This window comes from Liolophura sinensis, chromosome 6, assembly GCF_032854445.1.
Source record: "Liolophura sinensis isolate JHLJ2023 chromosome 6, CUHK_Ljap_v2, whole genome shotgun sequence".
Classification (NCBI taxonomy): domain Eukaryota; kingdom Metazoa; phylum Mollusca; class Polyplacophora; order Chitonida; family Chitonidae; genus Liolophura; species Liolophura sinensis.
In genome coordinates, this window is record NC_088300.1 from 41951945 (window position 1) to 42024033 (window position 72089).

Consider the following 72089-nt stretch of genomic DNA (forward strand, 5'->3'; position numbering starts at 1 on the left):
TATGTGTATCTTGAAAAAGGTGTGATACAGTGTGCATGACAGGAGTGAAGTCACCATCGCCTTACCAGCGGACAATGGACAACCATGTGGCCGCAAACAGCAAATAACGTAGGTTTAACATATTTTAGGCTGGAGGAAAGTGCATGCAGCTGTCACCTAACTTTATCGACAAATCCCCTTGTGACACCGCAGATCACTGTAACTGTGAAAACATTTCAGTGGCGTGCATTGTGAACCGAGTAGTTATGACGGCGAGGGAAAAGTCGCACAGTTAAAAACCATGTACTTTGTGGTTTCTTCCAAGTACTTTCATGGGTATGTGTTGTCACATGGGGAGGGAGAAACATGGGGCTCTCATCGTTGTCGCCTCCGTCGTCGCCTACATTCCTGTGGCAGGCATCATCAACAGTTTTGGTGTGTTTGTGGAGAAACTAAACGTAGAGTTCTGTCCGTTTGACTGCCCTACAGCTTTTAGGTAAGAGACGATGTTCTGTATAAGGTAGGGAATATCTCATGAGAGAAACCGAACAACCCTCAGGGGCACTAGTTCGTATTAAGATATGTATGGCCGAAATCCTAGAATCGACTTTAAAACTTTATAATCATGTACTGCTTAACACTCATAGTTGTACGGGGTGATACCTTGGCTTCATTATTATTTTTATAATTTTTTATAATTATGGTTGTTTTATGTCCCGAGGGGGTCCATACCCTTTGTCAGATTCTGATCATTTTCGTTCATAGCATCCAACACTTAATGCAAAAAGGAATTTGTGGAATCGTCTCAAAGTGTTGGAAAAAAACTAAAATAAATTAGTAGGTGAAATATGGTGAAATATTTTAAATGCTAAGGAATCTGACTATTAGGTAAGATTTAAGTTATCTTACCCTGCCTGTCACAATCGATGATATCACAGACATCTAATTATACTGACTGTACATATACAGCGTGTTCATCTACTGATTGTACAAGTGCCTTGTCTCCACATCATCACCGAGTTACAATTTCTTTAAAGATATGGTATTGGAATTAAAGTGTACTCTGTTTGAAAAACACTATAAAATAACGTAGCTTATTCCATCAAATATATGTATGAATATGAAGCCCGATTTAGTCTTTATTTTATCTTTTGTTCAATAACTAGTTCTATACATAGCTATGTAAATAACATATAAATATCATTAATGTTACCACTTTTAATTTACACAAATGACTCTTTCAACAGATTTTCAAATGGTATAACTTTACGATAAGATATGTAAACGTGTGACTGTGTAAAACAGGTACAGCGTCTGTCTCCCTGACTAGGACAGCTTTTGTATCTACTAGATAAAGGTAAACGTCTCAATAGTTACGTCCCTTTGTACCAGGATGAGAACATTTTACTGAAAATACAATGAAGTCGTCACCAAAAAGTCAGGGAATGATCCACGCTGAAATTCCTGTCGTAAATCACATACCGGAATGTCTTCTTAATCCACTCATTTTCATCTACTTATGTACTACCGGACTGGTCTTGCAGTGTAATGTTTTCGAAGTTGAATTATTCTGGTTCAGAACATACATTTGCTCCCAAGTAGTGACTTGCAGAGATAATGCTTTATCTTTTGAAAAACGGATTTTTAAGGTGCCGTTGTTCTTTATATATCTTTTTATTTATATGATTGGAGTTTGGCGCTATATTAAGGATATTGCAGCTATATGTCAACGGCTTTTAGGCGTTAGGGAGGAAATAGGAGTGCCCGGAGCAATCAATCAGCTTCCGATAACCATTCCACCAGCGACGCACAGGGAATTCTTCTATTGTTAGAAGGAAAGTGGTCTCCGGTTAAATTTATATAAATTAATGTAAACACACAAAAAAGACATCCTACCAAGACATTTTGGTCCCAGACTGGGATTGAAGCAACACCTCAAGTATCAACTCAGCCAATACCCGTCCTCCATGTAAACTGTATGTAACCCTGTTCTGTAAGTCGTCTCATTCTTACAGGATGGATCGGTGCCTTAACATTCGGTCTGAACAGGGCTTTTTGTTGGTTGGTTATGGAACTGCAGACGATGGTCTCCCCTTTTCTACTGTTTCTAAGTGGAATATTAATGTGCACCTTAAGCCTCCTTCTGACCTCAATGACGGAGCGGTTAGCCTGGCTATTCCTGTTTTACTGTGTCATCTATGGATTCGGCTCCAGCCTCGTTATGAACACTCCGTACTCTCTGATTGAGGAAGTCTTTCCGATAACCCACAAACATCACGTGACTGCAACCAGTATCATGAATGTTGGGGCTCCGCTAGGTAAATATAAAACTCAGTCGGTATTCCAATGAGTTTGAACCGGACCTTATACAAAAATATATACAGTGCTAAGCGAAGTGAATGATAGAAATTATAACATTTTTTTCTATTTTTGGAAATATTGAAAGCGGTAAGATTTGAATGTGTATATTCTCCAAATCATTTTTTTTTACATTTATATATAATGACTAAATAATAAAGATTGAATGATCACTTATTCATTCTTTGGGTGTAGATACAGTTTCCTGTACATATATGTATATATACAAACGGTTACCTGTTGCCTTGACCAATAACCCCTGATTGATATTGTTCCACCCTGTAGGTATGTTGCTGGTCAATCCTCTAGTGGCCTACCTGGATAATATAGAGGGCCACACCTGGAGAGATACCATACGCATCTTCTCATTGGTTGTTCTCATTACGGGTTTTGTTTGTTCTCTGCCAATGACACGACGGGGACTGACTATTTTCGGTACTAGCGTGAATCCGAAGGAGGGTTATGAGGATCTGGATAAACAGTGTAGTGACGTGACGGGAGAGGATCAATCCGACATCCAGGGGGATGAAAAACCCAAGATCAGGAGAAAAGAGCCACCGGCAAGACAAAACTCACTTGTCCTACTCTTTGAAAACCAGACCGCGGGGATTTTACTGGGCTGGACGTCCGGCATGTTCCTGTTGTCCGTGGCTATCTTCATACCCAAAGTGCATTTTGTAAGTGAACGTTCTTCATGTTGTGAAACCTGTTCATCGTAACAGATATTTACCTACCAATTGTCAGTAATGGTCATCCCAGGTCATTAATTGTAACAGTATTTTTCAAAACCAAGTTCAACACAATCCACAAAAATAAGAAAGTTCGGGCGGAGTGGAAGAAGAATTCTACAGCTTAACGTGCAAGGAATGTTATAGACGCGGGAGCCTCCGTTGCCTCGGGGGTTAGCACTCCAGCGCGGCACAATGACCCAAGATCCTCTCACCAATGCAGTCGCTGTGAGTTCAAATCCAGTTCATGCTGGCTTCTTCTCTGGCCGAACGTGGGAAGGTTTGCCAACAATCTTCGAATGGTCGTTGGTTTTCTCCACGCCCTGCTCGGTCCTCCCACCATAATATTGGCCGTCGTCGTGAAAAGTGAAATATTCTTGAGTACGGTGTAAAACACCAAATAAATAAATAAATTATAGGCGAGTACATTTAATCAGCGTTTAATTCGTGCACCATAATAAGTTGTCAATCAAAAATATGTAACGTAACTGCCTTGTGACTGCAAGTGTTTATGCGTCGAATGTGGATAATGTATATAGCCCCTAGCCCAGGGTTAAGATAGAATTATGAAACCGTGCACCTGACATTCTGGACACTTCTGGGTAACAAGATAATTATAGTAATTTTAAAACTTAAGAAACCTGAAGTGAGTTGTTTGATAGAATGTCCTTGATACAGTAGCTTTGGTTGCAGTAACGTGGTAAATTAAAATCACCATACAACATACAGAATGTAACAAATGCTACAGGGAGAGATATTCAAGACACTTCGCCATACTGATATCCAACAAAAGGAAATTGAAACTCTCACTTGTTACAAAAGAGCCATGACAAGAAACCGTTGTATATATGACCTGTCTTATAGCTACAGGTAACATCTGCACACTGTGCAATTTCTTTTTAATCCAACGAAAGTAGATATATTCCTTTCAAAGGGGTGATTTGCAATAAGGATTTCGTGTAAATTGTGTGCTAGAACCATGTTGAAATTGCGCTATTTCGTGGGAAACAACACGATTGAACTATGTAAATAACAGTACATAACCGGAGCCTCTCACCAAATTTCATGTCCAGCTCAGTCTGGCTTCCTCTCCGGCCGAACGTGGGAAGCTCTGGTAGCAACCTGCGGATGGTCACGGATCGTCACAATATGATGTGATGAGTGGCATCCTGATGTGATGATCATTCAGTTATGTTATGTGTGACATCATCATGTCATATGTGACATCACGCTGTTATATGTGGTATATTGTATAGTGATGTGATATGGTTTGTGGCAATGGGATCTTGGTGTTATGCGCTGGACCATGATGGGAAGTGCGGCATCGTGATGTCGTGTGTGAAATCATGATGTTATGTGTTTGCATCCGGCTGTTTATAACAGATTTAATGTATCACCATTTGGTGAAAATTCTAGGGTTCTGATTTGTCAATCTGCCTTGGACACGCTAACGCATTCGCCGAACAGGCGAGGAATACAACCTCACACATTGGATATTATTTGTGTGTGAACGACGGACTTACCCACCAACCGATATCAATGCTCGTTGACAATGTACTAGTCCTTAATTTTTCTTGCCTTCATTTTCAGAAGAGTTCTAATGATTCTGCAGCTAACAACCACAGCATCTGGAAAAAACTTCTCGTAGAATCTTTTGGAGACAATTAAATGCAAATCCTTGCAAAATGAATAGAAAATGACTAACTAGTAGTTCACCCAAGACAAATATTTTTTCTCATCTCTCAGGTCAGGCCTCGGGTACTTCTTTTCGTCGTGACCACGTGGTCTGTCTAGCCGAGAATAGCCAATAGTGCACCTAAGAAAATATTGATCTTTTCATCGAAATATCAGGCTGAATGTGTACGATGTGATATGATGTATGTCTGTCATCGTGACATCATATCTGACTTCGTAATGTGATATGATGTGTGCCATTGTGATGTGATCGGACGGAATGGTGTGTGCATGTAGCGTCGTGATGTTATTTGATGTGTGACATGGTAATGTGATGTGATGTGTGCCATCTTGTTGTGATCGGACAGAACGATATGTGCATGTAGCGTCGTGATGTTATTTGATGTGTGACATGGTAATGTGATGTGATGTGTGCCATCTTGTTGTGATTGGACAGAACGATATGTGCATGTAGCGTCGTGATGTTATTTGATGTGTGACATGGTAATGTGATGTGATGTGTGCCATCTTGTTGTGATCGGACAGAACGATATGTGCATGTAGCGTCGTGATGTTATTTGATGTGTGACATGGTAATGTGATGTGATGTGTGCCATCTTGTTGTGATTGGACAGAACGATATGTGCATGTAGCGTCGTGATGTTATTTTGATGTGTGACATGGTAATGTGATGTGATGTATGTCATCTTGTTGTGATCGGACAGAACGATATGTGCATGTAGCGTCGTGATGTTATTTGATGTGTGACATGGTAATGTGATGTGATGTGTGCCATCTTGTTGTGATTGGACAGAAAGAAATGTGCACGTAGCGTCGTGATGTTATTTGATGTGTGACATGGTAATGTGATGTGATGTATTCCATCTTGTTGTGATTGGACAGAAAGATATGTGCACGTAGCGTCGTGATGTTATTTGATGTGTGACATGGTAATGTGATGTGATGTGTGACATCCTTGTTGTGATCGGACAGAACGATATGTGCATGTAGCGTCGTGATGTTATTTGATGTGTGACATGGTAATGTGATGTGATGTGTGCCATCTTGTTGTGATCGGACAGAACGATATGTGCATGTAGCGTCGTGATGTTATTTGATGTGTGACATGGTAATGTGATGTGATGTGTGCCATCTTGTTGTGATTGGACATAACGATATGTGCACGTAGCGTCGTGATGTTATTTGATGTGTGACACGGTAATTTGTGGCATCATGGTGTGATCTGAAGATTGTCCTCTCCTCTTGTCACAGCTCAGTTTATGTTCTTGGGTGGATATTCACTAATTCATAATATTTTGACAATTTGAACAGATCCAGTACATGCATGACCTGAGTATAGAACCAGAAGTGAGCTGCGGCTTGCATGTCATACGAGGGTCTAGCGGGAGGCAACACTTAGCCTCCTCATCTCCGTACTCGGTAACAGTCCTTTTCAATCCATCAGTTCACTGTTGATCAATTATTAGTGTTTGTTATTTTACTATGGTTGTTGATTTTTCGTAAGTTCTTGTGACATGAACTGTTCTTTTCACTTTCTGTTATTGAACATCGAACTCGTAATGATTAAAAAACATCTTGTCCTATTTTATCCTTGTCTCATTCTCATAGCGAGTTAGAAGAAGGGTGGCTACTAACATTATATGACGTGTATACTTACATGAAGGAGACCCTATTGCCCCGTATTTCATGTGGATGTACGCCCTGTGTAGCGCGCTACTAGCCGTGGGGTCTTCTATACTGGTCATGTCCACTCGGGTCATCCATATCGCCGTATACTGCACCAGTAAGTCTTACTGATTTTATTTATTGATTGGCTTATCTGTTTTACTGGTGTATTTAACATCGACTTCATGAATTTTTCATTCATATGACACCAACAAGGTTTATGAGTGGAGAAAACCACCGACCTCCATCGGGTACCTTGCAAACCTCCTGACTAAAGCCGCAGTCGAAAGAGCGAGAGCTGGATTCATACACGAATCTTGACTAATTTAGACAGTGAAGAAAAGAGAATTGTAGCAATGAACCTGTTCAAACCTTTCCTCAAGCATTTTTTGTGAGAAGTGTAAAAAGACAAAACAAGACAAAAAGTCAGTTTGCGATAAATGTGTTATTGTGTTAGCTTTTTTTCCCCCATTGACGCTAAAGTCATTTCTTGTATTCTTGATTTAAGGAAAAGTCTAAACTCCAGTGCATGAAAATCTCAAAATACCTCTAAAATTTGACTTTGTGACATCATTTGACCAAGTGTTTTACCCGCTCTTTTCCATAGTTCATGGCGCAGTGGACGGCCTCCTGATGACCACAATATACCCGACACTCCAATTACTGACCACAAATGTCAAGGCTAAACAGTTACTCTGGTCGCTGACCCTGTTCGTCATTGGGGTGGGACAAGTAGTCGGTCTGCCGATGGCTGGTAAGTATATATAGACAGTTACACTGTTCGCCATTAGGGTGGGACAGGTGGTCGGTCTGCCAATCGCCGGTGAGTATATATAGTCAGTTACACTCTTCGTCATTGGGATGGGACAGGTAGCCGGTCTGCCTATGGCTGGTAAGTATATATAGTCAGTTACACTGCTCGTCATTGGGGTGGGACAGGTGGTCGGTCTGCTAATTGGGTGGTGAGTTTATAGAGTCAGTAACACCGTTCGTCATTAGGGCGGGACAGGTAGCCGATGTGTCAGTGGCCGGTCCGTATAAATATAGTCAGCTACATTGTTTTGCATTAGGATGGAACAGGTGGTCGGTCTGTCAATGGCTGGTGAGTATATATAGTCAGTTACACTGTTCGTCATTGCAATTGGACAGGTGGTCGGTCTGCCAATAACTGGTGAGTCAGTTTCACTGTTTCTCATTTGGGTGGGACAGAAGGTCGGTCTGTCAATCGCTGGTGAGTATGTATAGTCAGTTACACTGTTCGTCATTGGGTTCGGTCAGATGGTCGGTCTGCCATTGACTGGTGAGTGTATGTATTATGTTCGTCATTGCGGTGGGATAAGTGGTTGGTCTGCCAATCACTGATGAGTATATATAGTCAGTCACACGGTTCATCACTGTGATGCGACAGGTGGTCGGTCTGTCAATGACTGGTGAATATATATAGTTGCAATGTTCATCATTAGGGAGGGACAGATGGTCGGTGTGCCAATCGCTGGTGAGCATATATAGTCACTTACACTGTTCGTCATTGGGTTGGGACAGATGGTCGGTCTGTCAATGACTGGTGAATATATATAGTTAGTTACGCTGTTCGTCATTGTGAAGCAAGAGAACAAAACTGTTAACCGATAAATAAAAGCTCTACTGTTGTTTTCTCTCTGTGTAAATTTCTGTACAGGCAACTCAATGTAATTCTGTAATGTAGATCTATATATTTCTAATGTAAAGATAACGTAGATATCTGTAAATAGCTTACTATTTATCCCCTTTCTCTTAAATAACCATGGCAGCATTTGAACCTATACAATAAGCTATACATATGCTACCACAAAAAGGATTAATTCCAGTAACTGACTCATGTACATATGTAAATAGTATACCAACGCACCTCCATTATCTATCCAAAATATGTGTTAAAAAACAATAAAACAATGATTTGATGGGCCACGATATCCGCCAGGAAAGTGACCCCTAAAACCAGTATTTAAACCAAAACGCCATTGTGATGAGACAGATGGTCGGTCTGCCAATGAATGGTGAGGGATATATATTCAGTTACACTTTTCCTCATTGTGATGGGTCAGGTAGTTGATCTGCCAGTGATCGGTGAGTATATATAGTCAGTTATTGGGGTGGGTCAGGTGGTCGGTCTGCTAATTGGGTGGTGAGTTTATAGAGTCAGTAACACCGTTCGTCATTAGGGCGGGACAGGTAGCCGATGTGTCAGTGGCCGGTCCGTATAAATATAGTCAGCTACACTGTTTTGCATTAGGATGGAACAGGTGGTCGGTCTGTCAATGGCCGGTGAGTATATATAGTCAGTTACACTGTTCGTCATTGCAATTGGACAGGTGGTCGGTCTGCCAATGGCTGGTAAGTATATAAAGTTAGTTACACTGTTCGTCATTGGGGCGGGACAGGTGTTCGGTCTGCCAATGGTGGGTAAGTATGTATAGTCAGTTACACCGTTCGTCATTGGGGTGGGACACATGGTCTGTCTGCCAGTGACTGATGAGTATATATAGTCACACTGTTCGCCATTGGGTTGGGACAGATGGTCGGTCTGCCAATGAATGGTGAGTATATATAGTCAGTCACACTTTTCGTCATTGTGATGGAACAGACGATCGGTCTGTCAATGGCCGGTCCGTTTGTATAGTCATTTACACTGTTCGTCATTAGGACGGGACGGTCAACTGATCTGTCAATGGCCGGTCCGTATGTATAGTAAGTTAGGTAATATTTTCTTTCAAAAAATTGGACTGGTTCGTAAATCAGTTAACGGGCAAAATGACATCTGCGGAAGTCATGCGCAACTCTGAAACTCAGTTCCAAGACGTCTGCTAGCGAAACAGTTTTGTGTACGGCGTAAAACACCAATCGAATAAATAAACCCAAGAAGTCGATATACTCCATGGTTACATGAATAATACGTGAATGGTATCTTACAGTTCTCTTTCCTTGTCCTTAGGGATTGTGTATGAGTAGACACGCTCACAGAACCTTGTCTTTTACGTCTCTTTCGAAAGGTCCCTTACTATGGTATTCTATTTCCTTGTCTCCAGGTCTTATCTATGACGAGACACGGTCATATAGTCTTGTGTTTTACATCGCCTCTGGAGTTTTCGGAACAGCTGCTTTCGCCTTTCTGGTAATCTGTATCAAAAACGCCAGCCGAGATGTGGAATCACAGGAAGTGACATCAAGAAAAGCGGGAATCATGGGAGATGTGCAAAAACAGGGCACCGGATATAAGTCATTGGGAGACACTCGAGAGTTGTCTAAGGACGGATCTGATTCACGCGAGTCCGGATCGGCTGAAACGCAGGACGGCAAATCTGGAGCAGGAATAACTCGTCGATTCAGAGAAGGTTCTGGTGATTCTGGAGACTACGTGTCAGCTGATTTGGACCCGCTGGACGCTAAATCTGTAGCGGTGTCAACCACCAGGGGAACAGCCAGCGACATCCATCAAACAACTTTAAAAGAAGACAAATAATTGAATAGATAAATGTATTCCTGATATGTCTTCTCAAAACCGACAACTTTAATGACTGCAAAAGCCTAACAATACTTCTAAGCGATTTCGCAGTTTGTTAACAAACACTTATCTGATATAAAAATGGTTTATTATTCGTATACGTGTGGGTACTACGTTGTTTTTGCTGAAAACTTCTACTGAATGAAATAAAGCGCTGTGATGTATATATTATCATCGGCTTTGTGTTGTGTACTGGACTAAAAGTAACCAGAGTCTAATTCCGTACATCACAGTACAAAGGGCAGACAACTCGCATGACATGCTTACCATATATAGCCAGGCTGAATCACAAACCACTATCAAATATACAGATATAAAACAACAAAACTGATAAATGAAGCTCACCATTTTGAAATGACGCCGTAATTGTACCCGGTGACTCAGTAGGCCCAATATATGACCTTCAGGTTGTGTGTCATGTCTTCTGGTTTCATCATAGATACTTCCTTAATGCACCAGACACAATAAATAGTACAGCAATTTAACTGCCATGGCGAGATGAAGCATTGCTTGCTATGACATATCGGTACAATGTCGAAGTGGCCATCATCTTTTCGGGGCCATCAAGTAAAGGACAATGAACAAAATGCGAAATAACTTAGTCGGAGTTTAGTAGTTAGCGGCTGGTTATAGCGGTTGACTAATTAACAAGGACTATAGTATGTATCTCCAATAATACAGCACCTACAGACTTAATAGCAATCTCAGTATCTGCCTGGCCTATATCTGCATTACTATTGCACCTACAGACTTCAAACTGTCTATAATAATGATACTTAATACGATTTGTCACGTGATATGCATAACGGTTGATACCCATACCAAGAGGCGTCAACGTGAATAGTGTATTAATGTTGATAACCAGCCTAGTATATATTTTATACGAATATTGACCTGTCCAGGTTACAAGATCTCCACAATACCCAATATTGGACTGGAAATATATTGAGTGTACGGTGGCCGGTTGGGCATAGTTTTGATCATGTCTAGAGTGTGTCACAGGGTTTTAAGATTTGTAATCTTTGTGATATCCCTATCTTGCTTGTATAGTATGCTTCTTTTAATTTCTGGCCTATATTCAGCTGTCTGCGAAATCACTCAGTGTTAAAAGTGTTACTAAATCATTGGAGCTGTTTCATGTAAATGGCACGCTGTACACAGACTGACAGAGGGGAGGGCACTCTTAACCTTGTTCATGCTGTTTCAAGTTGCCTCCTTTATTAACCATGACACTGTATGCACGCAAAGCATGAAAACCACGGTTTTTGAGTATAAACTCTCCTACATGTGCATTTAAGCGGCTGTGTCGCAGAGTATTTAACAACTGATTGGCTCGAGAGAGACGGTTTACTTGTCCCCCCTGAATGATATATACTGAGAAATGAACGATGCTCGGCGGACATTCCTGGGGCGCATGTTGGTACATATACAGCCTGATATATACTAACCATCACTGTTATCGCATGCCTATTCAATGAATATATCTGGCTTCGATAGATCTGTTATGCGATCGTTTTGATTATCTGCGTATTAACACAATTTAACTATTTGCTGTATTGCTTATAGTCGTGTGATATTTATTGTTTCCTCATTATTTACACACTCTTTTGTTTGATATAATATTCCAAGCTCACCGTTCAACCTGAGTGTCTATTCAAGGTATGTAAAAGAAATCTACACTATCAGAATTCACCCCCCCCCCCTCCATGATCAAACATAATTTACTTCAATTTTCCTCTAATGTGAGCTGCTCTATAAATGGCCATTTTGTTCACACAAACACAAGTTTCAACATTTTGCTCGTCAATCTAACATGTTTCCCCTCAGCTAAGCTAAGCTAAGCTAAGCTAAGCTAAGCCGACGCCATCCATTAACAACGTAAACCAGTCGGGTTTTTAATGTAAAAGAAGGCTAAAATACGCAGTAAAGGTTTATCATACAGACAACTGAAAACTATGGGTAAAAATACTTTCATTTATTTTTTTCAGATTTTTTAAAGAGTGTTGAAAGGCATTCCAAAATCTGAAAACTATGGTGTTTTTTTTTAGCCATACTGACGGTATCTAGGAACTCTGACGTCCAGTCACCATTTTTCCTGATGCTCACCAGATGGAAGGAATTTGGGGGAACATTACTTCAGTAATCTTTTCACTCAGGGGTAAAAAGAGTTCTTCCAACATTCAGTGTCGTGATTAGAGTTGAAAAAACTTCATCTGATGTCATAATTTTTAACCTCTGATAGTATGGTCCATAAAGCTCAATTTAACTTCAAATGTTTGAGCGCTTTTAACTCTTTTCATTAAAATGTAAAAAAAATGAAAGTATATTTATGTATAGCTTCAAGTGATCTGTTTAGTGACGCCTACTTCGATTTTTGGACTTTCTTGGATTTTTGGATCTTTTCCTTTAACAAATTCGCCACGTCCGCTATCGTGTCGACGGGGTATCCATGTACACGATTTCCATGTCAGTGGGTGTACCTAAATGTGAAAAACAGGAAACAGTGAAGTTAGAGCTTCACATCTGTGCTTTTGTTCTCCTCGGGGACAATATAAAGCTTTTAAGTGTGTGTATTGGGGGGGGGGGGGGGGGGGTGCTCATGCGTGCGAAGGTTTTGCAGCTACCTGCGGATGGTCGTGGGTTTTCCCCGGGTTCTGTCCGTTTTCCTCCCACCATAATCCTTGCCGCCGTTGTATAAGTGAAATATTCTTAAATACGGGTGTAAAGCACCAATAAAATAAAATAAATAAATATGAAATAAGATATAGCGCAATAAACAGGAGTTCCAATCTTGATTGTGGGTACCAATGGCCTACATCCTATTATGCTTTTCATATTCATACAGTTTATCCTCGGATCAGAAAGCTTTTGGAAGTTAATATGAAGTTACATAAAATGAAGTGGCACATAAAATGCTATCAAAACCAACAGTCACTGCATTGAAACCAAGGAACACTCAGAGTCAAAGAAATCGGTAAATGTGCAAGGCTTATGCACTGATCCAGCTGGAGTTCAAACTTAATCTGTATAAGGGGGTGCAACTGGATTTCTATACGAAGCAAGTACTGCCCTGGAGTTATCGAAAAATCAGAACCAAGACAATCATTAAACATCTATACAACTTACGGATTGGTCCAACTTAATCCGAGGATAGACACACGTAGTGAGTCCGCTCACGTCGCGTATATGTATACCCCACTCTTAATTTTCCAGAGAGGGATATAGATATTTAGTGAAAGATTATATGAGTATGTAAAGTTTTGTTGCTTCGCTACTGTTAATATGGTTTATTTCATAAATAATACCAACATGTATTGTTTCCTCTTGGACAAAAAACGACTTATGTATACATTACTGGTACTATGAATGTTACACGATATGAGAATACGGTTCATTCATGTGTAGGCCAATACCCACATGGAAATAAATATATTTAAAACAAAGTCGTGACCTGAATATTAAGCAGATACATATGCAGCATTCTGATAATACGCTCTATGCAATGGCATGGGGATAACCAGGCTATATACTGACCTATTGAACGCCAAGGTAGTAGAGCCGGATATGTGAATTCTGGTGCTAAACTGACGGCCAAAAGAAACTTTACGACTCCGTGAATTAAATATAACCAGCCTTTGCAGCAAGTTAATACCAAATTATTGTAGGAAAACATTGTACGATGCATATTCCCATGTGAGACAAACGTCATATACGCCCACACGAATTTGTTTGAGAGAATTGGAAAAATCACGTGACCCAGGGATGCCCGCAACTGCACATATAGTAAGTGTATAAAAACGTCACACACAGTGTGCTGGACCTGCCACCAAAACAACCACCAAAGTAATGCCTCGATTGACTCCAGAACAACGCGAGAGGGCCCTGGGTATGATATCATTGGGAGCCACCATGCCCACACTGCAAGGACCTTCGGGTGCTCTCTTGTCAAACCTGATACAACGTTACAGACAGACAAGGAGAATGGCTATTTTTCTACCCCTGCTCTGTTTGTTCACTTGTTTGAGTCTGCAGATTATAGAGCTGTAAGTGTGACATCGTTGAAAGAAATTAAGCCGTAAAATACTGATGAGTGGCTATATCTAAGGTTAAAAATCGGAGCACCGAAATTAAAAATCGGAGTGTCGAGTTTGAAGATCTACCCCAGCTCATTTGGCGAGAGTCCAGGAGCCGCTTGAGATCCGGGGGCTTCCTGGCTCTAGATCGCTATAGACAATTCCCAGTCATACAGTTACGGTACCAAAATATGGGGTTTAACGAGTACAGAGCCGTAAAAGTGATATGGTGAGATAAATTTTCACAGACCAAATGTGTGTGTCCGAGAGGGAGTGTTTAATTCTGAATTTAAAAGTTTATCTAAGCCCTAGTTTGCCCTGTAGACAAGTTTTCAACCATTCAAAATGAATTGGTGAGTTTACACACGTCGGGTGTAAAAAGTATATGGAGCCGTAAAGGTGAAAAACAAAATAATAAGATATTAACAAAGATTAAAAGTCAGCGCCCCGAGTTCAGGATTCGGGATTACGAGTTTAACAATGGGGATCTGAGATTTTCTTTTAAGCTAGAATCCGACATTTATATGGTAGCCAGGGATGAGCGTTTTTCGCGATTTTTTTCACTGTGTACCTTCAAATTGCCAGTATTTTTTTAACACGATGACGGCCCCCAAGAAAGGTCCAGCCGAAAGTTCCACGAGCAAGGCATACATGACGCCTACTAGACTTGCTACCTGAACTGTACCATACTTACGGTAGTGCTAAACAACAAGATCCTTAGCAGAAACAAGCTTAGTGCTGATGTTTGCTTCACCATTTAATGAAGTTGTCATAACGCAGTTTACATTCTTTACTGATTAAATATTTATTTATTTGATTGGCGTTTTATGCCGTACTGAAGAATATTTCGCTTATACGACAGCTGTCGTTATTATGGTAATAAGCCAGCATAACAGAAATACCTTGACAACACAGAAACTGGCCATCCTGGTCGGAACAGCATATGTGGCTGTACGCCCGGTAATAGTATACAAAACATGGGATTCGCGCGGGAAATTAAATGTATCACATATTTGTTGCCAACGGAAAGCTTATTAACAAGATAACTATCGACAGTTATCAGTGAAATTTTTGATTTTTTACTGAAGTAGAAGACGCGTATACTGTAAAAAAAAAAAAAAGGCGGGTGTTGTACTTCGGCGACGCTTCGGTAATCCTCACTTTCCTCCCTGTCTCTGTCTGTTCTACATGACGCAGTCGTCATGGCTCAAGTGCATTCACTTTGTAGACTAACACAGGCTTACTTTCACGGGTGACTGAGGACAGCACGGGTGTATTGTATGTATAAGGGTAGGCCTACAGGTGTGTGTGTGTGTGTAGGCCTACCATGCATGACCTACAGAACGAGATCTTTAGGAATGTAATGTCAGTAAGGCGGGGCGGAGAAAGTGACATGCTCACCTTGACAGAACAAGTCCTTGAACTGCAAGCCATTATTGTCTGAAAAAAAGAAACGATGTTACGTAACTCTGTGGCTGCCGCACATGATAAAACTAAACTGTCGACTTACTGCGGATATAAGGCTTGACAAGATGAACAATGAGCAACTTTCCACGGAAGCAACTACACAAATAATTCCATGTTTGCCAGCATTAACTGGTTTGTTGCGGGCTGTCGGGTGGCGCATCTGCAAATTAAGGTTATAGTACAACAACAGCACGCTGTGTAAATTTACAGGTGGATGTGAACTTCGGTGGCCTACTGCGCGAGTGGACGCTGCAAATAATCTTAGCCTATCACTATGTCTTGAGTTGTAGGCCTATGAAGTATTGCGGAGATTTCGTATCCTGGTGTTCATGCTACTGCCCACACTGCTGACCTCGATGTGCTGGCCTGTACACACAGCATAACTCTGCGTGATAGGTGTATTTAGCTGCTGCTCAAAACAAACATGTAGGCCTATAGCTGGTTATTTCGTGAGCCAGCGTCTAAAAAAGGCCTACAGATTACTCAGCTTCGGATAACTGCGGATCTTCCATCGCTGTTCGTTACGTTAAGCCTGATGTCCATGGCCTGCACAGAGAACATAGTCCCTTGCTATGTAATAGTGAAAGACTGGGTCTCGTGGAATGCGTTCGGATAAGTGCACTAGCACCGACACTACATCCTATGTAGAGAAATAAGATCTGCCGCACAGTTATGGCAGGGTGGTGGGCCCATCGGTGTTGTCGGAGAAATGCCTGTTTCCTGTTTACTGGCTCGGTTGTTGTTGTAGTAGTGTTATACCAGTGGTATATGTCACCGCCTGTCTCCATATTAAAACAGGGGGATCTTAAATATCTTAACGGGACCAAACTAGTGCTGCTATGGACAAAATTTTTCTCTCAAACACAGTGGGTGAATGACAGTCATTTTAGAGACTGCCCCGTGAATCGATGTATTGTTAGTGAAGATAAATCGCTGTTGTTGAAAAGCGATGCTGTGCTCTTCCACGAGAGGGACATCGGTGGGCGGGATCAGATGCCGATGGTTAGGACATCGGAGCAGAGATGGATATGGCTTACACAGGAGACTGTCATGAACATGGAGGCGCCGTTAGCAGAATACAACGGGTTATTTAATTGGACGATGACGTACAGACGGGACTCGGATGTTGTTATACCTTATGGGGCGGTTCAGAAAAGGGCAGAACCTCTGACAATGGCAAGGTTACGTAAAATGATTGCTGAAGAGTCTGCCACAAGAAGGAAACTGGTAGCAATACGCATTAGTAACTGTAAATCTCCCTTCACGGACCGTATGAACTACCTACGGAAGTTACAGGAGTATGTGCCGGTGGATGTGCTGGGGAAGTGTGGCGAGTCGTGTGAGCTACATGACGGCTGCAGTGATACCTTCATGTCGCAGTACAAGTTTTACCTTGCGTTTGAGAACAGCCATTGTCGAGACTACGTCACAGAAAAGCTGTGGTTGCCACTTGCCTTCTGGAACAGCGTGCCCGTTGTCATGGGTGGGGCTGACCCGTCGGACTACGCTGCCGTGGCCCCGCCTAAATCCTATATACACGTGGCCAGCTTTAAGTCGCCACAAAAATTAGCAGAGTATTTGATGTTACTTGATAAAAGTGACACGCTCTATAACGAATATTTTAATTGGAGACGGACATACAAATATACGTTTCCGCCTTACTGTGACCTCTGCACCGCACTTCACTCTCCCAAGCCGCGTAAAACCTACAACCTTGTGGAGTGGTACAAGAGTGATAAGTGTTCGGCAGACCATCCCGTATATGTGTGATATAGGCTACAGAACACGTGATGTTCATGATTTATGTATGTATTTATGTATGCATGTATGTATGTATGTATGTATGCCGTAACCACGCAGTGATGAGCGCCAAGCGAGGCATCACGCATTAAGTGCCAAGTCTTTGGTATGAACCGATCCGGATTCGATCCCAGGACTTCCGTCTTTATGGTTTAGTACCGGTGCCAGTTTTTGAACTCCTACAGTCTTGCAGGATTATGTGCTTCCTGATATCTTTGATCTCTGTAACCGATGAACCAAAGTGAATATTCAAATTGTGTATCACGCAGTTTTATAAGTTATTTATTCCGTGCTTGTTGTTGAATTGTACATCCCAGTTACTCTTTGAATGAATGATTGAATGATTTGTCATTTTTACCAATTTTTGTGAACAAATACTGCTTAACATTTTTCAAATATCATGCGATACAGTAGGACTTTTTTCACATTTGGCAATAATGAGTATATTATGTACACTAGACCTCAGATGAAATTCGAAAACCAGCTTGATCTGTGCGTAAGTTTTATATATTTAATAAATTCGGTTTTCTTTGGTTGTTGGTTTCTGTGCAATAATTGTATTTTTGTATACTAATTCATATTATCAGAAGGTCAGATTTTATAAATATGATGAATGATTACCGACTGACCCCACGTGTTAAGCGATGCCGCGAGTGCACTGCTGTCTATCAAGATTCAGTCTTGGATAGTAATTGATGTGATTTGCAGAATGAATGATCTAGTGCCCATGTCTGGCCGAAATGTAACAGTATTATTGTTATTATGGAGTTTCAAAATGACATCTATATTTTTTTATTTATATTTTATGGACAAAATACGCGTGGACCGAAGAGCATACGTGGCCCAGTAGCATGCTTGTGCAGCACTATGATTGAGGAGCCTCTCACCAAGGCGAACGCAAGCTCAGGCTAGCTCCCTCTCCTATGGAAGGTCTCTCAGCCACCTGCTGATGTCCGTGGGTTTCCTCCCACCAAAATGCTGACCACCGTCGTTGAAGTGAAATTTTCTTGAGAACGGCGTAAAACACCTATCAAATATATAAATAAATAAACGACGGAATGGATTGGATAGCATCCAACAGAGTTTACAGGTTGAAGGCTTTCGGGCATGCAATAACATCTTTCATGTATTATAGAAGTTATAACTGTGAGAAGCGTAGGCAAATGGTAAGGTTTCAGAACTATTAACTTTTCCATTGGGCTTGTAAGCGCGTACGAAGTATAGCTTAGGTAATTAGCTGTAGTTTTGTGCTTTTCACTGAAGAGGTACTCAAACAATTGCGTGTAACCTATGAACAAAATATGGGAAGTTTTCTTCATACAACACATATGGCAGAGTTACAGACATGGTTCGAACCTCACTCTTTCACTGAAAAGAAGATGGACATATATTTTTGCTCTATAGTTTGTAACAAATAGAATTTTCGAAACGAAATAGCATCAACGCTGATTCGATTTTGATTCAGTTATTCTTTTAAACTTTGAATCCACTCGGAGCAGTGTCAAACATTGAACAGAAGGTAAAGAAGTTAAATGATCATGTAAATGAACTTTGATTACTTAAGTAGTTTCTTATAATGTATTCAAGAATATTTTTATGTTTTGTACTCGCCAGCGATCAGGTCATGGACATAGGGAAAACAGTCTTTGATTGTATATTCGCCATACTCAAGAATATGCAGAGGCTTCTGGTTTAATGAGTGGTGTATTTTAACGGGAGACCACACCTCTGATTTTTGCCAAGCTACAGACGCACTTCCCTAAGTGTAATGTAGGCAATAGGTCTCCAGAGCACTTGTCACCAAACTCACCACAAACAATGGATGCAGGTGAATCTTAAAAATTTCGTCCGAGAATGGCTTCATCAGGTCGACAGCTGTTTAAGGCCACACTCGAGAAGAGTTTTGAACTTTAACATTTTTGGTATGATAAGGGTCATTATTTTATGAGTGGGAGGATCCAGAGGGCTGGGAGCAAACCACCGACCTTTGGCAAACTATAGTAGCGAGCTTTCCACGCGAGACGTATATCATATTGGTCGGAGACAAGTGGTATCAATTGAACACTTATTGCCATTAATGCCTCCAGAACAAGGGGAACAGGAGAACCTAGAAAAAATCCTGATGAAGAATGGTATATAACCCGCGTCTACTGTGACGATCGCTCCGGTGGCCTAATGGTTAGAGCGCCCGCAACCAAGGTCGGGTCATACCTAAGACTTTAAAAATAGTGCTTGTTGCTGCCTCCCTTGGCGCCCACCTCTGAGAGATTAGAGTAAGGAAACACGACTGGTTGGACTGGTGTCAGTATAATGGGGAGGTGTGTCAGTATTACGGGGTGGGCGAAATGTCTGGTGTGTTCGGCATAATACTGCAGTGGCGGCAGCACTTTGGGGGCATGGACTCGACCTGCCACAAGATGGCAAGATGACTCATCGTCGTCATATGACTGAAAAATTAAGTACGACTTCAAACCCCAGGCATTCATTCATTCATACATTCTAGTGTGACACATGTGTTGAACGGCATTCAACTTCACCAATCATGAGCGCACACGGTTTGTAAAGCAACACTTCTCATAAACAAACCTACTCTCTTTTGCAGTACAAATTACTCGGAACATGCATTGAAAAAGAACAAATTATATATTGGTTTCTTTTTTACAATATGTACAAAAATAAATGGTTTATGTTTTAATATCAATAACAAAATATATCCAGGGACAAAACAAGAAACAAACCCAAACACTTGCAAATCGATTGTTGTTAAACAGTTGCGACATTCCTCAATAGCATTTTAACAAACGCACCAACAATGAACAAAATAGGAAACCAAAAGTGGTCTGCCTTCGACAACAGTTACAGCTTTACAATGGGTTTGAATTACCTGAACAATAACATAGGTTCTACACATGAAATATCATAGGTCCTACACATGAAATATCACCCCCAGTGTACAGGATATCAGAGATATTACATTCAAGTGGGAAAATATGCACGTTAAAAATATCCACATTTACAGGTTGTTCATAAGTAATGTTGTTAGGCAAGGTCTACTAACGGTAGCATACATGGAAACATTGATGAAGTAATTAGTGCTTAGAGCCAGTCTTCATACATAGCTGTTAACGCGTTAAGTCATACACAGTTGTTCTTATGGGTGACCAATGCTAGTCTATTTTGTTTTTGTTTTTTTGTTGTTGTTTTTTTTGCAAGAGATAACGTTCATGCTCATCTGTAATTTATATTCAGCCGAAATTACTTCTGGTTAGCGCTGGTATACAAAAGTAGATATGTGATTATGTCCTGCTGGACAGTGACCTTATGTTCATGATTACATACAGAAATAGACTTTAAGCGAAGTCAGTGTTCATATCTAAAGTTTCAAAGTAGTCTAATGAAGTAAATGTCCATATCCAGCTTTATAGCCACCTGAACTCCATGTTGACACGCACGTGTCTTGTGAAGTGAAGTCTGTGTCCATATCCATCTGTATAACCACCTGAACTTCATGTTGACACGCACGTGTCTTGAAGTGAAGTCTGTGTCCATATCCATCTGTATAGCCATCTGAACATCATGTTAACACGCACGTGTACTGTGAAGTGAAGTCTGTGTTCATATCCAGCTGTATAACCACCTGAACTCCATGTTAACACGCACGTGTATTGTGAAGTGAAGTCTGTGTCCATATCCAGCTGTATAATCACCTTAATATTATGTGGACTCAAATGTATAGTGAAGTGAGGTCGGAGTCCCTAAGCAAAAGAGGCGGTCAGGTAAAACCCGAGACTGGGTCACAGCTGTCCTGCTCATACCAGCCCTTAAAGTCTCGGTAGGTCTTGACCGGTAATGACCAGTCATACAGAGACTCGCACAGCTGACACCAGCCCCTGCGCGGTGTCTCTGTGTAATGGGTGCGGTGCCAACGGAAGTACTGCTCATACAGAGTGACGTTCTTATCGAGAAGCACCAAAAACTCAGCCAGCTGCTTGGGGGATTCGAACCCGTCGACGTGAATGTAAGAGTGCGGGGGAATCCCATAAGCGTAGTCCCGTGGATCCGATCCACCCATAACTACAGGGACAGCATTCCAGTCGCCCAACGCCCGCCATATTTTCTCAGTGATGTAGCTTCGACAGTTGCTGTTTTCAAAGGCCAAATAAAACTTATACTGCTCCATTTTGTCTTTGCATCCTGTATCTTTTCCTGGGCACTCCAGAGTACCACACTTACCATAGAAATCCACCGGGATGTATTTCTGAAGTTCTTGGATAAATTCCAGTCGCTTTGTCCGGGTCGTGTCACAGTTACTAATGCGGGCGGCAACTAACTTGGACTTCTTTTCTAAAGCACCCAGAAATATCTTGGAATATTCCGGCATCGGTAAAACCTGGTCGCTTTTTACTCGACTGGAAAACCGGAAGTCGATGTCGGCATCGTCTCTGTATGTTGCTGTCCAGTTAAAGACACCCCCAAAGTCCGCCAGATTGATGCCCACCGCCCAGGGTGGTTCCTGGATGAAGTACACCCACCTTTGGTGTGGCGGGTGGTAGGCCGGCAAGGACGCCCTGCTGTAGTTTACAATGTCTCGTGGATGAATTAGCAAAGCGTCACTCTTGTCCAGGTCGGTTTTATTAGTAGTTACTTTACACGGTGTCACATTGGGACAGTATCTGAAGTTGGCGTCTTGCACCCATTGTTCTACTCCGTAAAACTTTGTCCACAACAGCACTAGCTTGGGCTGGCCTGGTGGACGGTTGGACTGTTCAGGAATGGACTTTAGCAGTGTGCCGATTGGCTCTCCTATGTCAATGAAGTCAGAAGGAGCCCTGTAGGGTGGGTGAGTGACAGAAACCAGTCGATGCTCATAACCTTTCCTCAATTCCAAGAACCGCTGGTACTGTTTGGAGACCGCTGAGGGGTTCTTAAGAACCCTGAGCCTGCGGCTTATGGCCTGAAGGACACGTGGTGGGCGAGTGGCCCACTCCTGGTCTTCCACATACACTTGTGTAAGGTACAGCTTAAGAAGCAATATGAAACACACCACGTAGGCAATTTTACTTCCCAGAGACTTCAATACCCGGAGAGTATTCATCATTTTAATGTTACGTCCCTTGTAGATAATCTCCTAGATTTCAAAACCCACACAGCCACCCCTATAGACTCCCATCGGATCAGAATCTGTAATAATAGAAAGGTATACTTATTTATTTTAATGGTGTTTTACGCGGTACTAAAGAATATTTCTCTCATACGGCGGCGGCCAGCGTTATGGTAGGGTATACTTATTTAATAGCAACTTGTATTTAATTTATTAGTGAATATCTCATTTGTTTCAAATTAATGAAATTTACAGAAAGGAAAATGGAAACGAACGCGACCACTGGCAAACCGCCGCTCTTCATCAGGTATACAGGGTGTCCCAGAAGTCGCGCACCATCCAGGTTTAGGTTGAATGCTTGAGCTACAGAGCGGTGTGTTGCCCCATCTCTTCCAAACATAAAAACCAGTTCAACTCTTTCTTGTACTGTTAGTTTATTACCCATAATTAACTCTGAAAGAGAGAAACAAATTTGAAGCCAGTATTAAATCTAAAAGACAGAAAAAAAAATGAAGATCAGGATGGTGCACGACTTCTGGGACACCCGCAATATAAAAAAGCGCCTGACAAGATTTGGAAACAAACACGCTGAATTGTTTTCTTTTCGAACTGGAAATTATCACTTACCATTCTCATAAACAGTTATTTTACAAATACTCGTTGTGAAATAGCACTGTTTGCAGACTCAGTAATTTGTCTACATCCAACTTTGGCACGCTGTTGTCTGATCTTTTTAAAACTTCCATCACATTGTGCTTTTCTAGTCTTAAGGCACCTAACGAAAGATCATTTTCCCTTATAGAAATAAAGAACATGCCTACTCTATGTAGGCTTAATGATCAATGAAGAATGTCGTATCATAACTGCGACGACAACCATTTCTAATTATCTTCCCCAATAACTTCCTCATCGCTTGAACCGGCACATTTTGACGATTTATAAAAAGTGCTATGGCTTTCGTGCAAAAAACAAAAAAAAACTTGAAAATAAAAACACACGTAAAAAGACTACGAATGATGTTATAAATGTTAACCAAGTTATGTGACTCAGTTTCTACCCAGATAATTAGGCCTACATAACGTTCTGGTGCTTGCATATTATGGGTGTCTGACCGTGTCAGTATCTGTTGTTTTCATTTATCAAAATTCCAGGGTTTAACAGAAATTGTTGATTGTCTCCCCTTCAATAGTCTTATAGTGCAATAGTCCTTGCGGTTATTGATCCGGAACGTCCATCATGGTTGACGTCTAGTATGCGAATGTCTGTTGACACCTAGATTTACCAGACTATAAGCCCTGTGTCAAATTATATCTTTTATATTACTTAAAATCGAGCTCATTAAATGAGCACTTAAACAAGAAAGTGTATATGGGTTATTTTCCGGGAACGATATTTCGATATTATATACCCTAAATTTAGGTTTCAATGTGTGATTTTAGCGACGATGTCGATAACTTGTATATGTCTGACACAGAAAGTTTATCGATATCGTTCAGAAAGATGACCCATCTGATCAATTTCAAAAGGGTATAAGTCCGTATGAGTTTGATTTTGTGTTTGTCTTATTGTTTATTTATTTATTTGATTGGAGTTTTACGCAGTACTCAAGAATATTTCACTTGTACTACGGCAAACAGCATGATGGCGGGAGAAAACCGGACAGAGAACGGGGGAAACCTACGACTATCCGCACGTGTTTGACAGACCTTCCCATGTACGACCGAAGAGAAAGCCCAGAGCTGAAGTGGAACCCACATCGACTGCATACGATAGAGGCTCAGGGTTATTGTGTTGCCCTATACCACGCTTTATTACTTGGCCACGAAGGCCCTCGTTGTTTTTAGTATTCTAATAAAGTGGGAAATAAATGCTTGCTCGTTAACTTTAGTAAAGAACAGATGAAGGCTTGACGATATTTTCTCTGACGGATTTATTTTTTCTCTCACCTTCCGAGCCTGTCAAAATTCGAATCTGTTACAAGTCCCTTGTAAAGTGGACAAATTTGCCAGCAACTACCTTTAACTTACACTATTAATTGGTTTATGCAATATAAACACGAATTATATCAACTTTGGAGTATCAATTTATGCAATTCAGTTGCACAAACGCTTCTCAACTCACAGCCAATAGTAATAATTTCAATAGTTAACCATTTAAAACGTCTTCAAAAGTTTCTTAGAATCACAATCTGTGCAGTAAGCCTGCTATTTTGGGATCTTAAGCGAAAGTATGCGAGCTCTAATACACACTGTGTGCTCATAAAGACGCCACTGTCTTACAAAATGCCACAGCAGCCAAAAGCACAGCCTGAATTTTGTTATAACAAATGGCATTAAATGTTATCTGATTAACCACTGTCTCAGATCGATGCTTAAACCGACGGTTTGCTACGATCACCAGGTCCCTGGAAGAACCTAGATCTCTCCGATTCGGTTACAGCTCTAAATGAGAACATTTACCAGGTATATAGCAACAAAAAATACATTAAGTTGAATATTGCTGAGTTCTGCGTTAAATACTATTCAAATAAATAAAATTACCAAAAATTCATCTACATCTGTTGGCATAAACACGCGATTACATTACCTGTAAATTCTTATCAAATTATCAGTTAGCTACTAATCATCGCTATATCTCCATTTATTATTTATTTACTTATTTATTTACTTGATTCGTCTTTTACGCCGTAATCAAAAATGTTTCAATTTTACGACGGCGACCAGCGAAGGAAAAGGGGCAGAGCCTGGGGGAAACCCATGACCATCCGCAGGTTGCGGACAGACCGCCCCACACACGACCGGAAATTTCCACGTAGTCACATCACTGGTAACAATTTCAAGCATTAACTATGCTTTCACTATTCATTTTATATTTTGTAAGGTTTATGAAGACAAACGTTTTTGAAAGGTAATTCCCATACAACACTTTTCTTGTTTGAACTGTGCATCATTTATCGGGAACAAAGCAGGAATCGAGGCTTTGGTAGTTGCAAGTACGAAATAATTATGCAGTTCAGCATTAGTTGTATTTTGGCGTTGTGGTAATTGTTGAGATAATTGTATACTAAATTCATCTTTATATTCGGAAATTTCTATCATTAGGAAGTTAAGCTCATATTAGTCAACGTATTTTTCTTCTTTTTTTTTCTTACTCAGCTATCAAAGTGACAATTAAGTGTATCAAAGACTTTCTTCTCTCGTTTATTACAACCACATCTGTTTGAAATAAATGATTTCTGGATTCAATTAAGTAAAACTTAGCTGAATATGAAGTTCTAGTACAGAAGTATATGTGTGTGAAATATCGGAGCAATGCGGTTTATACTTTTTTGTTTTATCAGAAGGCAAAAGTAGGGTTTAAGGCATTTTCCTGCGGGAATTCCCCTTATAATACAAATATGATTGCGTGAACCAAAATCATTTCAACATACTTGGTGCCTGATCAGAGAGTAGTAAGCTATAATGAAGAATCGTTTTGGTTCACGCAATCATAAATTGGAAAAAAAAACAAAAAAAAAAAAACAAAAATAATAATAATTTGGAACTTCAGAGGAACTCATTCATCACAATCGTCATAACAGTTCATGGTTTCGACGGCAATGTCCGCATTGTTACAGTGGTAACATGCGGGTTCTTTTCTCATTTTAACATGTAAACAAGGCCGTAATCATTACATGTCCTGAACTTTGGTGAATTAATATATTTTAAAACAAACCAATGGAAAAAAAAACAAAAAAACATAACAAAAAACATAACAAAGAAATATATGCGTACCTTGAAACCGTTGTGTTGAATATGGCAACGAGATCGATGCCTATATTTTCATACGTCTGAGTGCTTATTTATTTATTTATTTGATTGGTGTTTTACGCCGTACTCAAGAATATTTCACTTATACGACGGCGGTCAACATTATGGTGGGTGGAAGCCGGGCAGAGCCCGGGGGAAACCCACGATCATCCGCAGGTTGCTATTCCAAACTAACTATTTGTTGCTAACCAACTGAGCCACGGAGGCCCCCTTTTAGTGCTTAACAAAGTAATGTAATAGAGTGGAGGTTAATTAGAACCACACAAATTCTTTTTTATATTTCTTCATATATTGTAAAGCTATATGTTAGAAAAGTTGAAATATATCATTGTAAACCTATACAGATATACATATACATCGTACAATTACACCGAGAAAGGAGGCACCTGTTTCTCAGTTTAGCTTCGTAATAGGCGTGTATTAAAGACACTGTCATACATTCACGGTATAATTCGTAAGACAATTTTTTTCAAAACTAACATTAGACGGAAAAGGGTATTATCCTATGCATTTAACGCCATACACCAGGCAGGTGGTTAACAACGAATATTTTAGCTTGGCCTATTTCATCGGCTACACCTATTACGTAATAACTTCAACCGCATATCATGGAAGCCCTTGCATCATTTCGCAGACGGTCTGTTTCTGTGAGCAGGTTGTCAATCGACCTGAGCGACAGGTGGAGGATTACCCATCTAATTGCAAGGGGTCCTCTAAGAGATGCATCTCAAACTTGGAACGCTGGAATGCTTTAGTACGGCTTTACGGGTGTCCATGTTTGTCAGAAAATGTGCAAACTTGTATTTAACAACAACAATAAACAGCAAAATAACCATCCGACAATACGGGATATACCGAACATATCAATAACACATCCTAATTAATTTATTTCTGATTCAGTCTAATTATCTAGTAAGGCAACAGCATTGACTAGAACATGTAAACCTGTAGAAGCCTATGTAGGGCACCCTGCGGGTACTTACTCTTCTGAGCATTTCTGAAAATACTATACTGTTTATATGAATTCCATATCAACAGCTGTTCAGGTATATAAAGTAGGTTGTTTTCCAGAATAAAAATAACAAAAAAGCGGGTTGGGTACCGTAGATGTGTGGATGAGGATTGCTGTGTTTAGTGGTTTACATGCATATTATGAACTTGACTGTAATTAGGTCAGTCTTAATTACTGATCATCTGTATATGTCGCTATTACATAAGAATTATTTTGTACCTTTCATTGGAGTGTTGTGTATTGTATAACTATAGATGGCCTCAGAAATTTGCAAATCTCGAGACCTATAACAGCCTGCACACTAGCCGCAACTGCTCCGACGGTTACTGAACTACTGTGCTACCATCGTCGGAAACGCTACCCGGTTCAAAGCGAAAAGTTCATCCCCGCACCGTTCAATTTAGGCCAGGCGTCGCTATAAGTGTGCTCCGCTTGAAGCAGAAACACAGGGGAAGCCTGCCAATTAATCATATTTTCCCCCCACATCGCCGCTGTATCTCAGTAGAAACGAAATACCTTCCACAAACTCACCTGAACAGGTCACCGGCCACCATGTTGTCAATTACACAAATCAACTTCCGTTCATGGTACATGATGCACCAACTGCAAAACCGACAAAGGTAAACATCAACTATTACACGGAATTTGCCGATTCCTTAGTTGTGACGATGAGCACAGTTACAGCGACGGCTCGCCTAAATTGAACGGTGTGGGGACTAAGCACGGTAGCATTTGCAACGATGCTAAGAACATTAGTTCATTAGGAGCAGTTGCGGCTACCTGCACACCTACATGATCAACTGGTGTAGTTTAAACGTATAACATTTATATCTATACAAGTTGCAACACGTAACATTTCTCACACGGACAAAACACATGTGGCGATAGATCTCACCCTAATCCGCAGTTGTCCCATAATTACAAACCAGAATATCTTTATACTTACGCTTCTTTTCACAAATTTAGATCTCGTCTGGCTTTTGGCCCTTTCAGTTGGACATAAAACTTTCAAGAGTCTAACCAACAAAGGCTATAGTTTCTCACCATTTCTCACGAAAGACCGCGAGAAGTAATGTAGGTCAAGTCAATATACCACACCTTCCTCTTGTAACGACAGATGTTGACAAGCCACAAAATGGCAGTGTAACAGAATGGAATTCGTGTAAGGACACATGAGGTCATTCGCGCAATCAACTACATGAGCTCCGTATACAGCCTGGTTTGCACTTCTTTTATATGTGAGTTATAGCGTTACCCGTAAAGCCGCACCACCCCCCCCCCCCCCATCTTTTCTCTCTGTCTTCTCCCCTCCTCTCAATCTCTCTCTCTCTCTCTATTGAGCTGACAACAGCGTTCATTTCAATCGCCCTTTTCTTCACGAAGTAAACGTCCGTATACATGGAATGACAATGAATATGCAGCAGTGCATGGGCTTAATTCATTCTCTTGAATTAATTAAAACTTGGTCGCTAGGTACAAGGAACCGACTTCACAAACTCTCAAACTTTATTACCATGGAACTGAATACATGTTATAGCAGAACATTAGTGAGTGAGGTTATAGCCTAAATACCGCACTCCACTAAGAAGTGGACCATTATTCAGGCGAATAATTTTCAAGCGTACAGTGTTTTCCAAACGTACAGTGTAGTTGCAAGAAAGCTGATTTACGAAGTTTTGTGAAATATTGGTACTTATGTATGTTTATAGTTAAAAATGTGTGTTTATTTATTGTTTTGATTGTTTGTTTAGTGTTGTACTCAAGAAATTTTAAATTATACTGTAACGTTCACTAGCAAATGCACATCCTGTATAAAGCTTTGAAAGAAAGAAAGTGAACACAATAGAATTGCACAAATGTGTGTGAAAAGACCGATGCTTACATTTCAGCTGTAGTACTTCAATGAATGGCTGTTAGTGGCTCGATGAATGTACACAGGTGTGTACGCATGCTACACCTAATAATTTAAAAGTGACTTGAACACATCGAAACGACGTGTTTTAACGTGGGACGATCGTTTCTCTTGACGGTGGGGTCAACACAATTAGGTAGGGCCATTCCATTATATTGTCAGCCTTTCCACACTGAAACCGATTCAAAAGCTATCCGATTTGTCCTTAACGATACCCCTCTCTGTACATGTTGACAGGGTCTTAAGCTAAATACATCGTATCTTGAGATTATTTACAGTAGTCAGCCTGTCCACACCAAGTTTCGCTGAACCATGCCACAGAGGCTCACACTCGGTCGTTTCCGTTGTTTATGATACAGGATGATTGTTTAAAATATAAATCTTCATGCATGGCTCAGCGGTATCTCCCACAGTAGACGTCAGGCCTCAGGCCAGCGTAGATGGTTACATGTTCTAATCCATCAGGCTACGGCTTTTTGCGAGAAAAAGGTACTCTAAAAATATTAATCTGTTCAATTTAACAGAAAGTCTGTTATCTGAGTTATGCTGGAATGCATTCTGTTATTGCAGCAGATTATTCTGTTAAACATTACACACGTATTCTATTAATTCAACATAACCATTCTATTAGGCCAACAGGATGTTATGTTAAATATGACACAATATTATGTTACAATAACAGAATACATTCTAGCATCACCCAGACAACAGAATTTCTGTTAAATTTAACAGATTACTTTTTTAACATCTGGCGGTGTTCGATGGTTTCATTTGGGGTCCGCCCGGTTTCCTCCACCCATTAACTTAGCCATCATCGAATGAGTAAAACATTACCCATAGTCCGCATCAAATAAAGAAATAAACTAATACATTATTTGTCATGTGTTTAGACCTTGTTTATAGATTATACGCATTACCTCAAAATGCATTGATTTTGGAATAGCAACCTGCGGATGATCGTGGGTTTCTCCCGGGCTCTGCCCGGTTTCCTCCCACCATAATGCTGGTCGCCGTCGTATAAGTGAAATATTCTTGAGTGCGGCGTAAAACACCAATCAGATAAATAAATAAATGATTTTGGAATAAAGCCACGGCGAAATCGTAGTCAGAACACGAAAGCTCCGCTGTCATATGGATGTTTACCCAAAAATTACAAGACATAAAACTTTTTTTATTTTTGACTAGTGTAAATGCCTTGCTCCAGGATTTTTACGGTAGTGTCCAGACTTACAGAAAACCGGTCTGAACGAAATCAGGTACATAAATAGTTAGTCTTACCCCACATACCAGAAAAACTTTCTGACAGTGCAGAACCTGCAAGAACTGGATTCGACGCTGTGATTTCACTACGTGGCGTCAATGGCTGATCCATACTATATCGGGAGAACAAAGCTGTAGCGAATGATGCAGGATAGGTGTTCTGGTTTGATAATATCGCTCGTTTAACCAATGGAATTACATGTTTTAATCCAGCCCATGTTGGCTACGCTGCAGCTGTATCCAAGGTTTTCAATTAACGCACGAATTGCAGGCTTTTTCTGGTTTATATCGTACATTTATCTAGCCGACGGGATGAGAGCGAATTATACCTGAACTGTAGATATAAAAACAGTAATAAAGTAATGTAGGAATGCAGATTTTCAGACATCCAGTATACTATAAAAGATAACATTTTAAAACTGTTCTACAGGACAGTGTATATTGTTCACTGACGTTACGACGACAACCTATCGCCTTCAACAGAGTAAGGTGTTAAACAAAAAGAATTCCTGTTTATACAAAGACAAACTGATCAAACCAGTAAGTACAAGTTTCATGGTGAACACCGTTCACGTTCACGGTTGAAGTATACAATGGGTTAAGTTTTAAATAATGAGACTGGGGCTGTTATATAGTGACAGAATATGAATATAATACAGTTTTACACGAGTGAACAAATTTTACCATGTTGAGGTACATTTGCACAAGCTAATTAACATTTTTTTCAATACTGTGTCCCAGGTGTGTGATAAGTTAAATCTGAGTCCTCCATTACGGTTGAGAGTGGGATTTTTAACCTTTACGAAAATGGCTTCTTTAACCTCTCTCTTACACCAATGGGGCTCCTTAGATAAAATATTTACGTTATCTCCATTAAAACTGTAACCTGGATTACATATATGTTGGAACACAGCAGAATCATAGCCACTAGATCTGGTGATTCTGATGTGTCAGTAAATAATATACGTTGTCCAGAAGAACAGTTTTATAGTGGTATCTTTTATAGTAATAAAGTAACTTATACTTTAAATTCTGGAACTAGCTTACGCACAAAACACGATCATATTTGGCTGACTAAGAACAAAAACCTATTTATTCATATCGTATATAGTTGCCCACTTACAAACAATTCACTGGAGAAGACATTTCCATCATGGAAATGTTTAGAGAGGGCCTTGGGAAGTTGTTAGGGTGATGGCCTTCCATTCACTAGGCATCGGCAACTAGGGAATTTCCTGCATACCCTTCCTTCTTTGATCTCCAGGTCAGTCAGTGGTTGACGGTGAACGCTGGAGTTAACGTGCTTTATAGGAGCATGATATGTATCATGGATAGAAGATATGGCCAGTAAGTCGTTGAAGGTCGGTGGTTTAAGACGGCTTCGATGGTTTAAGACGGCTTCAGTGGTTTAATGGTCAAAACGTCTGTATGGAAGTAGGGGGATTTGGGATCAAACACGGGTCGGGTATACCAAAAACTTTTAAAATTTCCTTGTCCAACAGAGCAAGGAAACAGGCCTAGTGTCAGTATAATGTGACTGGGCGGGGTGTCTGGTGTCTTCGGTATCATACTTCAGTGGCGGCAGTACTTTGGCGTCATGGACTCGCTCTGTCAGAAGAAGAGACAGTATATGTGCACACACCCAAAGACTCCTCATCGTCATATGATTAAAATGTTGTGACGTACGACGTAAAACCAAAGCACACATATTCGGTAGTTTAGTCCGAACAGTCCATTTTCCTCCATCCATAATCGGGGCGCCATCGTATACGTGAAAAACTCTTTGGATAAGACATTATACAGCAATCAAATGAATAAATAGGCCGGATAAACTTTTAAACAGAAATAAAACATTTGAGTGTAATTAGTAATAATTAACATATCCTTTCATGTATTAATTCTGTCCACGAATAACAAGTTTTTGCCATTTTTTATTACTTGAAATCTCTTGTACGAGATTAATCTTTAGGCATATTCTCTTGAAGAGAACCACGTGTTTCTAGGAATCAGTTTATGGCCACGGAACGACTTGTGCGAACAGAATATTGTTGGTAGTCATGACAAGCAGAGCGTTCGGCCTCACCTGTTCCTGAAACACAATCGAACACACAATCGTGAAAACGCCAACGTTAGAATTCTGCTGTGTACTGCACACACGCACGCACGCACACACGCACGCATGTAAAGGAAACGTTTTTTGTTTTGCATTTATAAAAAAAAGAATTTGTCAAAATGGGCAAGTGTTAGTGTGAAGTGTTGAAATCTTTTGAATAATTTCCTCTAAAAAAATCGGGTAAAATCCCAGGACACTTTGGCCTTGGCTTGAGGCCTGAAAACAGGATGGGACTACATAAACCTTTATCCTTTGAATGTCTTCGTCATTCCATGTAGTTAAATCGCCGTCAAGGACGGTTAACAAGAACGATATTTCCATTCACTCTATATGAAGTCATCTATATGTCAACCATTAATGCTTGAAATTTTGACTCATACTTTCTATAATTATCATGCTCTTTATTAGTTCAATAATCTAACGTGACATTGCATAAAATTCAGTGTTCACGCATGACTGGATGTCTGTGTTCAGAGTTTAAGTGTACAAACAGTTTTCGCCTCGCTCACAAACGTGGCTTTCGAACTAAAAGTCAGTAAATGTGAGCTTATGCAGAACACGAACATCGGCTCACATGCGGTTAAACGCCATACTCAAAAAAATTTTCACTTGAAGAAATCCACGAAGTACTCGGGGAAAACCAGTGAACTTTGGCAAATTACTGAAGAACTTTCCTACGTCTGACGTACAGCTAAACACGTTGAAATTTGGACTTAACTAGCTCCCAAACGAGCATCATCAAACGCTTCTTGCCATCGATGAATAGTGAGCATACAAGGTTGTGTACGAGATGGCGTTTGTGCTCGCTCTCAGTATAAATCCTAAACTCTAAATAACTCTAAAATAGGAAAAGTAACTACCGGAATGTTTTAGTATAATCACAGTTAGTATTATAATGGATTGCATTAAAGTCGGTTTTGATCTATCCGTGGTTTTAATCTGCAGTCCTTCATTCACAAATGAACAAAATTAACCTTGTATACGCTGAGTTTATATTCGTGCTTATGTACTCGCTTTGACAGGTGCTCTCTGAAACAATGCACGCTCATGCTAAAGATAAATACCACTGAGAAAGCTATTCAGAAATTAGATTTACCATGCCTTCTTATCGGTTGAAGCACTCAGCGGAATCCCAGCACACCAGTTGACCGTCCCAACACGAACACCCAGCCCGACATCCGGAAACCTCGTCATAGTACGTGGATTCGTCCGCAGGGTTGCAGCCTGAGGTGGTTGGAAACGGAGGGGTGGTGTAAGGATGACCAGTTGTCGTAGTAGGCGGTGTGGCAGTGGTAGGCGGTGTGGCAGTGGTAGGCGGCGGAGGCGGTATCCTGCCGTGTACGCCTAGACCTCCCAACACAACTAAAATAGCAAGCACCATCCATCGAGGAAACATAGTGTTGTATTTCTCCCAGTCTGTAAATGATGTATCTATGGCTGAACAAGGTCGTTGTGAAAGCAGTCGCTGAGAATGAAGGATTCTTTTATAATAAACTCATGCGTCTTCGGAAATAGACTGTGGTATGGAATAATGATATTAAATTTTACGCTCAATAAAATCATATTCGTAATATCTACCCAATATATATTGCTCTTTTCAATTCTGAATTTAATAATGTAGAGTTAATTGATTCGATCGGTTATCGTAGTTACAAAGGCTAAGTTTTGTCAGATAAGAGACGAATTGTTAATCACATGGGCCTGAAATGTATGCCACGTCAAACACAACGTGAAAAGAAATTATTTTAGGGCTGATAATTTTCTGAGACTGTTCTATTATTTGCTGGGTTTTAAAGTGAAATCCGGCTGTGCCAATGCCTGTCAGTGCGGTCATGAAATGAGGAGCTTAAAATAAAACTTGTGCGAATGGTACAAAATAAAATAAAACTATTTCGAAACACTCCCCTTCCATCCCTCAAGAATAAATAAAAATAATAATCAGACAGTCGTTATTATTAAACATGTAGATGTTTAAATGATGTAAAAGATCCACACAAAGATTAAAGGATATTAGTGCAGGAGTTGCATGGACAAAATCGGTGTACATGAAAATCCATTATTGCACTAAGTACCTGATTGGCAGTAATTATAAATATAATAACCCCATTGTAATTAAACTTACTAACACACACGTATAGATTTCAATGAAGATATACACAAAGTTTCATGGAAATACATTCAGTACTTTCGGAAGAGTTACATGGACAAAATCTAAATACTTGGAAAAGCACGATTTCTAAATGGGAGTTGTTATGAAAAAGTTCCTATGATACACAAGATGTATGTTAAGTATGTTAAAATGGACGAAGGAGTTTGGGAAGAGTTGTATGCCCTTGTGTATACTCTCCAGTCCATTGCTTATCAAATTTGTGCTGGACGTTATTTTGACTATTATACTGGACATGACTCTGGTATTATATGGCATATGATTCTTAAACTCACATTAATTGTGCAAGATAACCTAAAGTGGTGCATTATCAAATTATTTTTTCCACATTTTGATACTTTGAGTAGTTTTCTGCACTTCCCATACACCAGAATTTACTCGTACGTGTATCTCTCGTATGATACGGTATGCATGTAGGATTCTCAAATTGATACAGGACCTGATGCGGTCGAGTGTATCTCTGGTGTGATACGGCATACATGTAAGATTCTCAAACTTACACAGGACACTCTGTAGCCGAGTGTATCTCTGGTGTGATACGGCATACACGTAGGATTCTCAAAGTCACACAAGACCCTCTGTGGCCGAGTGTATCTCTGGTGTGATACGGCATATGTGTAGGATTCTCAAAGTTACACAGAACCCTCTGTGGTTGAGTCTCTCTGGCATGATACGGCATACATGTAGGATTCTCAAACTTACACAGGACCCTCTGTGGCCGAGTGTATCTCTGGTGTGATACGGCATACATGTAGGATTCTCAAAGTTACACAAGACCCTCTGTGGCCGAGTGTATCTCTGGTGTGATATGGCATATATGTAGGATTCTCAAACTTACACAGGACCCTCTGTAGCCGAGTGTATCTCTGGTAACGAGTTAAATATCTAGCGAGAACTGACAACCTCTCCCAGTCGCTTACTGCCGAAAATCAACGTTATAAGATATAATACACTGGTGACGTAGAAAGCTCACATACGTATGACGTCATGCATGTGTCGCCCACAAGTGTCAAAATAAAGACGGAGGCCCCCGTGGCTCAGTTGGTTAGCGCGGTAGGGTGGTGTAATGACCCAGGATCCTCTCACCAATGCGGTCGCTTTGAGTTCAAGTCTATATTATGCAGGCTTCCTCTCCAGGGAAGGTCCGACATCAACCTGCGGATGGTCGTGGGTTTCCACCGGGCACTGCCCGGTTTCCTCCCACCATAATGCTGGCCGCCGTCGTATAAGTGAAATATTCTTGAGTACGGCGTAAAACGCCAATCAAATCAAATTAATAAATAAATAAATCAGTGGAGACAACACTTCGGCGGCATGAACTCGCAAAGCCACAAGAATATACAGTATAGAAGTATACACACTTTATGAATAATCGTCGTCATATGACTGAAAGTTTGTGAAGTACGACGTAAAACTCCAAGCATACATATTCAGTAGTTTGATCTGAACACTCCATTTCCCTCCACTCAAAATTGGAGCGTCATCGTATAAGTGAAGACTCCTCCGATCAGATGTTAAACAGCAACCAGATTAATAAATAGGCCTGATAAACTTTAGAAGAGAAATGAAATGTTTTGAGTTTAATTGTTACCAATTAACATATAATTAATATATCTGTTCACAAATAACTCGGTCAAAGCTTTTGCTACTTTTTATTACTTGAAATCTGTTGCGAGAGACAAATCTTTAGGCATATTCTCTTCAAGGGAAGCATGCATTTCTGGACACGCAGTGCACGGAGAGGGTGCCGTTGACATTCCTGAAGCACAAAAGAACATTTTAACGCGAGAACGTCATTCAGAAAGCCAACCACTTGTATATACGATATAACGCCTGATTGAAACTAATGAAAACGTTCATTTGCTAACTATGGTCTGTTTTTTTTTTTAACCAGTCGCCTATATTTATCTATCTGTAAGATCAGTCACACTGGCTACCAAAATTGTCTATCGTTAATGATGCATAGAACTACAAGTTCTACACATATGTACATGTCGCTGGTTTTGAACAGGTATGATGTCACCCGAGGCAATGAGTTCTTGCCGTCGAAACCGAGCTTAAGTGGTTTAACATTATGGATTACAAAAAGTGTTCTAGCTTCATTTTCTTTGCCAGAATACGAGCTTTCAGCATATCCATTTGTAGAACTTGTGTTGTTACGTGTCACAGACTGAAGGTAATGTTGGTAGCAAGTATGGCTGGTTTGGGAGACAGTTGAATATAGACGACTGGTTTAAAGAAGCAGATAACTGAAAGGTGTGAATTTCCATTCACTATATATGAAGTAATTTATATGTCTAATTTTAATGCCTAAAACTTTGTAACTCCGAGTTTCTATAATTATCATGGTTTCATTAGTTTAATAATCCAACTTAACTTTGTATAAAATTTATTGTTCACGTATGACTAGATGGCAGGCACGGATGAGAGCGAAGTTTGCACGGGCTACTTTCGCTTTATAATCAAGCTGTCTTTGTTCACAGCTCAACCTTAAAGGCAATTTTAACCACGTTCACGAACAATTGTTTACGAACTGGAAGCAGTAAATGTCAGCTTATGCAGAAAACGAACATCGCCTTAAATTCTAACACATCCATTTCATATGGTGCGATTCTAGCAATCTCTTATTGTAGGTAAACTTGCAGTGGTATTCTGGTAGGCAAGAACGTTATATGGTTTCCTTGACACAACTTCGCTAAAACTATTACCACCAGTTAAATCTTAATGCCACTTTCACTCCTCTTTGACACAACATTGGTAAAAATATTACCAACAATTGCAGCTTTAAGCAAACAAGTTTGCCCAGGTGTCAAGTGTCTAATTATCTAGTCTCCATATCGTCATAGTGTAACGTGTTCAATCGCTTTTGATCAAGCTGTGGTTTTAATTTCCAAACCTTCATATACAAATAAAAAAAATTAATCAAGTACACGCTGAGTTTGTATTCGCGCTAATGTTTTCGCTTTGACCCGTACGCTATGTGCTCGCTCAGGCTAAAAATAATTATACATATACCTTTCTTGATATTAAAGCCATTCAGAAGTTGCCTTTACCATATTTATTCTTTTCAGGTGTATATCTCCTATTATCGGTGGAAGCATTCTTCGGAATCCCAGCATATCAGTTCATCGCCCATACACGTGCATCCAGCACGACACCCGGAAACCTCGTCATAGTAAGTGGATTCGTCCGCAGGGTCACAGCCTGGGGTGGTTGTGTAAGCAACAGTTGTCCTTGTAGGCGGCGGCGGTGAGGCATTGCTATGTAGTGGCTGTACGACAAGACCTCCCAAAACAACCAAAACAGTAAGCACCATCCATCGAGAAAACATAGTGTTGTCGTATTTTTCCCAGTCTGTAAATGATGTATCTATGGCTGGACAGGGCCGTTGTGAAAGCAGTTGCTGAAGCAGAGTGTTAAGGATTCTTTTATAATGAACTCATGTGTCAAGCGGCAACAGACTGTGATATGGAGTAATTTTATGGAATTTCACGCTTAATAAAATCTCAATCGTAATATCTACCTACTATATATTCCCGTTTTGAAATTCTCAATTAAATTAAATTATGTGAAGTTTATTAGATCAGAAAGGCGACAGCAGCTTCGTCGATGCTGTTCATGGGTCTGTTATCGTCGTTACAAAGGTTAAGTTTGATCAGATAAATGATGAATTGTTGATGACGTGGATATATAGTCACATACAACGTAAACAGGAAAGTAATTTAGTGCTGATAATTATCTGAGTATTTCTCATTATTTCTTGGGTTTTAATACGAAAAGCGGCTGAATACCAACGCCTTTTTACATATAGATTAGGTTTACGCCTCAAACGTTAGGTTGAAAAGGCACAAAGCAGAAATGCCAAGCAAAAATCCCAAATATGCGAAAGTCGAAAATCCTAAAGTGTCAAGCGAAAATCTGAAACTGTTAGAAAAAAAAGTTAAACGGAAAGTGCCCGACTTAATACAGTTTTTTATATTCACATTTTACCCATATTACCCTGTATATTTCACCACACTGCCTGAAGAACTGTTAAGGAACGATTTACCTTTACGAGTTCCCAATGGTGTGCTCTGCGCTCTGTATTCTGATTCCGGACGGTACCGTCAGGTACCCCAACAGTGCTAGTAAAATCTTACATGATCTAGTACCAACTTTTGGTAATTTAATCCTTCAAGTACATGGTGTCTCTCGGCCTTTGTAAGCGAATATTTGACAGAAATATATTCCACTACCTCCTAATATATTGCTAAATTCAATCATGTGATTTGAGACAATGATGGTCAACTATTCATTTGTCATAAATCACAATATCGACCTGCGCTGTCATTTTAAATCACTGAGAATATATTTTTCAATTTGCTGCAGTACCAAGTAAAATAGCAACACAGGGCTTAAAATAAAACTGTTCAGTTTACGTGTAATAGTTCAACTTCCACTTCCTTGAGTATATTACGTCACCTGGTTTTCAGCGTATCTGGCGGGGTTTCTTGATTCGTCTTAGACATGAATTTGGTTGCAGTTGTAGTATACCTTTAACTTTATGGCATTTATTTTCTTATACATACTAGAAATGAAAAAGAAAATTGAAATGAACTTTATAACAGTTCATTTAATATTTCCATTACTAATTCTGACCATAAATTACTGGTTGGAAGTTGTTGCTACGTCTTAATTAATAACAATGTCTTTTCCAGGATAAAACGTCAGACATACTCCATTGAAATGATGCATACAACATGGAACAACGTAATTGGCTACTTTAATTTGACTAAAACCTTTAATATCAAATGTGACTGAGTAACAGCATTGGCAAATGCACTTTCAAACAAATGAGCCCACGTGTTTTGCCAAAAACAAGATTTATAATTTTTATAGAATTATAAGGACTATAACGCCTGTCAATTACGCTTCTCACTCTTGTTTAAACTTTTATACTTTGTCAATCCGACTGGCCAGCATTTTTTTAATAATTTGAAGTAGGAATTATCACGAAGTAGGATTTAGTGTAGGCGTGAGCGGCTGTCATCTGCTAGAAACCCCAGTCAAGGCAGTGGATAGGACAGTATGGATCTCCTATTATACTCTGTGTATGTGCCTAGCTGGGAGCCTATATTGCGAAACATAGGTCGTGTACGTAGCTAGCGGATTAGGCGTTCTGCTTATAATTTAAGGCATGGAGTGTGCATCCAAAGCAATGTGATATTAATGTGTGTATTAAATGAAAAGATCTTCGATGCGCTTTCTATTTACTACCGTAAATTGTCTGCAATCGAAGACGGTTTATCGCCATTGCCATGAGGTCACTTTCTAAAGCTTAAAAAATGTCACCGGCCGGTGTCCTTATCTTAGCTCAGGTGTGAATATTGGTTAAATCAAGTTATTGACATATATGGTGTGATGAAAAACATCAGTAACCTATGTTAGACGAATCTATCCACAGTTCTCCGCCATTTATAGCTAAATTTTATGTATTAAAAAAATCGAATATAATATGTAATATCTCCATCGCATATCTGGCGAAACCGCTTCGAAGTTGGGATCAAACCCGGGACGGGTCATATCTAAGTTTATTTATATATTTGTTAGTTTACTTCTTTATCTGTTTTTATTATTTATTTGATTGATTTTTCAAACTATACTTAAGAATATTTCACTTATAAAGTGGCCAACATTATGGTGGGAGGAAAGGCGGCACAGCCCAGGGGAAACCCATGACCATCCGCAGGTTGCTGCCTTTCCCACATATGCCCGGACTTGAACTCACAGCCACCGCATTGGTGAGAGGCTCCTGGTTCCTTGTCAAATCACCTCAGCCACAGAGGCTCCTGACTTTAAAAAATATGTGTTGCTCCCTCGCTTCAGAGTTTAGAGCAAAGAAACAGGACTGATTGGCCTGGTGTCAGTATAATGTGATTAGGTGGAGTGTTATGTCTGCTACCCATCATACTTCAGTGGTGGCAGCACTTTGGCGGTATTGACTAGTCGTGCCACAAGAAGACAGTATATGTGGAGAAACCTAATGACTCATCGTCGTCATATGACTGACAAATTGCTGGGTTCGACGTGAAACCCTATATAAGAATACATATTCTTATACATATATACATATATAAGATTTTATATAGCAGTCAAATACACAAATAGACATGATAAACTGTAAAACAGAAATAAAACATTCTGAGTTTAATTAGTAACAATTAACATATCCTTCCATGTATTAATTCCATGTTTTTGCCATTTTTTTATGAATTGAAATCTCTTGTACGAGATTAATCTTTAGGCATATTCTCTTGAAGAGAAGCACTCAATTCCAGGAATCAGTTTACCGCCGTGGGACGACTTGTGTTAACAGAATATAGTTGTTATAGTCATGGACAAGCAGAACACGGAGGGAGTGCGTTTGGCACTCTGTTCTTGAAACACAATAGAACATTTTAACGTGAGAAAAAATTGCCAGCGTCAGAATCACGCTATATACTACATATTTATAAAGTCTGAATGAAATTGATGTAAACGTTTATATGCTAACAAGAACAGTATTTCCATTCACCACATACATGTATGAAGTCACCTATATGTTTAGCATTAATGCCAATGTATGACGTACAGATAAACATTTTAAATTTATGGAAAACGAGAGGTTGTTTTCAACGCATGTCAGACTGTACCAGCGGCCACAAGAGCGTTGATAACCGCATATTTTCAGGAAGGCCCCATGAAAAGTGAGGATGGTCGTGTACAGGAGAGCGTTTGTGCTCGCTTTCAGTATAAAATCCTAAAATTTAAATGACTCTAAAACAGGAAATATAACTGTCTAGTCTGACTATAATCACAGTTAGTATAACGGGTTATATTTCAATGGGTTTTGATCAGTCCGTGGTTTTGATCGTCAGTCCTTATAGTCCCATATAAAAATAAACAAAATTAACCAAGCAAACGCTGAGTTCGTATTCTCGCCTTGATCTGTACGTTCTAAAACAATGCATGTGGAGGCAAATAAGAAATACATGTACCTTTTTGGCTATTAAAGCTATTTAGAAATTGTGTTTATCTGCATATCTCCTATTAGCATTCTATGGAATCCGAGCATATTAGCTGAGCGTCCCAACACATGTGCACCTAGACCGATATCCGGAAGTCCCTATAAAGAAAACTGAATCATCCTTAGGGTAGCGGGCCAAGGGTTCTGCCTTCTACGGTCAGACCGCTCAACACAACCGAAATAGTATGCACCATCCAACGAGAAAAACTGGTGGTGCTGTGTTTATCCGAGTTTGTAAATGATGTATACAGGGCTGGACAGGTTGAAAATAGCACAGCGCAAAAAATGTCAAGCAAAAATCCCCAGTATGCGAAGGTCGAAAAGGCTACCAAAAAGAAACATAAACAGAAAGGACGAAGCCAGCACCCTAAAATCCGAAGTTCATAGAAGACGCCTGAAAACCTGTCAAAGAACGAGTTACCCTCACCAGCCACGAGCCTTCGATGGCGTGATCTATACGTGGAGGCAGTCATTCATATAAGGCGATACCTGTATGCAAGTCTAAACTTTTTAGTATACAGGGAATATTTGTGTCCCAAATTTTCCTTCACGAAATTGCCTAAGTTGGAACAAATTTGTCATCCATTGCGAGCTAGTATACATATTCCGATTTCTGGGTCTCTTTGGACCTTTTTAAGTCGGTGTGACTAAAACCGCCCGCCCGTACGGTCATGTACGGCCCTCCACCTAATGCAATAGCTTTCAACGGGCTTTTTACGCATCTCTGCAAGTCGCATGGTACTTCCCGAAGGAATTGACAGTGGAGCTATTTTACTCCAGCGAATCCAGCACAGGTCCCTATCGTGGTTTTTGACAGTAACAAAGTTCACTATCACCCTCTACGGAAAAATCACACGATTTAATATAGCAGAAGAAAAGAAGGTATTGGGAAACATTTGTGTCAAATATTGGCTACCAAAGGTCCAAATAGTTACAGAAATCAAACTCTAGACGGTTACTACCCTGCGGCTTGTCTATTGTCTGGATAATAAAGCGGTTTACCGCACGAATTTATCATGCAGTTGAAGAATTTCATTCAGCTGTCTGTAAAATCAGTAAAATTCGCTTCCAAAATGCAGTTAAAATACTTTTTTCTAATTCATAATGTGCGATTTGTAGTACCAACTTGTAGCATACAACCGAGTCGAAACGTCAGAGCAACTGAATCCTTTCGATTTTTATAGCATTCAACGAGTTGTGAGCTAGTCGATAGAAATTGAGAAAGGTCTATTTTCATGATACAAATCGCGTTCAACGACCAATCAAATCGTTTCAAATATTTTTACTACGAGTTAACTCCCCTTGTGTCATCTTTCAAACCTTTCCTGCAGCCATGTCCGAAAAAGCAGAGTTAAGACAGGGTTATCTTAATCTGACATCTACCACAAAATGTGGGATTGCCTGTCTTCAAATAGTCTACTGTTGGAAAGCATTGTCATGACTAATGTGACCTCAACAACGCTACACCATAGCAACGGAGCTGAACGAGAAAAACGCGATGTCCGAGGCAAACTGCATGCGACCGTGTTGCATGCGTATTTTGTCAAAGTGATCATGCTAGTTGTAAAGTATTAGGAATACGCTAAATACAACGCTGATATCGAGCCTGTGTATAGCTTAACCAGATATATGAATGACTGTCACAATAATCCCAGTAAACATAATGACTTAGTCAGATAGTTTAGATTGTTTATTTATTTATTTGATTGGTGTTTTACGCCGTACTCAAGAATATTTCACTTATACGACGGCGGTCAGCATTATGGTGGGTGGAAACCGGGCACAGCCCGGGGGAAACCCACGACCATCCGCAGGTTGCTGGCAGACCTTCCCACATACGGCCGGAGAGGAAGCCAGCATGAGCTGGACTTGAACTCACAGCGACCGCATTGGTGAGAGACTCCTGAGTCATTACGCTGCGCTATCGCGCTAACCAACTGAGCCACGGAGGCCCCAGTTTAGATTGTATCTAATAGATTATAGGGGCCTCCGTGGCTCAGTCGGTTAGCGCGCTAGCGCAGCGTAATGACCCAGGAGCCTCTCACCAATGCGGTCGCTGTGAGTTCAAGTCCAGCTCATGCTGGCTTCCTCTCCGGCCGTAAGTGCGAAGGTCTGCCAGCAACCTGCGGATGGTCGTGGGTTTCCTCAGGGCTCTCACGGAGTACGGCGTAAAACACCAATCAAAAAAAAAAAAAAATAGATTATATCATCGAACATGTGAGATACATGTATCAGACAAAAACACAGGCACTTGTAAATAAGATAACATCTTCACTACACTTTACTCTCATCGCGAATTTTGGGCAAACCATTTTTATGGGTTCGCCTTCGCAGGTCATACACTATCGCATTCCATCAGCTATGAATATCCAAGACCACATCTAAGACCTCCAAAATAATATTAATATTTAAGACAATGAAAAGTACAGAAGCATCAACATGGCTTAGTTTGCAACTAAGAACAGCACAAGAAGATTGGTTTATTGGAAAATGGTATTTCAGTGAAATGACGGTTTGTTTGCTCATACGCTAAATATATTAGTTATCTTAGGTGATCATTAAAAAATTTTTTGTTGCCGGTAACCCAACCGACCTGTTAAAATCGGCCCGATTCCAGGGGCGTAGGAGGCAATTTCAAAGTGTGTGTGTGTGTGTGGTGAGGGTTGAGGGGCCGCCATGGCACCGGAAGCTCTGAAGGAGCTAAATCGCCTTAGAGACGATTTGCCGTATCTTAGATATGCCATTTGAGGTGTGATTGGCTATTTACGCCTGCTTGAAAAAATTGAAATGGACGTTTAGCTCAATTGTTGACGTTTTTGCCTGGAGAACCACGGTCAACAAAAGAACATTGTAACAATTTATCCAGAATTCAACATTAAATTTATGCATTAATCGGAGAAAAGTTGTTGTAGATTGACTAACACAAGCATTTAACTCGTATGGAGGAGAATCGGTGGAAAGTAACATCCATGCTTTTACCGGGCCTTGGTGGTAAACTTGCCGGCCTATTCGCGCTGCCTTGCTTTCGATTGAAATTAATGTCATTTACATGTATACATACCCTTTTTGATCAGGACTTTGGCTCAGCGTGCGTCTGACTTGGGGAATAGTCAGTAACGCACCAAAGTCGGTGGTTACAACGCTTACTTATCTTTCCTTCACTGATGAATCTTGCAACACGTCCTAAGTGAAATGATCTTGGAATGACGATTAACCTTAATGAAATAAAGAACTCAACACCGATGAGTGCATATATTGTACAGGTATTCTAATTATTCTGCTTTTTGGGCTGAATAGAACTGCAACGTCATCGCATTAAAACAGTCACTAAATTAGAAAAAAAAAATTGTGTTTGGAGATAAATGAGTTCACCTTTTTGTCAAATTACACTGTTGATGAACAAAACCGATGCTGACGTCATGTACTCCTATGAGCCACCATATAAACCAATATTTCAAATGCAGTTTACTCGACTAAAAACAATCCTAAAATAAATCCAAACATTTTCTTCAACAGTTTTGCGTGGAGTTTTGTCAGACATTCATATTTCATGCTGATATGTTCTTTTCTTTTAAACTAACGACCGCCCAAACATTGTTAAGCAGGTTAAACTTATTAAAACGATTACGAAATAACACACACCACCACTGTGTTCTTGTCTTTAGATCTACAAAATATCCATTATGCAATTGTAGTTAATGGTTTCTTGTTCTGTTTGTCTAGTTTAAACGTTTAAAATATTGTCATTAATGTTGAAACAAAAAAGATACAAACAATGTCTTATTAGACTCGAATTATCTACTTAGTCTACCTAGGCTTCCGCTAGCCATTCGCCACATTAGTTTTAGCGAATATTATTTCTGTGTGGCGAAAGCAAATTGGACTCCCTTCGCCACAGTAGGAAAAGCATGGGTGCCTTTCAACTTCAGTTTTTAGGTGTAAAGTTCGTAAATGTACCCAAATTTAATGTTGGATCCAGAATCAAAAAGGAATATTTGACTTCAGTGTGAAAGAAATATATGTGAGCACTTGTCTGTCTCCTTCACTCCATATTTTAAAAAAAAAATTCTTTAGTACCTTTGAATCATTGAGAAATAAAATAATTTCAAAGTTAATTTGAGTTAAGCTTTCCAAACCAGTACAAATTATTGATGTTGATTTCTACTATTTTTTCTCTCCTTACAGCTAAGGACCGACTCTTAAATGACCTCGCCGATGATTTAGAGAAAGATGGGTTGCTTTTCACTGCTGACCAAGCATACAATTTTCCAAATTTGGTGAATGCTATATGGTATTTGAATGGAAACAAGCAGAAGATTCAAGAAGATCAGAAGATTTATTGATAGAAGTTTTCCCATGTTTCATTTTTGTGGTTTTGATCCAGTGTAGTCAATTGCTCGGACTTGTGTCTGAAGCACCTGGGCATTTGTTCTTAGTATTTATGAAGCAAGCACATGCTTAGTGGCTATATATCTATAGATATGTTTTTACATGAAAGTGACAAATTTGGAAAAACCTGGTGGGACATTTCCATTTATACTTGCATATTATAAGACTTGATATTAAAAGCATAGAGATTTATATTTTACAAATTCTTAGAGTTGAGTCTTTCTTATACAAGGGTTAGCATATTTTGGAATGAACAACCGATTTATATGCCACGGTATTAGTGGACACAATGCAGAATTTAATACACCGATCAAGAAGCAAAGGGAACTAATTCAAGATTACATAAATTATCTCCCTTGAAGAAGAAAAAATTCTGCCCGACAGGCCTAACTTCAAAAAACAGGGTTTATTACCCGCAACAAACAACTTTTTAATGATGGCCTAAACTAACGCGACTGGTTTTGATATGCAGTTTAGGTGGCCTACTGGTTTTCACTTACGTATGTTGTGTTGTGCGATTATAGCATGTAGCTTTACTATATTAACAGGGCCAGCAAGGCCTTTTTCTTACGCTTATAGTGTGGTGCTTTGAACGCAGGTCGGCAGGGGCTAAGTATGGTAACTGTGTGCTGGCTGGACGGTTTGAGTGGAATACATGCACTGTATTATGCTAACAAGCCGTTTTCAGTTCTTTGGGCGCAAATAATTACGTACTGAATACCTTATCTAGTTGTTACCTCATCCCATCCCAACGTACTCCAGGTCCATTTTTCGGCTGTAACAGTAAGTCCGCTTTAGGCAAATACGACCTTGTATCGGAGGCAATCGCGGATCTCGTTATTCTGATTGCGCTGTTGAATTATTCTCCCCTACGGAGGTAGTTAATCCTTAATATTCAAAAAACTGACAAAAGCGCTTTATTTTAGATTTACGTCGTCAGCCTGTTAAATATGATGACTAGCGCACAGCTATACAACACGTAGAGCCTAGCAGATACACGTTTAAATTTGATTAATAGTCCGGATATTACCATACTGACATTTGTGAGGACCATCAAAAGTATTTGGTTTTTTCTTGGGTATATAACGATGCACGGAAGTATTATTCGTTCACTGTTCTTCCATTTAGGCTGACCTCTACCCCATATGTGTTTACAAAATTCGTTCCCTAGTCAAGTATTAGAGAATGCATGGTAGTAAGATTGCGGTTTATTTAGATGACGGTTGATGTTTTTAATGCAGATCTAGACATGTCTCCTACGCATTCAGTATGACAAGTCGGTTTTGGGCTCCTGTTACCATTTTAAAATGGCTTGGACTGACATGACATCTTGATTTCACAAATCACCACATCACTGAGAGAAGGTTAAATGATTTACACTAGGCAATATAGCACACTCTGACAAATTTAAACGCTGTAACGGCCAGGCAGCTAGCAAGGGTAAGCGGCATGAACGTTTCTATGTATCAAGCGTTAAGAAATATTACTAGAATAAAAGCCAGATTTTTGCATTTTGCTATATTCACCAATAGTAGCTGTAATCAAATCTTTACCTTAAAATATCAGCCAGATGTAATTTTGATTTCATGGATAATCTGTGAGGGCCTTATACTGTTGACAGATTTGCTAAATTTGAAAATATCAAATTATCCAGGTTTAATTCTAGATTTTGGAATCCATTTACCGAAGCAATATCTGATTTTTCTCAAAACTGGCAGAGGACGAATAACTGGATAGTTCTGCCTACTCGGATTGAAATGTCCCCAGTGGTGAACTTCGTCTTCTCGGCATTCAAAACTTTATAGAATCTTTTACATATTTTTCTGTGATAACTGTGCCCTATATCATTTCCTCTCTCTCTCTCTCTCTCTCTCTCTCTCTATATATATATATATATATATATAGTGGCAGACTTTGCGAACGCTATATAGATAAGAATAACATTTTTATGCACGGTAACAAGAGAGCTTTATTGGGTTCTGGTAGATTTGTGAGTGCTGTTATCGCTGTAAAGTGGATGCGATTCATTATTACAAGTTTACTTGATGAAGTAATAGCATATTTGTATGTCTATTCAATTTATTGAGAGCATGTCTGCCGTTTGATTGATCAGTGATATGTTCAGGTATTTTGACGGATGTCCGGATGAATCTGAATGCCGGATGCTTAATGATATTACGGATGCACTGCATATTGTGTACAGTGCATTCTGATGTTTTTGTGTACCCATATTTGTACGAATGTCCGGATCAATCTGGCTGCCGGGTGGCTTAATACCATTACGGATATTTTATCAAAAGTGTATGCTGATAATATATATATGTGGTTATGTTTTGGACGATCAAAACAAATTCAACCTAGCATATGCATGCTATTAGTATTTTTTGTGGTTTTTCAATTCTGGTGTTTGGCTTAAGATGAAGGATCTCCATAATTCAGAGGTCTCGAGTTTGGTTAATCATCTGTCCACTTCCCTGTTCCAGTAGCTCCAACAATACTCCGAAGAAGCATAACCGTGGTTATAGGTTGTGGGCAGAGTGGTGGAGTAGAAATCACTTCGACCCCATGTCGGGCCGAGATTATACTGTCGCTTTTTATTTGTTTTCGTTGGTTCAGTCAGGCTGTGCTTACGGGAAAACTGACGAAGCGTTTTACGGCATTAGTTGGGCTTATGAGTCTGCTCAGTGATTAATCTGTACCACTCTAGGTAAAGGAAGCTGCCAAGAGAATTGTGGGTCATACTATTGTTAAGAAAGAACCTATAACTCCCGAGATAATTGGTGCACTATTTTCACGTTTCGCCCAGCAGACCGTGGGGTTGAATGAGATGTGTCGATGTGCTTGATCTGGTTTGTCTGATTCCTCCGGTTTTCCGAGATGGCTAATTTGAGACATCATTTCACTTTATTTATCTCTTAACCCCAAAACCAATTGTTTGCGGGAAGGTTCCACCGTTACTATCGACAGAACGGGTACTTCTACTTGTCCATACACAATGCTGAACCGATTCTTCAGGCGAGTATGTATTTCGACCTTTGACATTCCTATGTTCATCGGGTCACTGTAAGTTGAGAGGAATTAAACCGATCTCGTATACAAAGGCTCTGGAAGTTGTTTTGGAGAAACTGTCGGTTTTAGGTTTGAATCCTAAAAGGTTTGGTCTTCACAGTTTAATGTCTTGTGGAGCGACACGAGCAGCCAATTCTGGAATCCCGGACAGACTCTTTCAAAAGCACGGCAGATGGAAGTCGGAGAAGGCTGAGGAGGGTTACTTGAGAGAGGATCTGCGCAGTATGCTATCGGTGACTTTCTGTTTGGGCATTGAGTGAGTGAGTGAGTGCTTTGAGTTTAACGTCGTGCTTAACAGTTTTCAGTCATATGACGACGAAGGAATCACTAAAATGAATGTAATGTGCCTTCTGGACGGATTTCCACCGCTCTTTTATCTAATGCTGCTTCACTGAGACGCCTTACCGAAGGCAAATAAGCCGCCCCGCCCGGGCCATTACCCTGATACGGGTCAACCAGTAGTTGCACTGTCCCCTTCATGCTGAACGCCAAGCGAGGAAGCTACAACTTCCTCTTTTAAAGTCCTAAGTTTGACTCGACCAAGGATTGACCCTGGATCTACCGCTCCCGAAGCGGACGCTCTACCAACTGTGCAAGAGGGGCCCGTGTATGGGCATTGAAGACCTGATTCTGTTGCAAGTATTCAGAATTCTACACAATAATGTAGGCAGGTATTCAGAGTCACTTATTTGTGTATCAAAAGAGTCACCAGCAAGACAAAGGGCACAGAGCAGTATCCCTGAAACAACAAATACACCAGCATTACCACTGAAATCATATTAGGCAAAGCAAATAATACAGATAGATTTAAATATCAGGCGAAACATATCTTACACCGACAGTAAGCAATCTGCAGATATCTCTGTTACCACCAAATAAAGACATACGTTCCAAATAACACCTACCTAGATTCCACTATTATCACAATCGTATATACCTATGTGTTATAGGCCTATTCTTATGATCGTAGCTATCTGAATTATCATTTCTCTTCATTGGCAAATTAGTTACACAGAATTAGTACAGAATGATGTAACGACACGAAACATTACACAGTCGGCTCACCAAAGTAATCAAAACGACAGTCACAACTATGTGTCCCATCAGGTATGATATTCAACCAGTAAACATCTGTAGACACCCAGGTCAGCACTCCGAACAGGTAAGTAACCTGCATTCCCCATCACTGTGAGTGATGTACAACTGTGTCTAGCAGCCTTGTTTTCGTAATAACTCTAAAACTGTAATTAACAAAACTACGAATAATCTCAATTAAACTATCAATCAACTTAAGGCATTATGAGACATTACCACCAATTTCCACGCAACACTGATCTGATTTAACTTGAACAAGAATTACTTAAGGTTTACCCTTTTACACATGACGTGTTCAATCAATAAACACGTCCTTGATTTTGCCTTAATTACTCACTTGAAACAAAGGATCCATAGCATCTTCATTAACATTAAGAATACAAGAATCATAAGAGCGACCTTAAATACACGCCAAAGTCTCGACTAAATCGTTTGACAACAATACTGGTCGGACACTCGCTCGCGTCAAAACATCAACGATGATGGCGTCAATCCCACCAAACACACTAACCTTGAGATCCGAAAATGCCATCTAACAGTAACATAACTTTACGGCATACACAGGGAGATAACTCTGATCTAACACAAACATGGGAGCCTAATTATTGGCTCTGTCCACCCTTAGCGAATTAGAACAGAAATATATTTGTTAGCACAACTAACGCGACAAGTTTTGATATGCAGCTTAGGTGGCCTACTGGTTTTTCATTTCACTGGCTGTGTTGTGCGAGTGTAGTATATAGCTTTACTATATTAACAAGGTCAGCAAGGTCTTTTTGTATGGTAATACTGTGCTGCTGTGAATGCAGGTCGGTAGGTTATCCCCCCACCCACCTCTCATCCCGCTGTCTGGAGAGAAGACACTAAATTCTTCGGATCGACAGATCTACATTTATAGATCTGAGTGGAGATGCTTGGCTGCATTGTTACGGACACAGGGTTCCAGGGCGTATTCTCCCGGCGAGTTTTTTTATCCATCGTTTTACCTGGGTGGCACCTGGTGTCTTTGATGGTTTACACACTAAGAATATGACCTACTTCTTATTTCTGTATTTGCATGAACGGTGTAATTGAGTTTGTGTATATGCCGCGGTTTGCCTCATCACGTGACATTTCTCGCCACAGAATTCACACTGGATCCCCTCGGTTTTTATAAAAGAAGCTAACGAAATATGATATTCCCACACATGGTATTTAAATGCACAGTGCCTATATCCCTTTCAAGGTGGTGAACTAGGTGAGGACGTGCGAAAGTAAATATCTGACGAGAAATGCTAACCTTTCCCAGTGGCATTCTTCTGTCGAAAGTGGACGCTATAGAATATAAAAAAAACTCATCCATCAACCATATTTATTTATTTTATTTATTTGATTGGTGTTTTACGCCGTACTCAAGAATATTTCACTTATACGACGGCGGCCAGCATTATGGTGGGTGGAAACCGGGCACAGCCCGGGGGAAACCCACGACCATCCGCAGGTTCCTGGCAGACCTTCCCACTTACGGCCGGAGAGGAAGCCAGCATGAGCTGGACTTGAACTCACAGCGACCGCATTGGTGAAAGGCCCCTGGGTCATTACGCTGCGCTAACATCAACCATAAGTCTCAGAAGAAAATATAATGCAATGAAATATTCTTAAGTACAGTGTAAAATACCAATCAAATAAATTAAGCCTCGAGAACTTTTACCAGTCTTAAAATGGGTTATTTTCAATAATTTCTCCTAATTTTGGTTGATAAAATGTTGCAATCACCAGAAAGCTATATATGACAGTATGTACCCGAGAATACATTTCTGCAAGTAAAGAAGTTTAAACTATGATTACTCTTTAATCAGTTTTTATGATGCAATTCGATAACACGCTGATCTCATCAGGGTGTGGTGAAAATATCTACTCAAGGCACCATCCAAACTGGGCCGAATTCAGTGCGTCAGACCTATACAATCGTTTTTTATGAAACGAAATCGGGGTCAAAGACGCCCAACCGGCCGATATTGCATTTTGGTGAATGTGTATAGCTATTGACATAAAAGGAGCCGTGAACGGTGCATGTATTTCGTACGCTCTGCCTCAGTTGCTGCTCACAGCTGATTTCCAGCAGGTGTGCCGTGCACGCCCAGGGTCGTGTTCAGAAAAGAAATCGCGAACAGACACAATAATTTCTACTTCATGTTAATTCCTGTTACATATAATAGTGTTTTACATATGTTCAATAAGCCAAATGGCCGATGTGCACACTGGAGATTGTAACAATCATACATGACTGGCTGGCCGAAAGAGCATAGGAATATAGTAAGACATACTGTTTAACTTGTTCATATAGATATGTGTACTGAATTCATCCTGTATTCTAGCCACTTGGTCTGATTGTTGACAGGAGACGGGAAGCTCTTCTGGATGTTGGCCGGTGACATATTGTATAGATGTCTAATTAATGTATACAAGTTATCAGAATAGGCTCCAATTCAACAGAGTCATTTCTGACCAAATCAGAATTTAAAACTTCATCACATGCCTTGTTTGTGGTATTGAAAATTGGAATTTTGACACATTTGTCTTGCGACGGCTTAAATGAATTAGTCAAAATGTCCAAAAATAAGGTATTAAATCATATTTCAAATGTTGGCTGAAGTCGGAACTAGGTTTGTGGAATCGGCCCCTAGGCCCACATTTATCACACGTCTTAAAGCTTTTAAGTTAAAAACTTAAAACAGCTAACAGTTAAAATGTTTTGCTGCAGAAAATTCAAAATTTGTACATTTTGATTTCTTCGCTGTCCTTAGTTTGTCTTCTTAAGCACTAATTTATGACGTGAGTCGTAAGCTGCTTGATAAATACGAGCGCTGGCCTAGATTTATCAAGAGTCGTAAGACTTCAGTATAAAATTGTGACAAGCGCTTAAACAGGCAGACTCAAAGAACAGCAAAGAACAGCAAAGAGCTGAAAGGACCATTGGCACATTGCTCTGCTGTACAGAATGTTAAGCTTCCTAGAGAAAAATATTTTAAATGAAGCCTTAGGTCCATAATTTTAGTATAAATGTACCAACCACAGTTTGAGTTCTTTCCTGTTTTTAGTTTGTCTTTTAGAGCACTTGCAATTTATGACATATGTTATAAGTTTTTTTTATAAATACGAGCACTGGTGATTGTGTCAGTTTTGAAACAATCTATACTGCTGTAGTATTTAAAATGAAAGCGTGAATGTCAGAAACCACGGGGAAATCCACAAGCATCGGCAGGTTGATGGAGAGTAAGCTCACGTGAGTTGGATTATTGTGGCTGTACACCAGGTCGGTAATATTTCAGCCATATTTTGACGAGAACATTGATTGAAAGTAGAAAAGCAATATAAACAGCTGTATACAGATTTCTGCATCATTTTGTTTTATGTCCTTATAAATGACTTGTATTTGAAGAATTTCCATGCGTCGTTTGTATTGAACCACCCTTACGGTTGATGATTGGCTCGATTAAGGAGTCCACCTGTTTTGAACACATTCTCCCCACGATATGGCTCGAATGTTGCCAGTCAAGCCATAACCATTCATTCATTCTTTCATTCATTCGATTAAGGAGGCCACTTATACTGAGCTCGTATATAGAGAGCTCTTTTAATTCGTATTGCTGGTTCTTTAGTTCCAAAACGAAAAGGACCATCATGTGTTCAAAGTCAGGCTTAAAGCGTAAACCTTATGACTTTTTTTTCTCTTCGAAGCATCATTCAAAGTATTTCTTTCCTGAATTGTAACTAGTAGAAAACATTACCAGCTAACAAGTACACCATTAAAATAATCTGAACATTTTTAATTTCCATAGTCCACTTGGTTACTGGACTTTCGAGTTTCAACGTTACATTATTGTGACATTCTATTGTGCCGGTGACGTCGTCGGTTGAGGAGTACACAATATTGAATATTATCCACAAAAGATGACTAATTTATTGAATGACTAAAAAAATCCACCAAACTAAATATTTTAGAAATGTCATCGATCATGGATAATATAAATTACTGTGTATACCACCCATGCAGTTAAACTGCAGATGGACTTCACCATGATGTCTTAATGTCGTAATTTTATCCACATGGGTTGAGAATAAAAAAAACGCCTTTCAAGAAATACCAAGGTATAACAGTGTCGTATACCTTGCTGAAACACAATACCAGCGATACGTACGTAAAATTTTGGATAAAATATTAATATATCTGATATTGGATGTGTTTTTTCCCATGACATAAGGTGAGTTTTATACGCCTCTGTAGGAATATTTTTACCCCAGAAGTATGAATACTCTGTGGTGTCACACCCGGAATTAAGCATTGTTTTCTATGAGCATACTTTAGAAATCGATTTTAGTCACGACTTATCAGATAACGACTGGTCGGATATATGGCGCGCTTTATAACACAGGAAATACACTTTATTACTTCATTACCCCAAGTCGATACATGTGGAAATATGCGGAAATATACTTTAATATGAGATTTGGTTGTTTCTCTTGCATTCCCCGTGCACTAAATAAATACATCAATCGATTGATCTGTATTTAGTACATGGGACAAATTCAAGGTTTATCCCATTAACATTACGGGATAATAACCAGGGAGCTTAACTATATTTCTAAATGCACACGTCTTTCCAGAACTTTTAAGGTTAACAGAAAGGCAAACATACGTATATGTCAGAATTCACAAAGATACGGTTGACCGCGCAACTATCTGCGCAGTATAGAGAATCAGTGTATCTATTCACTTTAGGGCGGTGCATTCAGGTCAAGGGCGAGATATAAAAAAACTTGTTAAGCTGAGCATTACTGTAACCGGGACATGAGGTAGCACTTCGTCAGTCAAAAGTTTCCACTAACTCAGTAATGTGCGGAAAATACTCATAATCAGAGCTAAAAAGATGAAGATTACAGCAGTAATTTGTGTAACAGTTGTTACCCTTATTGGGTTGCTGGCCTTACTATATCACACTCCGATGAACCAAACGAGCAGCAAATCGATATTTCCTCAGGTAAGACGTACTTGGTACAATAAACGGGAGTTTTGTAGTTAAGTTTACTCCTTGGTCCAACAATTGGCAAAGTGGTGTTGGAGAACCAATTAGAACCTGTGTGTATCTGTAACATAATGTTCAATTAATATACATTTTCTACAGAATAAAAAAATAATAGATACCTTTTAAATAGCTTAAGAGACAGAATCGCTGACTGGTTGACAGTGGACATAGGCTTTCTTGGTTTAATTCTCCTAGCCTTCATCACTCTTGAACATATCATCCATACCTAAAATTTATCTTAAGTCGGGTATAGCCAGTCAGAAAAAAACTCCTTCATCCTCCCTGGTGCTAAAATCGGAAATTATTGACAACACGTGATAGCTCGCATTAAGTGTCATTAATGTACATTAAGTATCATTATTAAATTAAGAATGATATCTGTATGTGCAGTACTAATGGAGATATGGGCCAGACTGCTATTCACAGAAGCGCCTTCTGGTGTCAGAATCGGGAATTATATGCATCACGTGATAGCTCACATTAAGAGTCATTAATGTACCAAGTATGAGGTACTTGGTACATTAGTAGGTGCAGTATTTATGGATATATGGGCCAGACTGCTATTCAGACTGCTATTTCACCAAAGTAATGTACCAAGTATGTTGTCAGTAGGTGTAGTAATAATGGATGTATGGGCCAGACTATACTAAGTATGATGTCTGAAGGTGTAGTAATGATGGATGTATGGGCCAGACTGCTATTCAGACTGCTATTTCACCGAAGTACGATGTCTGTAGGTGTAGTAATAATGGATGTATGGGCCAGACTATACTAAGTATGATGTCTGAAGGTGTAGTAATGATGGATGTATGGGCCAGACTGCTATTCAGACTGCTATTCACAGAAGCGCCCCTAAAATCAAAATCGGAAATCATTGGCATCACGTGATAGAGGGCATCAATTGTCATTAATGTACCAAATATGATGTCTGTAGGTGCAGTAATAATGGAGATATAGCCGAATATATAATTTATAGAAATAATGACTTGTCCCCGTTGAATAGCTAACTGCGAACCGCAGTCAAAAACGTTATTTCCCTACAGATTCTGGAAATCCAAACACCAGGCAGTGACTACTTGAAAGCTCAGAAAGCTCGGCACGTAAGAATTATGGCCCTGGCTGGTACGGGACGACCATTCAAATTATGACAAGGCAGGGCGTCTCGGGGCGTAAAAATTACGCGAATGCATAGTGTGCGGCGCGATATTTAAGATGATATACTGATAATGTTTGAACCCTAGTCGATTGAATAAGTCTTGTCTTCTTGTATTAATCATGTAGGGCCTTATCTCGTAAGTGTTAAATATACACCTGCTACAGGTAAAAAGGCAGCCAAGCGCACAGCAACAACTACAGTTAATCCTGATCCGCTCTATAGACAAGATTTTCATCTTAACTTTTACGCTCCAAAATTATTGTCACTCAGCCATATATTCTGTTGTGTAGCTTGATTTCCCTTTGCATTTATATGATTTGTAATAAGACTATTTTGTCTTAGAGACTTCAGTATGATTAACAGAGATCAACCACACGTAACTTACAAGCCATTTCTCAATATAAATTTAAATTGTTTTACTTTTTATTTGCATCAAATAAACTGCTGAAAGGCGCTTGAAGAAGTCACTGCGCTATGTATTGTGAAAAGAAATCGGGCATAATTGCAGACATTACATTCTTTTAAACCTGACTAAATGAATGATAAGTAATTCACTTGAAGATGAATCCTTAAGTAGTAGCCTTCACTACCAAGAAAACAGATGATATGGCTAAATGAGTGACCTTCTTAGAAACAGTATTCCACCTATATATATATATGAAAACATTGGAGATGTAACTTTCACGTGTTAAAATATTCATTCGAACTGGTTTAAGTTATCATTAAGTACAAAGTTTTCTATTAGTCTAGTTCACAAGTTCTCTTTCCATTCCATTCGCCATCTATAGCAACAGATTAGTTCGAACAGGCCATCTCATAGCTCAAGGGACTTGTGGAAACAAAACCATTACCGGTAGCCTACATTGCTGGCCAAGTGGGGCCTGCCCTTCAACGAATTTCATGCGCAGTGAACAAGACCTATTGCCGGTAACACAATATCATTTTAGATAAGGAAAGAATTTACACTCGTATAGACACATGTGAACGGCTCGGTCAACCAAAAGGCGGTTAACAGGCTAGCTACAATTTTAAACCGGCGGGCAAGCAGGTCTGCAAAAGGCTCATTACTGGTGTTTGACAACTACTTTGTTGTTCATTAGAAATCATGTTGTCGTTGTTACACTGTTGAATACATACTTTTAGTTTAAGTGCGGTAAAATGAAAATAAAGGAATCAGGGTGACAGCGGGTTTGAAAGTTTTAATGCAGTATTCAACATCAAACTCTCATCTCACAACAACAATAGAACTGAGCAGATGTGACCAGGCTCAGTGATATGTAGTACTGCATGGTTCTAGACTGCACTGCACCATGCGGCCTCTACATGACATGAACCAGCCCACACGGCACTGAACAGCACCATACAGACCCAAACCATCTTGAACCACCAAAGATGTCATGCCATTGCTGTATACTACATGGTTGATATTCTAGGGCGTGAGGAGAATACAAATGTCTGGATCTCTATTCAGAATGATGCTGAAGATTGTAGTTTGATGGTGACGAGCTCCATTCTATTAAGTGGTATGCACCAAGCCATTGGTATATATGTTCAGCACAACATATTCATTATAGGTACACTGAATGTACTCACTCTGACGAAAAATAAAACGAAATATCTGTTTGTACATGTTCTTAACACTTCTGTACAAATAAAACTGGTCCATTGGTACAGCTGGTACAACTATACGATGAAACAAATATGCGACGACAAATCAGTCGAGTTGTTATTTTCATTCTATATTCTTCTCATACACAAAGGCAGTCTTATATTTAAAATACACAGGACTTACAAGTATAAATGCAAACCATTAAACTGACTGCATAATTCACCTGATTATTATAATGATACAAAATTGCAACCCCATATACTACAACTACACTGACTGTGACGTATACCAAATTAGACTAAACCATTCAAAAGCAAACCAAGAAACAAGATCACCCATAACCATGAAAATTCCCTTCATTATGAATCTACAAAAGACACACGTACATGGGCAGGGTATATAGCTGGATCTAAGTAAAACATAATCAATTTCTCCCATGCGAATGGGTGTACATTATGTGCATATTGGTATACCTTAATAAAGATGTACAACACTCATACGCTATTAACCACAGTTAATAGGGCCTACCCGTATATTACGTGACAATAAGCGATCGACAGGACCCGCTTAGGTGGTCGTTCATTGGGGATAAATGTTCTTTCACTAATCAACAATATAATATAAGACTTAATTAAGGCATATACAGAGATTAAAAGTCTGATCATAGAACGCAAATGGTCCACATCTAACGCATCTAAGTTCCGAACTGATCATACTTTTCACGGGAACAGCTGGACGCCAAAATACAGAAAAGTCGCCGATACTTTTGCCGGGTCAACCTATTTCTTCCTATCTTCTTTTAACCATGGATACGAGTATGTCGACAGAGTTCGACATTATTGAAGGTAAGGCTTCTAATTCATTTTATATGAGCTGTGATTATCAGCAAGATGCTCAAACGTTGAAAAAGGGTTATCCAATTAAGACGCACTGTAATTTGTTAAAGAAAGCTCACTGAAATCTGTAAGGGTGGACAGAACGACTGAATCCAAACTGAAAGAGGGTAAATGGTTTATCTTTTTTCTATCTTATGTTACGTCCACGATCGAAGTTACACTTGAGGTTTATGAATCATGACAGAAAAAGGAGTAAATTGTAAAGCCAACAGTGTAAGCTAGTTGATATCGGTGATGCTTCGGTAAATAGACTAGTTTCTGCATACTTTTGGTAATGATGATTATATACGTATCTGCAAGTTTAAAAGTTACATTTCTTTGTTTTCTAAATATGGTATATCATTTCTGATGTAGGCATATTGTGTTAGATGAGATACTCGCCGATCAACTTGACAAAATAGTAACAATATTGTGTATGAGGAAACAAAGGACTAAAACAACGACTAAGGAACTTGTCTACAAGTATACTGTTGTTTAAATCACATGAATTATTAAATCACATGAATTATTTTATATTTGTAAAATGGTTAATGATTTCGAAAGGATGAGGCTACCTCTACTGACTTAAAATAAAACATGATTTAGTGAAATTCACATGCAAAAAAATAAGGACAGGTTGAAAATCTTACCCACGATACAAATACATGAAAATGAAAACACATTTATACAGGAACTCTTATGAAAAGTCCACTGCATATGAAACGAAGACCGTCTAAACCTGTCGTTATTACACGAGTTTAGTAATGATAATGCTTGTGACTTGTTTACAGACAACAACACATCGGAGAATGATGATTCGGAGAAAGAGAACATTCCTACGCAATCCAGTGGTAAGTTTATAATATTATAATACGAATGAATCTGTATTTTTAACCTTTTGTTCTTTTATAGGGGTTTCTCTCCGGCCGTACGTGTGAAGGTCTGTTAGCAACCTGCGGATGGTCGTGGGTTTCCCCCGGTCTCTGCCCGGTTTCCACCAACAATAATGCTGGCCGCCGTCATATAAGTGAAATATTCTTGAGTACGGCGTAAAACACCAATCAAATAAATAAATAAATCTTATAGGGGCCTCGGTGGCCGTGGATTTTGCACGACATTGTTACACGGCTGAACCTATTCATTCTTTTGTGTAATTCTCGCCACCGTTTAATCTATAACTTATACGCTGGTTGCGCATCGCCGCCACACGAACAAAAGCAACTACATGTATTTCTGAAGCTTGGATTGAGGCTATATACCTGAATGGTATGAGACGCCTGTTTCTTCCGTGACCCATAGCCTTGTAAACGATATGAGCGACACTATCTAGGGGCCATGTGTTTTTTTGTTTGTTTTTTTTTGGATAAAAAACACAGTCCACACTTGTAATATCATGTTTCCGATACAGCCAAGCCTTCAAGCTCTTGTTTGGCATACTTCACATATATGTGAACTTATACATACATGTCTTCGTGTATATGCATATGGACGCAGTTCCCTTCTAGTTTTTAATTCATATGTTATTTTGTCGACATGTTGTTCAGCTACTATTCCTAAGTATCTTCACTTTTTCTGTATACTATCTTTAATTGTACAATAGTGTTATATTTTATTAATTGATAAAAATTGACGCCTTAGAACGAACGATGTCGTATGATTAAGTTGGTTTTTTAAATATTGCTTTGATTAAATTTCACTTTTCTGCTGCATGTAAAATAAAAATTTTCTGAGAAAATCAGTACATCCTGCAATAGAATAAAAGTTCGCTCTCTTTATGATTAGTACAAGCAATTTTACATTGTCATGTCACTGCAACATGAAATAATTTGAAGAGTAAAAAAAATCATTACAAGCTTGGTAGTAGTTCTTGATTGCATAATGGTACAAACAGTAGCGCCAAATTTCTGACATAACTACATTGGAACAAAAAGGCAATGAAATCGCCAGTCGCCAACCCATATGGCGGGATCTGGTTGATCAAATTATAAGCAAAATGTAAGCTACAGCCACATTCAAATTAGATTTACATGTAGATGTTCTACCACAATTGTTTTGTTTACAACTAACACAGGAAATACAAGTCGAGGATGGCGAAGGGCGTTCGATAATCTCGATCTGGAGAATGCAGATTCCTCTATCGATGAACCAAAGACAAGAAAAGGTAAAATTTACACCTATTTTATTGATAGAAGTGCAATGTTAAAATCGACTGCTGTGGAGGTATACTTTAATCTGTAGATTCAACTCCTTATTGCTTTTCATAACTGTTCACATGGAAGACCACATGTGCCCAAGCACTGACATCTGTTGTATGCTGCAGTCTGATATGCTTGACTAGAATAGGAACGAGGGAAGTCACCATGGTCACACAAACGTTCCAATCTCTGGGACGACATCAGCAAGCTCATTGGATACTGGATTACCTGACATCTCACTCCAACCAACTCAATGGCGCCTTCAGTTACACTTACGTTGTTGGCAGTTCAACCACCTGCTTACTGACATGTATGTTAATTTTTGGAATTTGCAAGACCAGTTTCTACCTCCTGAAAAGGAAGGTTGAAGATTGGTTAAAATATTTTTAATCACAACTCAAGGGTCACAATATTATTTCACACCAAAATGAGCCGTGATAATGTAGAATCTCCCTTTCGTTGTTAGTTAGTACGACTTCCTATTATTGATGGATTGAAATCTAGCTTAGGCGTAGTGATATTTTTGCTACAGAGGGATTCTTAACAGTTTCACCACCAGGTGACCGACGTATGGATAGACTTTCACTGATAGTACAACAGGCCATTGCGTGGTTGCAGGACTATGCAAACTGTCGGACAAACCCCAGCTACACCCTCCATCATGCATGACCAAGCTTTCTGTGTTTTAAATGTACAGGCTGGACTCAGAGGCACAAAATGAACACGTCATCTTCAGACCACATTTCTATCGCCTTTGGAAGGAAAAATTCCCACTCGTTTTTGTCCCTAACGTAGGTACAGCCATTTACATTATATACACTTACACTTATTTTCAGACGGCGCACAGACCCTTGAATATATTACCTATTCAATAAAAGTGTTATTTAAGTTTAAAACAGTTGTTGTGTCATTTGCAGGTCAATCGGTCGCTAAATGCAACAAATGTATGGCTCAGGAGACAAGTCTCCAGCAAACCGTGAACAAAGAGGAAAGAGTCTATTAGCGCAATCGGAGGCACAGGTATCTAACAAAGCAGAACTGTGTCCATTATTAACTGTTTGTGTAAATATTTACATAATATACATGGACCACTGACCGTGAGAGAGCAGGTACACACCTTTTGAAATCAGAAGTTCTTGGGACACCAAAGCTCTTAAGACCGTCGTTTGAAGAAATTGAGCACTACCGATTGAAGGGCGACATTTCAGCTACATACAGATTTTTTGAGAAGTATGAGGGCCCCCAGTGGTGGATGGACTGGTTACAGCCGATGGAAAACGAACTGGAAAGTGCGTATCCCTTTCATTCCCTTTGGCCTAAATAACCTCAGATTGGGTGACATATACAATAGATTGAAGTATAACTGACATTTTGCTTCAAGAAAAGGAACTGTAAAATGTGTGAACAAAAATCAATACACTTATTTGTTTTTAGAAAGGTTGTTTTTGAGCCATATATTCTCCAAATTTCACCTCTATTTTATGCGACTTTTGGCAGTGGTCGGAAATGTTCGAGGGACCAGCTTAGCGCGCTTCATTCTGACTTTCACGCAAATAGGTTTTTTTTGACAAGTATCACCTGAAGGCTAAAGGCTACCTATTTTCTGAACTGACCGCAGAGGGTCTTGGAAAAATGTTTTTCATTGTTTTACACCTCCTATGCAAGACTGAGAATTTTAGCTCTTTCACATGAAAGGACACACCCTAAACTGTATAGTATAGTGCATCCTTCTTTAACAAACACCTATTTTTCTTCATATTTCTACAGACCATGAAGATTTCTAGAGCTCAGATGAAGAAAGTGGGCCGCTTCCATTGATAAGAGAGTCTGTGCAGAGATATCGGTGCTGCGAAACGCCTCACAAGGTGGAAAGAAATAACATGGCGGAGGCAAATATTTCGAACGATCAAGACATTTTCAGATCAGTATGTTTCAATAAAAATGCGAGTGAATAATTACACTTTTTCGCAACAATTAAACAAACTTTGACGATAGAATGATCCCGGTGGGGTTTTAGACATAAGTACTAGTATCACCTGTTACTTTTCACAGCGTGTCATAATTAAAATATACTGTTTTATTTATCTGTTTTTTTTTCAGGTAAGAATTGGTAGGAAAGAAGATACTGAACGTGCGTGTCCCAGAAGACAGGCCCTTGACGGTTGGCGACTTGTGTCCTTTGGGTATGCCCGGATATGTGAATAATTGTCCCCAGGTTTCTATGATCAAGGACTCAACGGTGACAAAGTAACAAAAAAGTGGTATAAAGGGTTGGTTCACTCTATAATTAAACCTTGGATTCACGTTCAAAGTAGCAAAGGGCGTATCGATTGGACAGAAGAAGTTTACCAGAACCTTATTTGGTACTTAGGTTGTGAGGTAATAGACAATGGGTACTTGCCAACAGATATCCGACAAGTAAGTCAGAGGTACGAAGAAACTATGTATATAAGATCATATTTAAATTCACGAGTATGTTCTTCCTCAGACAAGTAAATGTCACGATTAAACTGTTGAAACTAAAATAAACTTTTTTGAAACAATTTTATACAATAATATACACAATGTACACAGTATGCAAACTGTATACCTCCACCCGTCCTGTTGAATTTCTTTTCATCAAGACTTACTTGTTAGAAATGCAGTGACAAATTTCTGTAACGTGATGTCTGCAGTTTTATCAGGAAAACGCTCACACGCTTCTTGCCAATTAGCAATATCAGTAATGGACAGAAAGGTGCTTTTCGCAAAGTTCATCTTTTTCATGGTTGTTGCTTTCTTCCCGGAAGTTTCCAGCTGCAAGAATCCTTCTGCCACTTGTTTCAACAGAGCATACCTATCGGTTTCAGATAAACCTTGAAATGTTTCGAATATCTGTTGAAGCAAGTAATGGTAACATTGCATTCAATCACTAAAATAAAGGTGCTTTGGGTTTTCCGTCGTACTTTTTCACTCATATGATGATAAGGAGTCATTATGTGTGTGTACACATATTGTGTCCTTGTGGAAGGACGAGTCCTTGTCGCCAAAGTGCTGCCGCCACTGAAGTATCATGCCAAAGACACTGAACAGGACATCCCACCCAGTCGCATTATATACTGACTCTTGGCCAACCAGCTATGTTTCTTTGCTCTAACCTGTCAGAGCTGAACAACAGTGCACCTTTTAAAAGTCTTTGGTATGACCCGACCCGGGTTTGATCCCGATCTGCCGATTTCGAGGTTGACGTTCTGACCATTAGGCCACCAAAGCGGTCCAGGAATCTTTTTAGGGAAGAAGGAATCACTTTCTTGCCGTTTGTTTAAGCCCTTTCTGACATCCATAGCTGATTGCCGTGAGATTTGTAGCTATTGTTTCCAGTTGTTCCCAGCAACGTCGACTGTACTTGGAAACACTGAAGTAAATCACTTTTCTGTCAAAAGTACAAAAGAAACACTTTTTAAAACATGTACCAAACTTGAAGACAGGTATATTTATATGAATGTATCATGTGCTTTATAATGCATATGCAGTGACATAACTTACGCTAAATGTAAGTTGCAATTATTAGTGTAAAGTTGAAAATTTACATATTGCACATACCGATGGATCCATTGCAATTTCAACCACGAACTTCTTCCTATACCCAGCGGGGAATTGTTCATCTGCTTGAACAAGAGTTATCTTGCCTGACAAGCTTGATCAAGGAATGAAGAAAGGTTTGTCTGTAATTGTTGGTAGTGTCGGTTGCCGAAGGTCCTTGCCTTTTCCTTAGACAATCCAGCATACATATTAACGCCTATGAAGCGTGATGGGTATCCGTTTGGGACAGAATTTCTTGTGCTGCTATCCTCAAATTGATACCGCCTCGAGTAAACAAGGTATACTCGTGGACTCTTTCGGGATCGAAATCCTGAGGACTGCTCAGCTCATTCGGGCCCACTAAACATGGCAATACTGCCACGTGTGATGAGGCTGATGATCGCAGTGATGATTTTATATTTTCTACCCAGTTACTGATAATAGGCCGGCAGGAGTACTCTTCTGGAGGAGACTGAAGAGATACCATAGACCTCTGATACTTGCCTGTTGAAAATGAAAACGAGAATGGAAACATTGTGATATATTTTTAGTACTAAACTACAGGAATTTTTAGTACTAAACTACAAATTCATATTTAAAGTTTTCGAAAAGGGGCAAAAATTACCTCAAAGGCCTTTCCCAGCAAAATATTTTACCATCGTTGTATAAATGACTATTGGGTATCGTCAGCGAAAAACTTTAGATACACAGTGCAAATTCAAAATACCAATTTTGCAGTCGAGTATCTCTTGGTAATCCATCGACACAACATTTGAGCTGCTAGAAGAAGCGAGGTGGAGCAAATTGTCAGATCGTAACCGTTTCGACTGTTATTATTCTTTGCCAGCTCTCTTCACAGCCGCTTTCACTACGGTTGAATTCTGTACCAGCGTTTTAATGAAACTCACGCTCGATTCACAAGCAGAAAGCTCTCTGCATAAGTGGCTTTTAGATGGGTCAAGTGTCGTTCTTTCAAACCTATTACCAGCTTCACAACAGTGAAATTTAAACGAAGTAAAATAAAATCACACACCTAACGGTATTTATAACTTACTCAGCCTTGAAGATTTATAAAACTGTACCACATTTTAAGGAAAATTATTAAATTAATTTAGTGACAGGAAAGATAGCACATTTCTGAAAGCGTTCTTTTTAGATATACCGTATCCGCAAGAGAGACGGTGCCGCCAATGGGCAGGGCAAAATCATACGGCAACAAGTTCATATACCTGTATTTGTGTGCGAGAATCTCCGGACGGAGCAAACGTAACATGGCCATATCCTTCGAAGTTCGGTTTGCCTGCCGCCAGTAAGTGCAAGCACATTCCTATTGTTGTCTTGTTTCAATGACCATAAAGCTGCCATATTGCGGAGACTTATAAGACAATGTTAAAAAGTAGCCTGTTGTTGATACCTCTCCTTCTGAAATTACTACTCTATCCAGAGTGCTTACAGAGCTGCAGAGTCAATAGACTTCAGGAAAAGGGACTCTGATTAATATTAATACATCGCAGCGTACTGAATTAAGATTAGAAATTTTTGCAAAACTCTACATGTGACATTGTTTCTCACAAAAAAATTACACAATCATAATAACATAAATGTTAAATGTTTCATTTTAGCGATATAATTGTTTTTGTGTGAACATTTTCTGATGTGAACAGTAGGGTCATCTGAAACCTGATCGCCTCCCTAGATGCCGAACAATAGTCCGGGTCACGGAGTTAACCTTGATTCTAGCGCAGGGTGTTATTGTAACATGAATTAGCATACGACCTTGAAACATTCATTATTAATTTTATTACCCGAACATAACACACTTAAAGATATGTCAAAATGTGGTAAGGTTTGTTCTCAGTTTTCTCTAGTGCTGTGAGAACATAGTAATTGTTACAGTAAATGTAATATACACGCTATTAATAAATATCTTCTGCAGATGTCAATTTATGTACTGCACAGCAATTTTGGTGAGGTTGACAGGGTAAAAATTTCTTGTATTTCTGGAAACTATGCACATACGATTTGATATGATTTGATCTCTATACCTCCGTTCGACATTAAACTGGTTCGATTTTACACAACTTGCAGTCGATGTCGAAGTGCTTGTGGATATGTTTGTTACATTCAGCTTGTGAACTGTAAGTTTAACGGACATGTGTGAGGGGAAATGACTGCATAAATATAAAACTTGTTGTTGTTTCAACATAGGTAGCGTTGATTCATGTATACTAGTTTGTCTGAAGGCCTATTGTATCTTATACATGCAGGTACGTCGGTAATGTTTGCTTTCATGAAAAACGTACAGGTTCTTTACTCTACTCCTCCTCTCAAAGTAAACTTTCAAAAATGTATCTTTGATTTCTGGTTACTCTTATGGATTTGATTGTAATGAACATTGCCATGTGAAATGTTTTTCCTTGTAGTATTTAGAAACATGTACCTGTCGTTCGCGGCTTTAAAACCTAGATTTACAGTGAATTCCAGGTGTTCGCGGGGGAAGATCATTAACTCGGAACCGGTTCGATATAGTTGTTCTTGAAAATATTATTGCGCACCATTGTACCCACATCAATCTCTCCTCCTAGCGTAGATCGAGGTAATGTATTCCGAATTCTAAGGACGGATACTGTGTGGTCTACACCGATAGTAGTTTAATTAGTTAAATATATTCTTCGTGTGGATGTTAGAAACGAATGTAAAATTCAAATGATAACGGCAACCAGTGTTTTTTTTCACGTTTACATTCGGCCTATTTTAACCAAGAAACTTGTGGAAAATTAGTTTCTTTACTAAAACTTAACGTTAAGAGTCAAAAAAAAACAAATCAACAGAAGAAACATCGGTAGCTGATCAACCGAGTATGTGATTCTAGTGTCTCGCGCCATACACTACGCATGCGCGTAATTATTACGCCTCAGGACGCTCGGCTTAGTCATAATTCAAATTGTCGCCTCATGCCAGCCCGAGACCGTAATTCTTACGCTCCGGGTCTGAGAGACCATGAGAAAGGCGGGTTATAGCAAACCGCCTGCCGGGGTTAACATGACAAGCTGTGATACTGTCACGGCAAAGGTCGCTTACATTTTTTCAGAAATGAGACGGTGTTAAAGTCAAACTAGGATAAACATAAAATTACACATTGGGAAAAATAAAGACGGAACATATTACATGTTATATTACATACTAGGTATCATTATCAGAGAGATAAAACTGTAAAGAAATGCCGGGTGCTGAGAATCGAGTCCTCGGGTCTTGACGCAAATGGACTTCAAGAGCAACTGGGATAAAAGTCAAGAGGCGATTAGCAATAAAAGAGCAGAACAGAAGTCCCAAACACAAGAATGGTGTATATATATGCCGGAACAACATAATATAATCCTCTCGTTTCGAAGGACATCAATAGTACTGTTTACAACAAATCATAGTTGATTCTCGAAATGAAGACCTATTTATATACAGAAAAAGCATGTACATTTGGTTTCATTGAATCTGGACAGATGTTACTCTGAATGTTTTATTTGTACCTTTTTTCACCCAGTTGTCTGGTCTGGCAGCAATTGTATAAAGGAAATATTCTTCAGTACGGCGTAAAACACCAATGAAATGTATAAATAAAAATAAATATTTATTTTATTATTTATTTATTTGTTAATTAATTTATTCATTTATTCCATACTTGCTTTTAATCGCTAGCTTTTCCAGTTGTTTGGTCTGGCAGCCGTTGTATAAAGGAAATATTCTTCAGTACGGCGTAAAACACCAATGAAATGTATAAATAATAATAAATATTTATTTTATTATTTATTTATTTGTTTATTAATTTATTCATTTATTCCATACTTGCTTTTAATCGATAAATACGACATCGGTCGATTTTATTGCTGAAGGAAACTGTGGTGCCCTGAGTAAACCACCGACCTTTGGAAAGTTAATGACGAACTTTTCCTCGTGTGAACTTTGATTTACACACCATAACAATATAAGACACGTGGTTTGCAACAAATGTCGACTGTGCAAACGGCCACGTGAGCGTCATTGATTGCTTCTTGTCACCAAGTCTCCATCAACAGTGAGAACGGGGAAATTCACAAATTCTGTGGACATGTAAGGGTTGAGCCCGCCTCCCTCACGCCCCGGTCTCTCATTGCAGATTGTAAGCTAGCTAAGACTAACCCCTTGTTGGCCGCCTTTGTTACTGGTAACCGTCGTCATCGGAGACAATTCGCTCTTGTAATTTTTGCTTCTGTGTAAGTGTACATTTCTGATTCAAATAGAAACCTCAACCCCACGGCAAGTGTCCAAGTGCAGAACCCGGGCATATTCCAAGTGCAGAAGAAATGGCACCAATGTCAAGGGATTCGCTTCAAGATATCTTCCACAAGTAAGTCCGGAATCTCAGAAAATGGCTAACGAATGTCTAACATATATTACCTATGGGTAAACAGTGTTTATCAGATATTATGGGCAAACGATGTCGGCTACTTATGGTCTATGGTTAAGGGATGTCTACTATACTTATAGTCTATGGGTACAGGGCGTTTATCAGATATTACAACTGTGAGTAAAGGATGTCTACTAGTTATGATCGATGGGGTAAACAATATCTATCAGAAAGACGAACAATAGGTTTGACAAAGGAACCTTTTTACCATGAAAAAAGCTATTTATTTACTCTCCTTTTAAATAGCGGAATGTCATCGAAATTCTTCGTCATGTACATGAAAGTTTTTGTTTTATTATTTAATTTTTACCTGTTACATAATTCATCCAAAATATGCACTATGATTTATTTATTTCATTGGTGTTTTACGCCATACTCAAGAATATTTCACTTATACGTCAGCGGCCAGAAATATGGTGGGAGGAAACCGGTCAGAGCCCGGGGGAAACCGACGACCATCCACAGGCTGCTGACGGACCTTCCCATGTACGACAGGAGGATATCTACTATGAAATTTACAAGTTTAAGACGGTAACTCTTAAGTACAGAGAATGTCTTAATATGTACATTCAGTTTTTGTACATTCGGCTTAAATAGACTAACAGATCGAAAGTGAAGCATCCCAACCACAGTTTAGGCTGTCTACCGGTAAACCAAGATTCACAGTCAAAGAGGTGTACCGATCAGAAAGGAAAACAATATTCAAAGTCAAGATGAATTATATACAGATCAGAAAGGAAAACAATATTCAAAGTCCAAGAGATTAATTATATACAGATCAGAAAGGAAAACAATATTCAAAGTCCAAGAGATTAATTATATACAGATCAGAAAGGAAATCAATATTCACAGTCAAACAGGTTAATTATATAGACATCAAAAAGGAAAACAATATTCACAGTCAAACAGGTGAATTATGTGCAGATCAGAAAGGAAAACAATATTCACAGTCAAACAGGTTAATTATATAGACATCAAAAAGGAAAACAATATTCACAGTCAAACAGGTGAATTATGTGCAGATCAGAAAGGAAAACAATATTCACAGTCAAACAGGTAAATTATATACAGATCAGAAAGGAAAACAATATTCACAGTCAAACAAGTGAATTATATACAGATCAGAAAGGAAAACAATATTCACAGTCAAACAGGTGAATTATATACAGATCAGAAAGGAATACACCCAATCGGACTTTGTAGGAGTATGGTTAAATCTTAGCCCATCCCTTTAGTTCGCTATATATATTCAGGTCACCAAAGTTACAACGTCATTAAATATCTTTTAAAACGCAAATATGAAATTGTCAATGTTTTCTAAATGTTAAACTGATACATCATATAAGTTTTTTGTTTGGAAATTATGACATAATGGTGTTAGATTATAAGATTTTGAACAATTGTAACACCGAACACAAACCTGAAAGTGTTGATTTGACATACGATAGTGTTAGATTATAACAATTTCTAAGTAGTTTGTAAAGAGTAACTGTCTCACACATTAACAAGTGTTACCCTGACATTATCAATGCTTTCCTTCCTCCACAAATGCCAGAATGTTGGATTTAACATTACTAACGTTTTATGTATAGCATACGAGTTTTAAGAGAGAATTCTAAGCACATGGGATATCTGCTCGACTTCGATTTGGAAATACTCTGTTAATATATCATTTTTTGATTTTATTTATTATTGATATTTTTTGATACCAAGCATATACCTGCACACCAAAAATGAGAGGCTGGCAGCAAAAAAGACTTCACACCCTAAAATACACAGAATTACATTTGTAAGTGCTATAGGAGTTCTGATTCCAGTGACTTATTCCTTATTCTCCGTGATTCCAGTGACTTATTCCTTATTCTCCGTGATTCCAGTGACTTATTCCTTATTCTCCGTGATTCCAGTGACTTATTCCTTATTCTCAGTGGGGTTCTATAGTGCTGCCGACATCCGTGAAGAACCGTTAATTTCATTTCTTTCGTCCATGAACTGGTACTTCATTTTTTTGTTTATAACATAGTTGTTGTTAATGTTTACACATAATTTATTTTTGCATTTTAATGCTTGCCTTTCAGCTTTGTATTTTTATGAGTCGTATATTGTTTCATATAAATTTGAAATTTTCGTTGACCCATGTTTACGTAAATTATTATGTTCAATTACACAATCGTTATGGCGTGATCTTTACGGACAAATCACGTCATTTAGCCTTCAATGTTTCACATGTATTTCTAGATCGTACACAACTAAATTCAATCCAGATATCGCTCAGTGCATCTTCAAATAAGGAGTTTGTATAGTAAAACTACACTGTTAGTCGTCTCTAAACCTCTTTTCTCCAAGCTTTCTTACTAGCAAAGGGACTTTTAAAGTGACCTGTTATGATATCGATAGTCATGCTTTTGTACAAGGTGCGTTTTCAACACCCCTTGATCTTTCTGATTTCAGTTACGGAAGTAACTCCGAGGTTGTCTGTCAGAAGATGTTAAGGATGGGCCTGGTCGGGGACGGGGGCTGGGAGGTGTGCGATGACCCCCACGTCAGGCCGCCTCAAAACAACTGTCTTGTGTATTCCTTTGGGTGAGATTTATTATTTGTTTGCTTTTCACCTGTGATTATCTGTTGAAGTCATTGAACGCGTGGAGGAAATCAATACACTTTGCCAAGTGAAGGCCTCCATGGGAAACAGTATGGCCTATACACCTGCTGACGACTTCGTCCCAAGGGTCTCAGTGGACCATGGCTATAGAGGTCGTGTCAAGTTATTAGTTACCGTTTGCAGTCACAGTATATGTAGCGTAAAGTTTGTGCTCAGAGTGTCCACATACAATTGCTTGAAGAATAAATAAAGCACTTATTTATACGTATTTCTTGGCATTTTGGCGGGCGGAGGGGGGGGGGGACG

At 39.4% G+C, this 72089-nt stretch overlaps 5 protein-coding genes and 2 long non-coding RNA genes across 7 annotated transcripts in view; 4 read left to right on the forward strand and 3 right to left on the reverse strand.

The window, feature by feature from the left end:
• The first annotated feature begins 361 nt into the window (after positions 1 to 361).
• On the forward strand, positions 362 to 6215 carry LOC135467219 (uncharacterized). Its single transcript, XM_064744983.1, has 4 exons — positions 362 to 475; positions 1995 to 2297; positions 2623 to 3014; positions 6072 to 6215. The coding sequence occupies exons 2-4, from the start codon at positions 2048 to 2050 to the stop codon at positions 6213 to 6215; spliced, it is 786 nt and encodes a 261-aa protein (XP_064601053.1). The 5' UTR covers positions 362 to 475; positions 1995 to 2047.
• Positions 6216 to 6435: 220 nt separating this feature from the next.
• Positions 6436 to 10137, forward strand: LOC135469226 (uncharacterized). Its single transcript, XM_064747806.1, has 3 exons — positions 6436 to 6543; positions 7033 to 7179; positions 9491 to 10137. Exons 1-3 carry the CDS (start codon positions 6447 to 6449, stop codon positions 9922 to 9924), a joined length of 678 nt encoding a protein of 225 aa, XP_064603876.1. The 5' UTR covers positions 6436 to 6446; the 3' UTR covers positions 9925 to 10137.
• Positions 10138 to 15953: 5816 nt separating this feature from the next.
• On the forward strand, positions 15954 to 17799 carry LOC135468832 (glycoprotein 3-alpha-L-fucosyltransferase A-like). Its single transcript, XM_064747274.1, has one exon. It carries the CDS (start codon positions 16179 to 16181, stop codon positions 17274 to 17276), a length of 1098 nt encoding a protein of 365 aa, XP_064603344.1. The 5' UTR covers positions 15954 to 16178; the 3' UTR covers positions 17277 to 17799.
• A 3279-nt stretch (positions 17800 to 21078) lies between these two features.
• On the reverse strand, positions 21079 to 22401 carry LOC135467220 (3-galactosyl-N-acetylglucosaminide 4-alpha-L-fucosyltransferase FUT3-like). The gene has a single exon (XM_064744984.1). It carries the CDS (start codon positions 22399 to 22401, stop codon positions 21079 to 21081), a length of 1323 nt encoding a protein of 440 aa, XP_064601054.1.
• A 9914-nt stretch (positions 22402 to 32315) lies between these two features.
• LOC135469059 (uncharacterized) lies at positions 32316 to 34015 on the reverse strand. The gene is made up of 2 exons (XR_010444281.1): positions 33610 to 34015; positions 32316 to 32489 (listed from the first exon to the last, which is right to left on the reverse strand). It is a non-coding gene; the product is annotated as an uncharacterized LOC135469059 (long non-coding RNA).
• A 2301-nt stretch (positions 34016 to 36316) lies between these two features.
• On the reverse strand, positions 36317 to 38065 carry LOC135469412 (uncharacterized). Its single transcript, XR_010444321.1, has 2 exons — positions 37734 to 38065; positions 36317 to 36439 (listed from the first exon to the last, which is right to left on the reverse strand). It is a non-coding gene; the product is annotated as an uncharacterized LOC135469412 (long non-coding RNA).
• A 17034-nt stretch (positions 38066 to 55099) lies between these two features.
• Positions 55100 to 72089, forward strand: part of LOC135468688 (probable methyltransferase-like protein 24) — a 23941-nt gene continuing 6951 nt past the window's right edge. Inside the window, exons 1-3 of the mRNA XM_064747074.1 lie at positions 55100 to 55299; positions 69015 to 69121; positions 71633 to 71764. Coding sequence (XP_064603144.1) covers positions 55189 to 55299; positions 69015 to 69121; positions 71633 to 71764 — 350 coding nt within the window. The 5' untranslated portion in view covers positions 55100 to 55188. The remainder of the gene's footprint in view (positions 55300 to 69014; positions 69122 to 71632; positions 71765 to 72089) is intronic.

Coding starts and splice junctions, on each gene's coding strand:
- LOC135468832 (XM_064747274.1), top strand. CDS start 16,179: ATGGCAGGGTGGTGGGCCCATCGGTGTTGTCGGAGAAATGCCTGTTTC.
- LOC135467219 (XM_064744983.1), top strand. CDS start 2,048: ATGGAACTGCAGACGATGGTCTCCCCTTTTCTACTGTTTCTAAGTGGA. Junction 2,298..2,622: donor GAATGTTGGGGCTCCGCTAG/GTAAATATAAAA, acceptor TCCACCCTGTAG/GTATGTTGCTGGTCAATCCT. Junction 3,015..6,071: donor TCATACCCAAAGTGCATTTT/GTAAGTGAACGT, acceptor CAATTTGAACAG/ATCCAGTACATGCATGACCT.
- LOC135469226 (XM_064747806.1), top strand. CDS start 6,447: ATGTGGATGTACGCCCTGTGTAGCGCGCTACTAGCCGTGGGGTCTTCT. Junction 6,544..7,032: donor TATCGCCGTATACTGCACCA/GTAAGTCTTACT, acceptor TCTTTTCCATAG/TTCATGGCGCAGTGGACGGC. Junction 7,180..9,490: donor AGTCGGTCTGCCGATGGCTG/GTAAGTATATAT, acceptor CCTTGTCTCCAG/GTCTTATCTATGACGAGACA.
- LOC135467220 (XM_064744984.1), bottom strand. CDS start 22,401: ATGAATACTCTCCGGGTATTGAAGTCTCTGGGAAGTAAAATTGCCTAC.